General features: G+C 33.7%; 4 protein-coding genes and 1 long non-coding RNA gene across 20 annotated transcripts in view; 3 read left to right on the plus strand and 2 right to left on the minus strand.

Moving 5' to 3' along the window:
* The first annotated feature begins 490 nt into the window (after positions 1-490).
* LOC126706512 (disease resistance protein RUN1-like) lies at positions 491-25,987 on the plus strand. Of its 13 annotated transcripts, none has more exons than XR_007648621.1 (11): positions 491-1,185; positions 6,034-7,123; positions 7,266-7,481; positions 7,595-9,579; positions 10,209-10,493; positions 11,194-11,663; positions 11,698-11,795; positions 12,199-12,307; positions 13,549-13,816; positions 14,059-14,131; positions 14,630-15,280. XR_007648621.1 is itself a non-coding variant. In XM_050406016.1 (5 exons), the coding sequence occupies exons 1-4, from the start codon at positions 686-688 to the stop codon at positions 9,566-9,568; spliced, it is 3,780 nt and encodes a 1,259-aa protein (XP_050261973.1). In that variant the 5' UTR covers positions 491-685; the 3' UTR covers positions 9,569-9,579; positions 25,941-25,987. The 13 variants fall into 13 exon arrangements, 1 of the variants encoding a protein (XP_050261973.1); XR_007648622.1 differs by having other exon boundaries at positions 11,194-11,566; positions 11,664-11,795; XR_007648623.1 differs by having other exon boundaries at positions 11,194-11,566.
* On the minus strand, positions 16,087-19,121 carry LOC126706515 (uncharacterized). Its single transcript, XM_050406022.1, has 3 exons — positions 18,812-19,121; positions 18,003-18,117; positions 16,087-16,164 (listed from the first exon to the last, which is right to left on the minus strand). The coding sequence occupies exons 1-3, from the start codon at positions 19,052-19,054 to the stop codon at positions 16,091-16,093; spliced, it is 432 nt and encodes a 143-aa protein (XP_050261979.1). The 5' UTR covers positions 19,055-19,121; the 3' UTR covers positions 16,087-16,090.
* On the plus strand, positions 23,178-24,707 carry LOC126704768 (disease resistance protein TAO1-like). Its single transcript, XM_050403779.1, has one exon. The coding sequence runs from the start codon at positions 23,178-23,180 to the stop codon at positions 24,705-24,707; it is 1,530 nt and encodes a 509-aa protein (XP_050259736.1).
* Positions 25,988-37,492: 11,505 nt separating the features above from the next.
* Positions 37,493-42,358, minus strand: LOC126706514 (ankyrin repeat-containing protein NPR4-like). The gene is made up of 6 exons (XM_050406021.1): positions 42,269-42,358; positions 41,982-42,104; positions 40,159-40,626; positions 39,457-39,612; positions 38,555-38,988; positions 37,493-38,233 (listed from the first exon to the last, which is right to left on the minus strand). The coding sequence occupies exons 2-6, from the start codon at positions 42,100-42,102 to the stop codon at positions 37,607-37,609; spliced, it is 1,806 nt and encodes a 601-aa protein (XP_050261978.1). The 5' UTR covers positions 42,103-42,104; positions 42,269-42,358; the 3' UTR covers positions 37,493-37,606.
* A 27,305-nt stretch (positions 42,359-69,663) lies between these two features.
* The window catches only part of LOC126705427 (uncharacterized), a 3,059-nt gene continuing 633 nt past the window's right edge, over positions 69,664-72,089 (plus strand). For 2 of the 4 annotated variants that reach the window (XR_007648292.1, XR_007648291.1), the window contains exons 1-5: positions 69,664-69,859; positions 70,013-70,196; positions 71,025-71,094; positions 71,249-71,358; positions 72,061-72,089. The exon at positions 72,061-72,089 is cut by the window's right edge. This is a non-coding gene — a long non-coding RNA (uncharacterized LOC126705427). The remainder of the gene's footprint in view (positions 69,860-70,012; positions 70,197-71,024; positions 71,095-71,248; positions 71,359-72,060) is intronic. The other 2 variants (XR_007648290.1, XR_007648289.1) reach the window with 1 other exon arrangement.

Below are 72,089 nucleotides of genomic sequence, written 5' to 3' on the forward strand. Positions count from 1 at the left end.
ATAAAAGAATTGAAACTATACCATATAGCGGGCCACCACCATTAAGTTAATCTGTGTTGGTAACTAAGGCGTGTCATATTTCTTTTTCCAATTTTTATCGAACATATGATTAATGGAAAGAGAGGACACTTCTTATAACTTTCCAAAATTCTCTAACATACATACCCCACCCCCCATTTGAATAATGGAAAGAGAAAGATATAAAGTCACCATGAAATTGCTCGCTACCCTCGTCTTCTCGTTCTTGGTAGGTGGGAAAAAGAGAAAAGGGGGAAGATGCATGCACTGAAGAAATTGGATCTTTTACTAATTATTTTAAAAATGTTATATTTTTATAAAATTTTGGATCTTTTACTAAGGAAAATGGAGCCTTTTTTTAGTAGGAAAATTTTTTATTTGTTGTGGGCCTTAGGCCTAGGTCTAAGTTGCCTAGGCCTTGAGCCGGTACTGTATCTATCTATATAAACTTGTTCCTATCAGTCCATATTTCCTATACCAGCGTTGCCTACACCTCTAACTATTCATCTTACTAGAGCTAGCTCTACGTTCCTTGCCATAGGGCATTCTTCTTACAGAAAGTAAGACCTTATAAAGCTCTGATAACTCTCTTTCCAGGTTTCCATTTTCCTTGCACTGCAACTTCCTTTGTAACTTTTCCACAAAAAAGCTTGTTACTAAGTTTCCAATGGCTTCCACTAGCTCCGAAACACCCTCTTTACCTGGTTCGAACTACGTTGTTTTTCTCAGTTTTCGGGGTGAGGACACCCGCCATAGCTTTACAGACCATTTATACAAGGCATTTATATTGAGAGGCATTGAAGCCTTTAGAGACAGCGAAAAACTCCAACTAGGACAAGAAATTGCTTCTGAGCTGATACAAGCAATAGAAAAATCCCAGTATGCAATTGTTGTTTTCTCAGAAAAATATGCCGATTCCAAGTGGTGCTTGGATGAACTTGCTAAAATTGTTGAATGCAAAATAAATAAGAGACTTGAAGTGGTGCCCGTCTTTTACCACGTAGATCCCTCCGACGTGCGGAAGCAGACTGGGCCATTTGAAAAAGCCTTTGACGAACATCAGAAAAATGACAAAATCGACAGAGAGAAGATTCAAAAATGGAAAGATGCTATGAGAGAAGTGGGGAGTTTATCCGGCGAGCATTTACGTCCACAACCACATCAAAGGTAAGATCGTGGTTTTTTTTAGTAGCATTTTTTATACTCTTACACACATTTAAAGCATTTGCATCAGCTTGTTTAAAAGTTATGTGCATTTTAGTATAAAAATTTACCTTCCTATCTTATTTATTCACTTTTTAAAATTTTTAATATCAAATTATTTATTTTACAAAACATTTCATTTAAAATACTAATTTTAGATGATTTTTTTTTTAATTTTTCTCTTTCTTTTGCATTAAAAAACAATCATTACCTCTTTTCTTTCATTTTCAAGATATGTAAAAAAAGAATAAAATACTAAAGACAAAATAAATAATATCAATATAAATTTACATGATAAATATAATAATTATGTATTTTTATACGACTTCACATTTCTTGACGTTGGTGAATTATAGACTTAGGCTGGGTTTGGATCCAGCTTTTTGCGTTTGCGTTTACGTTTCTTCACTTTTTTTTTTTTCCTGCTGCTGCGCACTTATTTAGGGAACAACGGCTACTGTTCATGTGAACAGTAGCCGGTAATTGTTGACTTCTCAGTCTTTTTATTAGTTCTGTGGGTCCCGTGAACAGTGTACGGGACCCACAAATCTCACTTTTGAGTAACTTTTTTATTAAAATTGGGTCCCACAATACTATTCACACATTTAAAAATTATTTTGCTACAGTGTTTTCAGTTTTCAGTTTTCAGTTTCAGCAAAATAAGTTCTATCCAAACAGACCCTTAATCAACTAAAATGTAGTTCTTTTCCTATTATACAAACAACTAAAATAGTGACTTTAAGTCATTTCAAGCAAAATCGTACTATTTCAAGCGTGTATAACAACTTTTATTCTTTTCTTTTACCACCCAGTCAAAAAAGCTCTCCTTGGGAAAACTCTTTTTTTTTTGGAAATGGTAGAAAACTTCAAACATAAAGGCTGTGTTTGGTTACTGGAAAACGTTTTCCGGAAAATACATATTTTCCGGAAATGCTAATTTCCGGAAAAGGAAAATGTATTCGGGTGTTTGGCTGTCTCGGAAATCGTTTTACGGAAAATCAATTCCGGTGTTTGATTCGTCCAAATATTTTACGGAAATCGCTTTTACAGACCTCCAAATTACATTCCAATAACATTTCTCAATTATTAAAGGCATCATAATTCTTTTTTTTTTTCCTTTTTGAAGGACAAAAAAATATTTGAACCAAATTCATCAATGTCACATACTAAAATGCAACGAAATGAGAATAAACGAGTAAATTTACAGCTCTCATATAACCTAACATCCAAACAAAGTAAAAGATATATATTAATAAAAACTCATCAGCTCCAGATAAAAAGAAATTAAAATTCTAATCAGCAAATAGTTGACAGTGTAAAGTTCAAACCAAGCCAAACAGCACAAGGAAATGAGTGGATCGGAGGATCGGACGTGTGGGTCGGAGGTGAGGTGAGTGTGTGGCGGATCGGTGTGAGTTTGAGCTGTCACTCACCGTGGGTCTGTGGCGTTTGGCGCGGTGGTCGTCTGGCAGAGCTCGGCGTGACCGGTGTGAGGTAGATCGGTGTCGGTTCGTGGATCGTTGGCTCTCGTTCTTTCTGTGTTTGGTTGGCCGGATCGGAGCTCTGGGTGGCTAGATCGATCGGAGCTCTCGCACTTCGTTGGCTTCGATCTCGCTCGTTGGCTTCGCACTCAGGCCTTGGCGTCGATCTCGTTCGTTAGCGTCGATCTATTCCGCACTTGATCTCTCTCTCTCATTCGATTGTTTTTTTTTTTGTTATTTCTCTCTCGCTCTCATGTTGTGTTCTCTGTTTTTTCTCTCTCTCTCTCTGCGTTTTGCAAGCCACGGAAATGAATTGAAGTGAAAATGAAGGCAGAAATTCATTTCCGTGGTCAAAGCTGAAAATTTCGGTCAAACGGAAAATATTTTCCGGAAAATAATATTTTCCGTGACAGCCAAACGCCCTCTTTTCCGGAAATTGATTTCTGGAATGCGTTTGAAGCCGATTCAAACGCACCCAAAGAATGAAAAAAATATATATAATAAAAGTAAGACTAAGTGAACACAGGTATATATATATATATATATATATATATATATATATATATATATATATATAATAAAGTAAGACTACGTGAATACTCTATATGTTTACATGCAATTTTAGTACCTGGCCCAAATTCTTCTCGGCCCCGCAGTATGATCCTGAGCCCAAACATATAACAAAATTAGTCCAACGAACAACAAAAATATAAATCTCTAGCCCATTTTTAACCCTTTCAAAAACATGAATTTTTGTTGGTTTCATATTTTAATTACCAAAACAGCTGTCGTTAAGTAGTTAAAAAGTAAATAACAAAATTTGAACTACAGAATATGATGAGCTTAAACTTGTCTAATTAAAAAGATACCAAAAAAAAAAAACATAAACGGTGGGAAGTGAGGGGGGGAAAATGATTGAAGAAGAGATAGTTATCTTTTGAAATCAAACCATACTTAATTACATTTAAAGTAGTGAAGGAGTTAATGAAATTTAAAAAAAAAAAATTAGGCAAACTAAAATTTTAATGCAAGAAAGAGCATCAAATCAATTTTTTTACTAGCTTGTAACTCTTTATATATAAATATAGACGCATTTATTTATAAACTTATAATTAGATTCATATTAAAGGTTCTTATCTAATTTTATAATATTACTTTCTATAATTTTTATCAATTCTTGAAAAATCTTGTAAGGATAACATTTGCAAGAGATGTAAATTACTCATTATTAATTGCTCTATTTTAGTTAAAAGAAAATAAAATTTTGTTTGCTGAATTATCTATATACTTAATTAATAATCTTTCTTAACGTAATTTTTGTTATTGTCATGTATGTAATTTATTCCCTATTTATAGTTTTCATGTAAGTTAGGAAAGTTGAGTTATTATGAAGATATAATGAAAAAGAATAGGCAATTTTTAGAATATAATACGAATTTTCATTGAAACTTATCCTTAAATTAATAATAGTTTTTTTATATAACAAATACGATAGGCGTTTTTCCCCTTCTTCTTTCTTTTAAAGAAAACTTGGAATGGTTAAAATGAGTGGAACTAGCTAGTTTTTACTGGGTTTCAAGTAGAATTAGTAGAAGTGATCATTTTATGGCTTGACATAGTTCTGAATAGGTTAGAAATAATTTAGGCGATTCACACAAAATTAGAGTATGTGAAATCTAATTGTTATGATATTTGGCACAAACTTAGAGTGTAATTAGAATCTAATTAATTAGCTTCTAACCTCATTCATATGCATGGATGCATTTAAAAATAAACATAATTAGATGCATATTAAAATTCTTACACAAGTTTAATATTATTAATGGTCATTCCTATATTTTGTCAACTCTTAAAAAATCCTTGTAACAATTTTATTTGGTAAAACATGCAAATTGTTCATTCTTGTTTATTTTATTTTTGAAAAGACGGAAGAAATTTTTTTGGTTACTTAACTTAATTTTTGTTATTGTAATGCAATAAATTTTTTTTTTGGGTTCATTTTCAAATAATATATGAATAATCCAGTTTTAGAGCAGGATATATGTTTACGTTAAAATTCATAATTTGTCCAATTATAATTTTTTAAGGAAATTCGAATTAGTTCTAAAAAGATTAGAAGTGGTTTCATATGGGATCTACATAGAAGGGGTTAGAAATAGTTTTAGGTGGACTTAAAATAGTTTTGAATAGGTTGTAAGTATTATACATTCAAAATTTTACATATACATATAATAAACTTTTACATGTAATGACACTTTAAATTTAAAATTTTACATATATGTATATATTTTAAGCTCAGATTCATGAATTTACATGTAACGATACTTGATGCAAAATGTAAGATGGAATGACTTTTTTTTTAAATGAGAGATGGAAGACAGTTGATGCAAATTGAAGCCTCCTTTCCTCTCAAAAAAAAAAAAAAAAAAAAAAAAAATGAAGCCTCCTTTAAAATATAGAGACACTTGTCATCAAATTAGTGGGAAATTAAAAAGGAAACTTGGCATCAAATTGTGGGCAATTAAAAGGATACTTGGCACAAAATTGGAGTTGATTTAGAATCTAATTTCGATTCTAAATTGAACTTTCTTTTTAGTTTTCATTTTAATTTAATATACATAATGATTTGGATTTTTATTGAACTTTCACTTTAATATATTATACACATAACTACATTTATAGCGGGGAGGGGCCTAATGATGGTTGTAGTAATTAGACAAATATGTAATCCTATTTGACATAATTCTTTTTATTAAATAATAAAAAGAATACTCCTTATCTATAGTCCTTTTTTGAACCGTAAACATACCTACATACATGTTCATGGTGACATACTGAATCACAGGATGGAAGAATCATGATAAAAGGCTCATATTTAATTTTTATTGTGAATTGGATAGAAAAGAAAGTTCACATCTGCAATGTAATACAAGATTTCATACTGAATCATATAATTAATTTTGTGCTTTTAAGACTCTTTTGGAGTAATTTTACTAGAGTAGTTTGGGTTGTTGCTTTATCTTAAATTTCAGATATCTTATATAATCCTCTTCAATTTTCTAGACTTTATTTGCAGGTTTGAATCCAAGTTTTCCACATGAAGAGAACTAAGCAATTGCATTGAGTTACAAGACTCTTGACCTTTCTTTGTTATCAAAATGTTGTGTGGAAAAGAAAAGAAGTAGAAATCCCATGTTTGATTATGTTGAGTGAATTGAAAACTATATATTAATTGGCTTAAGACAAAATAGAATCCCAATTTCAGTTTTAACCTGCTAAACTTAATGCCATAGATTCAGATTCACAACTTATTGTTCTCTCTTCTTTGTAGGTCTGAGGCAGAATGTATCCAAGACATTGTGGAAGAGGTATTAAATAAATTGAGAAATACAGCACATACCACGGAACTAATAGGAATGGAATCCCGAGTTGAGAAATTGAAATCATACTTAACTATAGAGTCAAATGATGTTCGCATTATAGGAATTTGGGGGACAGGAGGAATGGGTAAGACAGCTCTTGCAAGAGTTGTTTATAGTATGGTTTCCAATCATTTTGAAGCTTGCTGTTTTATTGCTAATGTTAGGGAAGAATCTGAAAAATGTGGTTTATGCAAGTTACAAAAAAAACTTTTGAAAAAACTTTTGATGCTAAAAAATTTGAATTTGAATCTACAAGATGTTGATGATGGAGTTCAAATGATCAAGAATAGGCTACATAACAAAAAGATTCTTCTTGTTCTTGATGACGTAAATGAATTAGACCAATTGAAGAAGTTAGCAGGGGATCATTGTTGGTTTGGTTCAGGTAGTAGAATTATGATAACAACAAGAGATAGGCATTTGTTAGTGTATCATGAAGGAACTGAAATATATGAGGCTGAAGTATTGAATCATGATGAAGCTCTTAAACTTTTTAGTTTGAGAGCTTTTAAAATGGACCATCCAACTGAAGATTATGGAAAGCTATCTCAAGCTTTTGTAGATTATTGTAAGGGGCTTCCTTTGGCCCTTGAAATTTTGGGTTCTTTCTTGTTCAAAAGAAGCATTGATGATTGGGAAAGTGAATTGAATAGGCTCATCGAATTTTGTGATAGAGGAATTCTCAATGTGCTTCAAATAAGTTTTTATGGACTACGACAAACAGAGAAGGAAATTTTCTTAAATATTGCATGCTTTTTTAATCACAAGAATGGAGATGACGTCATAAAAATACTAGACTATCTTAGGCTTCATGCTAGAATTGGATTGAGCGTTCTTATTGACAAGTCTCTCATTAAATTGCATGAAAATCAATTGTGGATGCATGATTTACTACAAGAAATGGGTCGAGATATAGTTTGTCAAGAGTGCAAAGATCCTGAGGAACGTAGTAGATTGTGGTCATTTGACGACATCAACAATGTGCTGACAGAAAATACGGTAAGGGGTTATTGAAAGAAACTAATAAGCATATATCTTATTATATTATTCAACATTTTTTTTATAAATAATAATGGAGTTTAAATTATATTAGTCTAGTAATTATACATTTTATACTAATCCCTCTTGTTTTTATTATTAGGGAACAAAGAAAATTCAATGCATAGGACTAGAGATGCATGAACCAAAAAATGTAGAATGGAATCCTGAGGCCTTTTCAAAGATGCAAAATCTAAAATTGCTTAAAATTTGTGGTGTTCAACTTATGCATGGTCTCAAACATCTTCCTAGGAGCTTAAGAGTTCTTGAATGGAGAGAGTACCCTTCAAAATCGTTGACATCAAGTTTCCTATCAAAGGTAATTTAGGTACCCTTATACTACTTTTTTTTTTTTAATAATAAGTTTGTTTGTAGAAGCTAATTGTTTTACTCTTTTTTTTCTTTTTCTTTTTCTTTTTTGGCTTTTAACAGTGTTTTGAGAATTTGAAATTCATTGCTCTAAAGCTTACTGAAGGCCCAGACATCAATAACGTCCCAAATCTTAAGAGTTTGGTTCTTCAAAATTGTATAAATTTACGTAGGATTCACCCATCAATTGGAATTCATAAAAAGCTTACTATTCTTGATTTAAGTGGGTGCAAGAACCTCACAAGTCTTCCAAGCAAGTTTGAAATGGAGTGTGTTAAGGAACTTAATCTTGCTTGGTGCTCAAAAATAACAAAACTTCCAGAATTCAGCAGAAACATGAAATGTGTACGCCGTATTTTTTTAACTGGTGCTGCTGCAATTACAACACTACCCACGTCAATTGAGAATTTGGCTGCCCTACGCTACCTTTATTTGATAGATACTGCAATTACAACACTACCCACGTCAATTGGGCATTTGGCTGCCCTAAGCATCCTTAAGTTGGGTGGTTCTGCAATTACAACACTACCCACTTCAATTGAGCATTTGACTAACCTTGGTGAGTTGGAATTAACTAATTGCAAAAATCTTGTGCATTTACCTGATACCGTTTTTAATTTAAAGTTGGTTAGAGTAGTCAATCTTGAGGGATGCTCAAAACTGGATAGACTGCCAGAGAACCTAGGGAATGCCGAAAGTCTAAGGTGTTTGGCATTGGGCGAAACTGCTATAAGAAAGGTCCCTTCTTCCATTGGTCTCTTAAAACATCTTGTTGAGCTAACTATCAATGGATGTAAGGGGTTATCATCTAATAAATCGTGGTATGAGCTCCTCCCTTTTTGTTCAATGCCAACAAGTCCTCATCCCATCGACTTGCTATTCTCTTCTCTATCTCTGTCACCTGCGTCTTCTTTATTCTGGTTAGATTTAAGTTACTGCAATCTCAAGGCAATCCCCAATGATATTGGTTCCTTATTCAATTTATATGAATTGGATCTAAGTGGAAATGATTTTGTTTGCCTTCCGGAAAGCATCATTCGACTTTCGGAATTGACATGGTTGAAGTTGAATAATTGCACAAGTCTTCGATCATTGCCAAAGCTTCCATTGAAAGTTAACTTGGTTGAGGCAGAAGGTTGTATCTCACTGGAAATGTTAACAGATCCATTAAAACCAAGCGATTCATTGGAACCACGATCTCTCGGTCTTCAAAATTGCTTTAAATTGGCTGACAATCAAAGCTGCATAGACTGGTTTATCTCAGGGATAAAAAAGTACCTCAAGCTCACTCCCTCTCTCCCTCTCTCAGTCATAAAAACCAATCCTTATAATCCATATGCCATTGTTATTCCTGGAAGTGAAATTCCTGAGTGGTTTAGCCACCAAAGCATGGGGAATGAAGTGAAAATAAAACAACCTTCTCATTTGTGTAAGAAGGTGGGAATTGCTTTTTGCGTTGTGTTTTGTACGAATAATTTTGATTCATATCCCCGTCTTGCATATTCGTTGATAGCCAATGGAAAAAGAATTGAGATTGATGACTATCACTCAATTAATAAGGTTTCATCAGATCACGTTTCGCTAGTCTATGTGGTTCCTCAATACTTGGACGAGGAATCAAATAAATTATTGTGGGAAGGTGACGTGAATGGATTCAGTCATATTAGAATTAAAATTGAAAGCAGCCGTGTCAAGGTAAAAAAATGGGGGATCCGTATGATATACAAGAAAGACATAGAAGATCTTGACAGAACAATGGTCCAGTATAGCAACAGCAGCATCGCTCCTTATGATGGCATGGATGTTCTCCATCATAATTTCGACCATTCGTCAGTGGTAGTGGAATGTCACAAAGTCAAGCGTAGTCATGATGATTACAATGGGGCTGGACCCAGTGGAGAAGGAAGCTCAAAAAGGATTAAAAGGCACACAGAAACCAATGTTAACTCTGATTCTGAGGAGTCAAGTGAGTTCAAGGACTGTGATGAGGAGTTAAGCGATTGTGAAGAATCTAATGAACGTAACCCTTATGGTTAATCAACTTTTCAGTAAGTCACTGTCTTTCCTCTGTTGGTTTCTGCATTTTCTTTTTCTTTTAGTGTACATTTTTTAATGGATTGCCCACCACATGTTTGAGTAGAGTTGTCAATGAGACTCCTAGCAATTTGACAACAAAGAATGGCAAGAAAATGCTTTTGTTGGTGTTTTAAAAGCAGAAGAAATAATGGGATTAAAGTAAACATCAAAACTGGAAGTTTTTGCTGCCAAATCTCATCTTAAAAAGACATACCTTTTTCCTTTGCATTTTCTTAGCTAGATTTTTTTTTTTTTTTGGTCCCTATTCTATTTTTTCCACCCCAGACATTTAGGAGCTTAACAATATATATATATATATATATATATATATATATAATGTCAAGTTCGAATGGAAGGGCTCTATAGCCTATCACATGCATTGCCTCCTTCATATGTAATATAGTTACCTCATTGATTTTTGATATTAATACTTTAATACTCATTTTTATAACCGCTCTTTAATTATGAAGTGTTTGACATATGATTAAAGTTCTTATGGTCTATGTGGACTTATAGGAACTAGGCAACTGTGAAGAAAGAGCTTTTCTCTACCACTAATGTGGCCATGTATTTTAAAAGTTTGTTTGATTTCAATGTGCAGGGTAACTAACAGTTCAAAAAACAAACAAAAGCCTAAACAGCCAGGATAAGTAAATGCAGACCATTAGAGAGGGTTCAACTGCAACCAATCCTGCTGGAGGAGAGCTGCAAGGGTAGGGGATGGAAATAGCGGGGATCCAATTTCTTTTTTAAAAATAGAGAATGTCCATGTCCATAGCTGCTTGTGACGAGTCAAGTGAGTGATTAGTGACCTGAGATTTTTTCATTGGAAGGAATTTTGTGATGTGACCCAGAAGGTTAATCAACTTTTTTCTCACTATCACCAGTAAGTCACCATCCTTCTTCTTAATTTGAGTTTTTTTGGTTGATGCATCATTGCTTTCCCATACTTGGCATATACTTGTACTTCTTTGGGTTAATTTTAACTTCAAAATAGTTTCTTGCCAGCTGTACCTTACTTAATTATTGGCACTTAATCAAAAAACACAAAGCAATACTCCTAGCTAATTTAATATGCATATAAAAAACATAGTCTTATGAAATAAACAATGATTAGGGTCATCTTGGTTTAGTGATTGTGTTACTTGTTTGTGCTGGTTGCCCCCTTGATGTTGGATTATTGGACTATTTCATGAGGTGAAACTGTCACATGGCCAAGAGACATAAAGATAAGTGCAGTCTGTTGTATGCCTTTTACTCTCTTGTCATTGTTTTAAAAATTTTCAAGCTGCAAAAACAATATATGCATGCCACTGCAAACATTACAATTGAAATTAATTTTTATCTCGTTACATATTATATATGTGAAGTCATGCTTAGATTGCAATCAGAATGATTAGTCTAGCTAGGGGTAGCATCTAGCTTCCTCCCTACTTGAAAGTTCTCTAAAGTTGTGTACTAACCTTCAACCAAAGAAAATGATTTTTTTTTTTTTTGCTTTTCTGTTTAAGAGAATAGCTGAGTTACCTATTCTAGTTCTTATTCCTTTTATTTTTGTTTTGCTCTGAAAATTCTTATTATTTTAGAGTAACTACTGGAGAGTCCCAAGGCAAGTGTGTCCAGTTGTGGAGGGATGGCAGGTGTTGCTGACAATTGAGGGGATCTGGCAGAGCAGATGCAAATGGGGTTGTTTTGCCTATGTAGCTAAATAATGGGCTGGCAGATAATTTTTCAGGCTGTTCTAGTAATGCCGTATGCAAACGAGTGGAAGCTTACTGTTTGAGTAGCATATTTTCCAGGCTTGTTTTGGTTAGTGGAAGATTGGAGAACCTGTGGAAAAGAAGAAGGTTCCTTGGCAACTTGCTGTGCTGACTAAAGAACACAAGTGCAAGGAAGTTAGAGAACGCCAGTGGTGTACATTTGCTGTGCATGGGAGTCACTAATGAGGCTAGAGCCCAGGTTACTCTTGCTTCCAACTCTTTTATGAACATTTTTTGGGCTTGTAAGTGGTGTACATTTGCTGTGCATGGGAGTCACTAATGAGGCTAGAGCCCAGGTTACTCTTTTATGAACATATTTGCGAGCTGCAGCTTAGCTTTGCTATTGGCACTTATTCCAACAACAGCATCATTGAAGATTGTTGAACTTCTTGTCTTTTTTCTTAGTCAACTTTTTCTCTATATTACCTGTAAGTCATTGCTTATTCTTCTCAATCAAAGCTTTTCGTTGGTTGCTCTGCAGTATCTTTTTTTTCCCTTCCTTTGGACACATTTACTTAACTAATATTAACTGAAAAATATAATTTTACTATCTGTGTTTTAGCATCATTTTTATCACTTATTCCTACTCTCATCTGGTCTGTTTCCTTGATCAAATAACACAAATTTGTGCACCTAGCTAATTAATGCATATTATTAAATCTTATGGATTGGTACAATTGATAAAAAAAAAAATCACCCCCATTCTTGAAGCTACTCATTTAATCCACCAAAAAAAAAAAAAAACATAGTTTTATAAAATAAACAATGATTAGAGTAATTTTGGTTCACTGATTGTGTTAGTTGTTTGGGTTGGTTGCCCCCTTGATGTAGGATTATTGGACTTGTTCATGAGGAGAAACTGTCACATGGCCAAGAGATAAGAAGGCAAATGCAGTCCATTTTATGCTTCTGATTTTCGCTATCCGTAATAGATTGCAAGGTAAAATCTGCACTATTATTCCTAATTTATATTTTAGTTTTCTTTTTATGTTGTCTCCTTGTTGCCTATATAGTTCATCGTTTTAAAAATTTTCAAAGTGCAAAAACAATATATGCATGCCATTGCAAACATTATAATCTGAGTTAATCATTATGTCATTTCTTATCATATATGTAAGCTCATGTATAGATCGCAATTAGAATGATTCTAGCTAGATGTAGCATCTAGCTTTCTCATTGAAGGTTTTCTATAGCTGTGTTCCCACCTTTAACCAAAAAAGTGCTTTTTTCCTGTTTAAGAGAATGACTGATTTTTCTATTCTTGCTTTTCTTTGATAAATTTCTTATTTTAATGTAGGATAACAATTAAAGATGTTATAAAAATGATTTGTATTAGCATGTTTGAGGACATTGGTAATGTAACTCCCCTATTTTAAAATTTCAAACATTCAGAGTTTGATCATAACTTACTTTTTATGAGGAATTAATGTAGATATGCAAAATGTCCTCATTGACCAATCATTCAACCGAGTTCTTGATATATCCAAGTATCATCAACATTGTTCATAATTGAGTGATCTGCATCTGCATAAGTTATGTTTTTGGTAATTTTCTTAAGCTATCATCATTTGGAACCTAAGCTTGTGCCTATATGTAAATAGATGTGCAATAACTAACTAAATATAAATCTCTCACAGGAGACCATATTCAAAGCTAAAAGCAATTAATTTGATTTATCTTCACCAAAAAAATGTTATGAATGACATAAATTGTTCAATTGTTAGACATGCAGTGATGGATCAGTGATTTACCATAATTGAATATTGAATTGTAAGCAATACTAAATGGCCTTAAGCCATGTGCTGCTTTTATTCTGCAATGTAAGGAAATCATCATTCTTGTCATTGTACCATGTAATGCTTGTGTAGAAGCATTGGTGAGACCTTAATAATAGTTCAATCCCATTTAAAAGTAACAACTCTTTCCTCTGCTTTTTGTTACTAGGAGATATATATATATATATATATATATATATGATCTCGGTCAAGTTTAAAAGAAAATAAGTGCTATGACATGAATTTAACAGTTTAAAACTCTTTTTAATATGAAACAACTCTTAATTTTGTAACTTCACAAGACTTTTGTGCTTTTGCCTCTTGATGTACTTGAAATTTTTTCTACTTTTCTAAAACCTTCACTCTAAAACAAATTATTGACTGAATGTTGTCCTACCCATTTCAGATCATGACCAGGCAGAGCTGAAACAAGCCAAAAGGCCTATCTCAAAATCATAACTTAATTAGCTTATACCCTGTCAAAGAGACTTGACTAGAATTAGAATTAAAGGACAGCAGTAGACAGTAGAGAAACCCAACCATACAACAAACTTGGTTATATATTACTAACCACATCATTTGAGACATATGTGTCCTTACAGTAATCAGACTCAAGCAAGCAAGCAACTGTGTAGACAAGGTTGAAAATTGGAGAAGGTAGCCTACTTGGATTGGTAAGCACTCCTGTTCTAGTTGCGATCGTTGTTGTACTACATCTAGAATTTAACTTTTCTCAGTTTCCTCCCATGGGGTTTGTTATTTTAGCAAAATGTATTATATTTTATACTGGAAAAAGATGCTACACTTTGATAATCAATGTCATTAATTTTTGAGAATTTTATATTTTTTTTAGGGAAGTAAAAAAAATCTACATCTGTTAATAGGTATTTAAAGTTATCTTTACACTTGGAAACAGGACCTGGTTAGGCAGCAATACTCTCCTAAAGTAGTGAAGTGACTGCTCAAATTTTAGCCACCCCTATCTCAAGGTGAGGAGCTACTAATAAGCAAATATGGCCTCGATGTAACACATGGTCGATATCAAAATTAAGCTACCATTGAAAGTAGGGGGAACTCAGGTAATGGATTCTCATTGGAGGGTTACAGCTCTTAGATGGAGACATCTGTGGGAATTGAAGCTTCCTTTGAAGTTAATAATTATTATGTGGAAGTTCGGCTTGAGGACTTACTTATTAAAAATTTAAAACAGAATAGTGAAATGAAACATAGTGAGTGATAATAATTGTGTGAGTAAGAGGAAAACTTGGTTAATTTATTCCAGAAGAGCAATCTTGCTTGGGCTGTATTGTTTGGATAGATTTGATCCTTAGAACTGAGTTCATTTCTCCTTGCTCTTTGAAGCAGTGGTTGGCTCAGTGGATGGAGGATCCAAATTTTCAAAAACAGGAATATATTATGTTCTCTAGATTGATGTTTAAGGGTGCAAAATAGCTTCTAAAAAGAAGTGCTAATGCTTTGTTTTGCAGGTCTGCACAGGTCTCTAATGCACAAAAAGCGGATCAGAGTAACTGCAGGAAAGTACCAAGGCGAGTGTGTCAAGTTGTGGAGGGTTGTAGGTGTTGCTGAAAATTTAGGGACACTAGCAGAGATAGTGTGAACGGGGTGGTTTTGGCTTTGTAGCCAAATCAAGTGCTCGCAGGCTGTTGCAGTTATTCCATATGCAACCAAATGGCATGCCGCTAGATGCCCGTCTGTTCGGAAAGCATTAACTAAGGCTATACGGCTTGGTTTTTGTAGACTTGTTTCCGTAATTTCTATGAGTGGAGGACCTCTTTTTGAGAAGAAGGTTCCATTTCAACTTGCTGTGCTGATTGAAGACCACAAGTGCATGGAATTTGGAGAACGGTAGTGGCTGTATATTTTGTAGATAAGAGAGTTGCTACAGATGTTGGGGCCTTGCTTCAAATTCTTTTGAACATTTTTGGACTCTACTACCAGCCAACGCTTTAGACATTATTGTATTAATAAACCATACCCAAAAAGAAAATAGAAGACGAAAAGAAAGAAGTTAAATTAACACCTTTTCTGGACTAATTTAAGCTATGGCATGCAACTACATGCAATCATTAACATTGTAAGACATCATATAAGAGATTCATGTCCTTGCGTGAAAATCATATTCAACTCTTACCATCTAATGGCTCTGACCGATTAACATGCTTTTATTTTTGTGCCCTACAAATGGATTGTTCTGTCAAACTTCTATCAAGTACAGAAATTGAAATTTCTCTTCCTTTGTGAAGGTTGTTATATACTTTGATTGTTTTTATTTTTCCCCACGATAGTACAAAATATTTCATGTGTCTTTTGGGTCACATAAAATATTTTCTAACGGAAAATGTTGGCTCCAGCCAAAGTCGCATTAAATAATTTTTTACCATAAAAACTTGGCTCAATTGGCTAGAGGGTAATGATAAGAAGATGAATGAAGTATAGAATGACAGACTTTTGTTTGTTAGTGGAAGGTTGAAATTTGCTTAATTGATTTCCGATTTAAAAGGATCTAGAGCAAAATCATCTAGTCTTTTCAAGCAAAAAAATGGTTAATTTCTACTATGCTGCAAAACATGAGCCTTCGTTTCATCCAAGGTTAGGCAAAACATATTAAGAAATCTCATTAGTACTTGTTTGGTTTTTTTTTTTCAATAAATATCATCAGTGAACTTATTGAAACTCTCATATAGCTCATGATGCAAGTCCATGTGCAAAGTCAAAAAATTTTATGAAAGGGTTCCCACTGAATTTTTAGATAACATTTTCAATCTTCAGATATTATAAATTCTCCAAAGAAGAAATCTTTCAGATATTAAAAATAATTTGAAACAGTTACATCTAAAATCAACAATAAGTCTTCAACTGCCTTTTAAATCCCCCCCCCCCCCCCTTCTCCCGGGCCTCCTTCCTTTTCCATTTTTTTAATCTCTTTTTCAATGAACGCGGCGAGCTTTCTCTTCTTGTCCTATCCCTAATGATTTTTGGGCATTTGCTATACCTTCTGGATCTGCAATACAACAAATCACATAACTACATTACACATCGAAAATATTATGTAACAATCATCAATGCATTAATGGAAGGGAAACATGTCAAAGGTTTGATCGCATGACAATTTTTTTTTTTTTGACTTTCAAAGAACTTGAGTGCAATCATGAGACCAAGATTAGCATTTTTTTTAATTTTTTATAATAAGCATGAGACAAAGTTAGCTATTGTTTGCAAAGATCGAACCAAAATATAGAATCAAGAGAAATGTCTACCAATTCTAAGTTTAAAAGTTTTGCAATATAAATTACTTGATTGGACATTGAAAATCTCTCTTAACCAGTTGTATTCCCTGAATTTATATTTCTGAGTCCTTCTAAAAGATGTAGGAGTCAAGCCCATTGTAACTTCCAGTGAAGTTATAGACTTGATAGCCCCAAATGCATTGAAAAAAGGTTCAGACCTTCCACAAGCATACTCATTATGCTGCAGAAATTGCACAACTCTAGGTTCAGTGAAAGAAACAGATTACTAGAAAAAGAGAAATAAAAAAGAGAAAAAAAGAGCCAGGGGTAGGGATGGCAACGGGTGGGGTTCGGGCCGGATTTTTTAAAACCCGGATCCGACTCGCGGGTCTATTCCTGTTACCCGGACCCGACCCGTTTAATAAACGGGTCTTTTTTAACCCCATACCCGACCCGTCGGGTCTCCGCGGGCCCCGCGGGCCCCGTCCAGCCAGCCACTTCTGGGCCTAATCCATGGCCCAATCTTATATATATATATATATATATATATATATAATAAATAAATAAATAAAAACACAAACAGCAAAACAAATCAATCAACATTGTTGAAATGAGATTCTTAGATAGAAAATAAATAATAAATAAACACAAAAAATAGAAGAAATAAAAAACCATTTATCACATCAAAAAAAAAAAAACTCCATTTATGGACCGATTTTTACATTAACACAAACATCAATTCCGATTCACATTCAAACCAACGCAAAATATACACATGCATTACATTCCATACAGATCGAATCCTCAAACAAATACCCAAAAACTACTGAGAGAGGAAATGAACCCAAAACAAAAATGAACCAAAAAAAAAAAAATGAAGAACTCAGACCACTAAACTGACTAAAGCTCCATCGGCGGTGCTCCGATCTAGCAACACGACCTCATCTCTCTCTGATCTAACAATCCCAAGCTCCGATCTATTGATTTCGTGCTCCTCCGTGACAAACGACAACCACCACGAGATCTTTGCTCCTCCACGAGGGTAAGGGTGGGTCGGTGAGTGAATGAGAGTGACGGTGAGGATTAGATGTGAGTGTGAGTGAGAGTCAGTGAGGGGAGGATGTGATGCCAGTGAGCGTGAGAGGGAGAGTCTGAGTAAGTGAGAGTGAGGCGAGAGAGGCAGCTAAGTTGAGAGAGAAATGAGGGAAATGAGTTTTAGGGTTAGAGTTGATGTATATATATAGGCAGGTTTTTTTGTAATTTTAAATATATCTAACCGGGTCGGGTACGGGTTCGGGCTGGGTTTTTACCAAAACCCGGACCCGATCCGGACCCGCTTCGGGTTTTTTAAAAAAACCCAAACCCGACCCTATTCTTTATCGGGTCGGGTAAAATTCGACCCATTAGGGTCGGGCTGGACCGGGTACCCGCGAGTCGGGTACAAATTGCCATCCCTAGCCAGGGGGAGCAGAAACAAAAGCTGCAAAGGAAGACTAGGAAAAAGAACCCTCAAAAGTAATTAAGAGTGACATCGTTATCTTGTACTATAGAATTTGTAATATATACCATCTTCTCTGCTACCTATAAATGGCACAAAGAAATCAATACTCACCAAAGAACTGAGTGAAAATTCGCGTAAAGAAGTTCAAGTTGCGGGAAACATTGTAGGCCATGGCAGGCGGAAGAGGTTTCACAATGGTGTCAATGCTGAATACTCGTTGAAGAAACTGCATACACAAAACTCAAAAGAAGTATCATATCACAAACTCAATTATGAACGGATTTAGATGCAAAATTATACAAAGTAAGCAAATGGAAGAAGAAAAGAGGAGTAAAAATATCATTGAGAGCCAAAAAAACATAGATGTAAACTGTATAATTCCAACCAGTGAGTGATGGATAGGCTATAAAAGTGTCAATCAACAGAAAAACAGAACATGACAATAAAGACTATATCAATTAATTTATATACATCCTACAGACATTCCCTTGCCCATAATAACAACGTGGATATTGATGGCGTTCTCACACACACACACCCCCACACACATTAACAATAGCTCATATAACACATAAATCTATTTAAACACAATTGAGAACAACCAGGAATCCCCAACACTGCAAAAGGGTACACTACTAATGACAAAACATGAACTTTAAACAACCAATAGCAAGTAATCAGGAAACTAAGAACTGGGTAACCAAAGATACACAAATTAAACCAAGTAATCCAGAATTTTCACAACTGGGTAACCAAAGAAACACAATTTAAGCAAGTAATCAAGAAACTAAAAATAGTGTAACCAAAGAAACACAATTTAAAGCAAGAAATCAAGAATTCTCTCAACTGGGTAAGCAAAAAAAAAAAAAAAAAAAAAAAAAAAACCAAGAAACAAAAATGAAAATCAAGAAAATAGAGACCTGGTAGTTACGTTGAAAGCTGTAGCGAAGCTGGGGGTCAATCTCGACGAGGGAATCATCATCGTAATCGTCATGGTCGTGGCGTTTGGACTTGCCTTTCTTCTTGCAAGGCACGTGCATCACTGACTCGGCTCCAGGCTGCTGCTTTGTGACTTTGAGCTTCGCGTCTTGGAACTCTTCGGCGGCTTCCTCTTCGCCCCTCCATGGCGCCGATGACATCAACTTCTTCTTCCCAATTGCCATTTTTATTCAATCGGAGTTTTCACAAAGAGAGAGAGGTGCAGTGGGTTATTATTGCTTGCATTCTATGTTAAGTTAGGTTAGGTTAAGTCCATTCCTGTTTAGTGTAACCTTTAAATAAGAGGGAATAGTTATAGTCTTAAGCTTCATGTTTGGTTAGGGGCATCTAATTGATGAAGATTAATGATTTAATATTACAGATACAACAATTTTCAAAATAGTAGACTTGTCAGGTTTTTATTGATTCTTACATGGGTCCTATTTTTATTTACTTATCTAGTTACTTTGACAATTGCAAAAAATTTTGTACATTTGGACTTGTTGTTTTTCATGAATATGATGTTTTGGAACTTTAATGCATGCATATGTAACTGTAAGTATACCTTTAAATCTATAAGTTCCTAAAAAAATACTAATCTATAAGTTCCCCCAAAAATGTGAGTTAATAATGATTGCTTAGGTCAAGTCACCAAATTGGTTTTTGGTGTAATCAGGTTTTGGGGGAATTTAGATGCACTTTAGTACTTAGATTCCCCTTAAGCTATTTGCAATTAAATATGGAAATGTATCTTTTCAAAATTACTGTAATTGTAAATGTTTATTTAAACCAAACGATTTGTCAATTAGTAAGTGGAAATTGCTTGTGCAACTCAAAATTGATGGTGCAAAAATGGAGAATGGAGATCTAGTTATTTTCATGCCCCTGTGGTGTGTCCAATTCTTGGAGTTCCATGTTGATTAGAAGTGTACCCATATTTGAGTTTATATGCACTATTATGCAATTCTCTTGGTATTTTTTAGACAAGAGACCTAGCTTTGACATATGGCTTTATCTATACCATACATGTGCTGATGTGCATCCTATTTTGTCTCACAAATGTTTATTTGGTTCAAACCATTCAGTTTTGCTTTGACCCATTTATCTTTCCTCATTTTCTAGACTTTTTGCTATTGGGCTTTTTATAGCCATATGTGAACATTGGTTTTGGCCCATTGATACTTAGCTTATTTCGTGATGATAGAATGGTAAAATTTGTAAAATTTAATATGATCTATGACTAAATCCAGGATAGACAAACGAAGGAGTTGTGCAAGTTGATTTAGGCAAATTTCTTGAAAGCTTCAGCATAAACATGGGGTGCATTACAAATGGAATGACTGAGTTCTTATCCCAAGAAAGGACCATGAAAACTTGATTTTTCTCAATCCTTGTCTCCTTTGTGATTTTTTTTTTTACCATAATGATGATAGAATGGTAAACAATTTCCACCATACAATGTTGGACGACAAACTATGGTGGTTGTTAATTTGATTTGATAATTGTTCAACTGTGCATGTCACTTTTTAAAAGCTTAATAACACAATTTTATAATTTTTCTAACTAGTCCTTTATCACTTTTTTTTTTTTTAGAGAGAGATTACTAACTAATATTCTATTATGAAATTTTCTCAAAAAAGGAAGAAGAAGAAGATATTCTATTATGAAATGTCCCACTTTAAAAGCTTAATAACACAATTTTATAATTTTTCTAACTAGTCCTTTATCATTTGAAAAGTCAATACTAATTTCCTTTTGATTTATTTGAGTTTAAATTAAGACCGGTAGCTTTGTTTTTTTTTTTTTTTTTTTTTTTGGAAAATTAAGATTGAAAACTTTCAGTTTTAGAATTTAATAACTTTTTTTTTCTTTATTTCCATGATAATATTCCCATAAAAACTCAAAAAAAACAAAATGGGAGAGAAAATATTAATGAACCAATGTAAAAAATATTTGAATTTATATTGTAAAGATTGAAGGTAAATATATTATAAAACCCATTATAGCTACATTTTTACTATATGACTTATTCGAATTATAATGAATTCAATATAGAGTTTATATAGTAGAGAATCATTGGTTCACCCTATACTAATCCAAAGGCTAGTTTGCTAGTTCAATAATTACATGGGCCTACAATAAACTTGGGTCTCTAGCAAAACTAACCAAACTTTAAGGTTTAGTTTGTTATAATTTCTAATTTTTAGGGTTTAATTTGAACCACCTCTGAAGTATAGGGTTTAAAATGTAATTTGATCTAAGATTTATTGACATCTGTTGCCTATTTATTTCCCAATATGATAGACCACTTTTCTTTAGTCCTACTGTTTTTTTTTTTTTTTTTTTTTAAAATAATAAGACATTATTGTTTTGTTAAGAACTTTATAACTCAATTGTGTGTGAAAAAATAAAATTGCATTGTCTAATCTTATTTGGGGGAACCAGAATTTGAAATCCCCATACACCACTTTTTAGTAACAACTGAATTTAAAAAATAAAAACGCACTGTTGTTTTTATAGTACAACACATTGTATTTCTTATTGAAAAGCAGGGGGACTATATTCTGATCACTTTTTCCTACTCCTATTCTATGTTCTCATCAATTCCCCATCCAAACATAAGGTTATGTACATAAAAAATGATAATTTATCCATTGGTAGAACGGTTTTATTTGGGAATGCCTTCTGGTTTTTCTTTCATACAGCAACTTTTGAATTTAATTAGAACCCCACTATCAGTTGCCATCTTTTGAAGTTTCATGTGCATAGAACTGTGGTGGATCTACTAACCCCTATAGATAAGTTATACCAACTACATTTATTGCTAAGAAAATGAAGTAGTTATAAGTAGTTATAACTACTACATTGAACAAAGAGACACAATTCCCATCTCCCAGCAGTGCATTTAGTTGGATAGTAAACCTTTTCTGCCCAAATTGGTAGTATCAAGGACCAAAGATGGTCACCCCACATTATGTTTATTTAGTAATTCTCAGTAGTATAATTTATCCAATAAAAAATTTGTAACAACAGAAAATATACATGAAAGGAAAATCCCAGCTCCAATTCTCTCAAGTAAATAGATCTATGACAAAACAAGAATTGCTAAAAAAAAAATATAGGCAAAAAAAAAAAGGACAGAGAATGAAACCTCTATGGACAAAAGGCGAGCCCTGTGACTTGGGATAGTGAAGGGTATTTGACAAAAGTTCTGTCAAGTACCCTTCAAACACATCAGTCGCACCCTCCTCTCTATTCCTAGCCATCAACCCAGCTGTGTATATAGCACTCATTCTTCTTGGGGCATTATCATGGTACCCAGTAGGTGCATCCACCATGATCAAGTCCCATTCTATGTCGTACACTTCACTTGGAAAGAGGTTACCTTCAAAACTTGAGTGTATACTCTTTTATATTATTTAACAAAGTCTAATATAGAGTAAGTTTGGTCATTCTACATTTTGCAATTCACTAATCCCCTTTGTTTGCGCAGACAAAAACTACAGTAAGGGGTATGAGAGAAACTAAGCATATATCTTATCATATTATTCAGCATATCTTTTTTTTTAAAGAATAATGGAGTTTAAATTATAATAGTCTAGTAATAATACATTTTATACAAATCTCTCTTATTCTTATTATTAGGGAACAGAGGCAGTTCAAGGCATAGTACTAGAATTTTATGTACCAAAAATGGTAGATTGAAATCCCGAAGCCTTTGCAAAGCTGCAATATCTAAAATTGCTCAAAATTTGTGGCGTTCATCTTACGAATGATCTTAAACATCTTCCCAATAGCTTAAGATTTCTTGATTGGAAAGGGTACCCTTTGAAATCGTTGCCATCAAGTTTCCAATCAAATGAGCTTGTTGAACTTTGCATGTGTTGTAGCTACATTGAACGACTTTGGAAAGGAACAAAGGTAATTTAGGTAATCTTATACAATTTTTTATTTATTAAGTTTGTTTGTTGAAGACTTGAAGCTAATGTTCTTACACTTTTCTTTTTGGTTGCCTTATAACAGAGTTTTGAAATGTTGAAATTTATCGAGCTGACAAAATCTCAAAAACTTATTGAAACCCCAAACATCATTAAAGTCCCAAATCTTATGACATTGGTTCTTGAAGATTGTATAAATTTACGTACAATTCACCCATCAATTGGAATTCATAAAATGCTTACTATTCTTAATTTAGAAGGATGCAAGAACCTCACAAGCCTTCCAAGCAAGTTTGAAATGGATTGTCTTACGTATCTTAATCTTTCCAGATGCTCAAAAATAAAACAAATTCCAGAATTCGGGAGAAACATGAAACGTGTACACACACTTCTCTTGGGTGGTACTGCAATTACAAAACTACCCACATCAATTGAGCATTTGACTAATCTTGATTCATTGAGTTTATGGGATTGCAAAAATCTTGTGTGTTTACCTAGCACCATTTGTAATTTGAAGTTGGTTAGATTAGTCGATCTTTACGGATGCTCAAAACTAAATAGCTTGCCAGAGAACCTAGGGAATGCTGAAAGTCTAGAGCGGTTGTACATGAGCAAAACTGCTATAAGAAAGGTCCATTCTTCCATTGGTCTCTTAAAGAATCTTAAAACACTGTCTTTCAATGAATGTAAGGGGTTATCATCATCATCATCATCTAATAAATTGTGGAATGAGCTCCTCCCTTTTTATTCAATGCCAAGAAGTCCTGATCCCATGGACATGCTATTCTCTTCTTTATCAGGTGCATGTTCTTTGACCGGCTTGAACTTAAGTGATTGCAATCTCAAGGTAATATCTGATGATATTGGTTCCTTATTCTCTTTAGAACTTTTGGATCTAAGTGGAAATAATTTTGTTTGCCTTCCGGAAAGCATCATTCAACTTTCGAAATTGAAATGGGTGGTGTTGGATAATTGCACTAGTCTTCGATCATTGCCAAAGCTTCCATTGAATATTGAATCCATTTATGCCGAAGGTTGTGTTTCACTGGAAATGTTACCAAATCAATTAAAATCAAGAGATTTATTGGAATCATCTCTCTTTCTTCACAATAGCTTTAAATTGGCTGACAATCAAAGCTGCATAGACTGGTTTATCTTAGGGATAAAAAAGTCCCTTAAGATCTCTCTCTCTCCCACTGAGAAATATGAGATTGTTATTCCAGGAAGTGAAATGCCAGAGTGGTTTAGGCACCAAAGCATGGGGGCTGAAGTGAATATAAAACAACCCTCTCATTTGTATAATGAGTGGATGGGAATTGTTGTTTGCATTGTGTTTTGTTCACATGATGTTGATCACCAAATCAGTTGCTTAATTCCCCTGTACTGTTCATTGATAGCCAATGGAAAAAGAATGTCTCCTGCGCTAGGCAGTAGCTTAATTCCTAAGGTTTTACCAGATCACCTTTGGCTACTCTATGTAACTCCTCAATTCTTCGATGAGAAATCAAATAAATTATTGTCTGAAAGTGATGCGAATGGATTCACTCAGATTGGAATAAAAATTGAAACAGGAGGTCCAGGAGAGGAGGTTAAAAAATGCGGGTTCCGTATGATATACAATAAAGACATAGAAGATCTCGACCGAACAATGGCCCAGCATAGCAACAGCAGCATCTCTCCTTATGAGAGCATGGCTATGATAGTGGAATGTGACAAAGCCAAACGAAGTTGTGATGATTACGATGGGGCTGGACTTAGTGGAGAAGGAAGCTCTAATGACATATCAAACCCAAAAAGGATTAAAAGGCACACAGAAACCCATGGTAACTATGATTGTGAGGAGTTAAATGAGTACAAGGACTGTGATGAGGAGTTAAGCGATTGGGACGAATCTAATTAAAGTAACCCGGATGGTTAATCAACTTTTTTCTTTGGTAATTCACTATCTTTCCTCTTAATTTAAGTTCTGTAGGTTTCTGCATTTTCTTTTTGTTAATGTGATCATTTATTAATGCTTTTGTTGGTGTTTTAAAAACAGAAGAAATAATGTGATCAAAAGCAAGTAAACATCAAAACTGGAAGCTTTTGTTGCCAAATGTACTAGTTTATTGTTCAATCTCATGTTTTTTTTTCTATTTAAAATTAAGCTTCTCACTCCATCAAATTTTCATTAAGTGTAGAATCTCCACAATGTGAAACACACACATTGAATCAAATTAATGTAGAGAGTAGAGAAGAAAGAGATGCAGAGAAATGTGACAGTGAGGACTTGTAAGAGTCCCCTCTCCTTTGCTCAGTAACACTGACACTAACTTTACTAGCTGCTTACCGGACTCTATCCTCTGCTACATCCTCTCAATTCTACCAACCAGAGCTGCTTTATCAAAATCTTAGCTCTGTGGATTTAATTCCAGAAACTGGACTCTTTGCTATGCCCTGTCCTTATGTAGAAGTCCTTGAGCGCAAGCTCATTTTGTTTGCATCACAGGTAGTTCAAAATCAATTAACAAGAATCGTATGAATTTATGATTGCAATTGAGGACAAAACCCAGAAAGTTAATAATGCCACTAATTGTAATCAACAAATTAGGTGAAGATGGAAGAGGCAGGGACCATGAATTTAAGATTGCCATTGATGATTGAACACAAAGTTCAAAAAGTTAATGTGAATAATAGATAGTATTGTTTCTATTGAATAGTAAGTATTACTTAATGGCCTTAGCCATGGGCTGCCATTATTTTGCAATTTTACGAATATCTTACACCTTATCATCCCATGTGATCCTTGTCCATAGGCATGGGGGAAACCTTAATAGTATTTGAATCTCATCTTAAAAAACATCTTTTTCCTTTGCATTTTGTTTGTTAGATTTTTTTTTTCTTTTGTTTGCCACTGTTCTTTTTTTTTTTTTCCCAGACATTCAGGAGCTTAACAGAATATACATAATGTCAAGTTCGAATGCAAAGGGTACTATAGCCAATGGCATGCATTGCCTCCATCTGTAATATAATTACCATACTGATCTGTGATATTAATACTTTAAAACTAACTTTATAATTGCTCTTTAATTATGGAAGTTTTTGACAGATGACTGTTGTTCTTTGGTTTTTTGATGTTCTTGAAATTTTCTAGGCCCATTTCAGATCATGACCAAGGCAAACCATTCATGCCTATTTTACATTTTCATCTTTATGGTATGTTCTTGTTTTTGATCTGTCCATTACAACTAATTTCATTCAGCCTTACTTGATTCAGGCAAGGATGAAGAGAAATTAGGGCGATTTAGAGAACTTTAAGTACTTCTCGTTGTCTTTTGTCTCTATCTTATGGTCTATTTGGTCTTATAGGAACAAGGCAAGCGTGAAGAAAGAGCCTTTCTCTGCCACTAATGTGGCCATGTATTTTATAAGTTTGATTTTAATGTACAGGGTAATTATCAGTTCAAAAATCAAAGAAAAGCCATGACAGTAGCAGGATAAGCAAATCCAGTCCTTTAGAGAGGATTCCAACTGCAACCAATCCTGTCAGAGGAGAGCTACAAGGGTAGGGAATGGAAATAGTGGGGATTCAATTTCTTTTTAAAAAATAGAGAATGTTCATGTCCATGGCTGGTTTTGAGAAGTCAAGTGAGTGATTAGTGACTTGAGATTTTTTCATTGGAAGGAATTTTGTGAAAGTGACCCGAAAGTTTGATCAAATATTTTCTCTAGATCACTAGTAAGTCACCATCCTTCTTCTTAATTTTAGTTTTGTTGGTTGATGCATCATCGTTTTTCCTTTCCTATGGCATATACTTGATTACTTGTACTTTATTGGCACTAATTCAAACTCTCATCTGGTTTGTTTCCTTAATCAAAAAACACAAAGCAATACTCCTAGCTAATTTAATATGCATATTAATGAATCATGAGGATTCGTTCAATTGGTAAAAGAATCATCCCTGTTTTTTTTTTTTTTTTTTTCCAGACATTTAAGAGTTTAATAGGTTACGTCATATACGTGTATCTGATGTCAAGTTTTGATGGCAACGGTGACCCAGCCACCAAATGGGAAGGAGGGACACTATGTATTTGTATAAAACAATTTTACCAATTTTTAAAGGTAAACAATTTTATAGTATTTTACAAAATAATTTACATTCAATGAAAAAAAAATTTAGGTTTGACCAAATTTTATGTTGAAACAAATGCAATAAAATGCTAAAAACATTTTCGTAAAACATTTTACAGTGAAACAAATGGAGTGTTAGACATAGGCACGTAGTGATGCAATAGGATATTCATAAGAAATGGAATGCACCCTTTTAAAAAAAAATGTTACAATTAGTGAGGGAGAGAGAATTTGAACTTTGATTCTCTTTATAAGGAAACGTAGTTAATGTTCCTGAATTATAAATCTCTTGATAGAGTCTATTTTAAGAATGAACTCTTAATATTTAAGGGGCTTACTAAATCCATAATAAAAAGCTCTCAAGAATCCACCGGAAAAATAAGAGATAGACTTTGAAATTTCATTACTGAAATAGTCTAATTGTTTAGGGGGCTACAACCACTAATCTATGATAATAAAAAAGTTAACCCTATTTTTGGTTTGGGATGAAATTATGCTAAAACAATATGAAAAATTGCAACAAAAAAAAAAAAAAAAAAAAAAAATCTTCAACATAACTTAATCAACACCCTACCATATAGAGACTCAATTTTAACTAAAATATGTAGGGGATTATAGGGTAACCAAGAAAGTATGGACATGGCAATTTGCCTATCATACGCGTATGGGACACGGCATACACATGGGACACAGTTACACGCATGTCCTTTCCCTTTTTTTAATAGTCAAACATGGCCAAGACACAACGAGGACACGGCTAGGAGAGGGAAAACAAGTGTGAAAATCCTAACCTGAAACTCTACATTTTGAGAGCATCCTTAACACCTAAAATCAATTTTGTTTGTTTATAAATTGAACTCGGTTAATAATTAATTCAATTACCCAAGTTGATTAATTATTCATATTACATGCAAATCAGTGGAGGAACAGTCAAATCACCAAACTAAACTAAGTGCAATAGAAAATAAATTTGACACGACGAGTCAAATCACCAAACTAAACTAAGTGCAATAGAAAATAAATTTGACTCGACGAGTTGATCATAATAGGAATTTTTTTTTGCAGACAAAAACCCTCATCGGGTGAATTTCAAGTTGCAAATTTCCGAAAAATCTACTAATCAAAAATCAAAAAGTTACAAATATAAGGAATCTCAGCCAAACTAGACTATTCCAAAATAACAACTTAAAGTTGAACCTACAGGCATATACTTGTATCAGTTCCAATATCCAATTGGATTTATTCTTATAGAAACTTCTTTTTGCACAGATCCCAGTGTAACTAATAATACAACAACTTAATTGTTGTCTTATTTCAAAGCTCTTCAATCAATGCTTGTAGATCTAAAGAAGATTAGTACATAACCATAAGACGCACAACATAGCAGCTCTTGTACCCACACATGGCAGCCAAGTGTTTCAATTTTTGATTTATTTAATTTTGAGTGTGTATGCATGTGTATGTTAATATTGATTAATAAAGAATAAATACATAACATAGTAGTTTTTTTTTTTAAAATTTTTTTTTTAAAGAATGGTTTGTATTTTAACTTTTAGGCCACTAGCATCTAATTAAACATTTTTTATTTAGAATACATTTCTAAATTCCAATTAAGTTATTTATTCTTAATGTCGTTAAAAAAAAAAATGATAAAGAAAACAAACAAAAAAAGTTATATTTGTTCCGTGTGCCGTGCCTTTTAATGTGTAAATAAATGCTTCTTTTCAAAATTTTGTCTTTTATATATTAAAGTTCAACACCCATCAAACCTAGTTAACTTTTCACAATTTTTTTTCATTGTCAAGTAGCTAGGCTTTAATATTCTTCAAAAAAAAAAAATTAATAGTTATTTAAAAACAATTATTTTTGTTATAAAAAATTTTATAAGCTTTGAATATATAAATATATATATATATATAATTAAGCAATTAATTAATTAATATAAGTATCCCCATTCATACTCTCATGTTCTAACTTTTCAAAAATTATAGTGACGCCGTATTGTATACATACTCATATCCTTTTAGGTGCTTTTTAGTTGTAAACAATGAAAGTATACAAAACTTTAATGACTTAGAAGTATGAATAAATTCACCATCTTTAAGAGAATATTTTCCCCTCAAAGAGTTTTCTATAGGGTTACAGACATTTGTCTTCATAATATATATAACTAATCCAGCAAATCATCTCAAGTGCTCAGACCTGGCTGTCGAACTTCAGATCATGGAAAGCAATTTTCGCTCAACGAGATTGTAACAAGGCAGCCCATTTAATGGCTAGGCACGCTAAAGACATTGTAGACTGTTTAATATGGGTGGAAGATACTCTCCCTCCCATTGTATCTCAAATTCAATCTGATGTAATTTCCTTGGGTCTTACCCACATTGAATGAAAATTTACAACTCTTTCCCTATCAAAAAAAAAAGTCAAAATTCTTCAAGTAGCAATGGTAGAATTATGTTAATTTCTCTTTGATGGTATAAAAATCTGTAAAAGAAACAAATTGAATATGGAGGCTATATATATATATATAGAGGCAATGAAGAATGACCATTGTCAAGACTCTTTTGGAAAGTACTTTGGTTAACTATAAAATTTGTACTGGTCGTTAGAGACAAAAAATTGTTCCCTCAATTTTCAGAAAAATTCTCTAGAATCTACAATTTCGATCTGTTAACAATCTATCTCGAGCGTAACATGTACAGACCTTACTACAACAAGCCTTATGGGCTCACTTGAGGCGCTGACAAGCGAACATCCAGTGAGCACCCAGCGAAGCTTGTTCGTACCCACTTCAACTCTCACATGTCTTTACTTAAGGCTCGCTCTAGTAGACTCAGTTAATAGAAATTGACATTTCGGTTGTGTTTGGTATTAGCTTAAAACACCGGCTTTTATTTATTTATTTATATATATATATATATATATATATATATTTTACGATTTAGCTTATTTTTGCTATTATTCATATTATTTTTTACTCTTCAACTTATTTTTTCTATTATTTATGGGTCTCATGACTCCTATTACACTTTTTGGTACTATTTATGGGTCTCACTGTACTATTTTAGCTACCATTTAGTTTTATCTATGGTACTTTTAAAAAAAAAAATTCAGTTTCAACTAAATAAGCTGTTCTCAAACGGATTCGTATCGTTGATATGTCCATTCAAATTCTCCATCACATTCATTATGCACAATCCTTGTTTGAGGGGAGCAATTGCCCTCCATCCCCTCCTCATGAAGTCAAATATTCTTGGCTCTGCCATTGCTTTAAAGTTCAAACGGTTAATCTCTTCATTATATTTGTTTACATCTCCTTTTTTTTTTTTTTTCGGTTGAACGTGCAACTCCAAAGGAAGTTGATCTGAAGAGTTAAATAATTTTATATTAGGATTTCAATATTTTAAAATTTATTCCTTAGCCCCATCTAAATCACTATTTAACCTTTAATAATAAAACCTCTAGTTTTTGTTCTGGTATCAAACTCAATTTGTGGCAATTGCAATTTGCAAATTTGTTGATGGCAAAAGATAAGTATGTTGGGTTCTATGACTTTAAGTTTAAATGTATTAGAACTTCATTTTGTAATGTTGGCGAACTATGATCAAAATGTTAAGTCGCTATTGTGTAAACTTCAATTATTTCATAATGAATTTGTTTTACCTTGAGAATAGCTAGGTTAAATCCTCCCCAGGTTTTTTACTGGTTTGGTTTTCCTGGATTATCATATCATTGTGTTATTTATTTTCCACACTTTATAATGATATGATATATTTGTATTAACCTAGATCTGATAATTTGACTAAGTAATTACTTGGCTAATTAACTAGATTAATCTAGTTGTGTTTTAAGGGGTCTAAAAACGTACAAGTGGTATCATAACGGGTTAGCTCTAGTGCTTAGATCCTTTGATCTAAGAGTTGATCCTTAACCCCTGTTGTCATGGAACACGGTCACTATCTTCTTATTCCACCTCACTTTGATGAGAATAATTATGCTTATTGGAAAGTAAGGATGAAAGCATTCCTGAAATCTATTAATGAAAGAGTTTGGAACTCCGTTGAATACGGATGGGAGAAGCCCACTACTCCTATTAGTGAGTGGCAAACTTCTTAGAAAAAAGCAACCGCTTTTAATAGCAAGGCTATGAATGCTATCTTTAATGCTATTTCTATGGAGGAATTTAAGAGAATCTCTAATGTTGAGGTTGCTCATACTGCTTGGAATATCCTCCAAACTGTGCATGAAGCCACGAAGACAGTTAAGATCAATAAGTTACAGTAATTAACAACTAGATTTGAAAGCATTAGGATGTTTGATGATGAATCTTTTGATGAATTTTATGCTAAGCTTAATGATATTGTTAATTTTGCATATAATTTGGGTGAAATCTATTATCAACCTAAAATTGTTAGGAAGATTCTTAGATCTTTGACTGAGGATTTTAGACCCAAGGTGACTACCATCACTGAAAGCAAGGATGTGGATTCCATCCCTATTGATGAACTTGTAGGATCTCTTCAGTCCTATGAGTTAGACCTACCTAAGACTAGCAAATCCAAATCAATGACTCTTAAGTCTATTGATGATATTGATGTGAGTGGATTTGATGATGAACTCTCTGCTACAGAGATTGTCTATCTTGCCAAGAACTTTAGAAACAATAACAGAAGAGCAAGAGGTAAGAATAATGCTGAACCTAGAAATTTTAGGGGGAATGATCCCACTAAGGTTAATAACATTGAAAAACCTAAAAAGAAAGTAGGTCAACCTTCTAATAATTCTATGGGTCAACAATGTTTTGGGTGTCAAGGGTATGGTCATGTGAAATCTGAATGTCCAACATTCTTGAGGTCTAAGGGTAAGACTATGGCTGTAACCCTTAGTGATGATGAAGTTTCTGACAATGAGTTTGGTAGTGATAAGGATGGAAACTTCATTACTTTCATTGTTACTGCTGTAGTTGATAAAAGTATTGCTGTTGAGGAGAACCCTTCTGATGGGGAACTCTCTGAGGATGCAGATTTGCAAGAAACCTATAATAAACTTTGCAAAGTTGCTGCAAAGGATGTTATGAGTGTTGATCTAGGCTTAAAGAAAATTGCATCTCTTGAACTTGATAAGAAAAATTTGCTTGTGAAACTGTTTGATGCTAATGAATTGTTGAATAATGTGAAGACTGAGAACATGCTTTTACTTGATAAAGTTAAGAACTTGGAACTTGAATTATCTGTTGCTAGAGAACAAACAAATAGGTCTGCAAGCTCTAAACTTGATCATATGCTAAGTGTTTAAAAGTCTTCTTCAGACAAAACTGGTTTAGGTTTTGTAAAAAGCATCTTTGTGCCTGAAACTCATTCCACAAACTTTATTTCTTCTTCTGAGCCCCTTGTGAGTGAGGTTGTCAAACTTATAGAAGTCACACCTCCTAGGAAAATTAGGGTTAATCTTCAAGAATCTAAACCTAAGACTCCTAACCCTCTTAAGGGCAAGTTGCATGATAGACCTGGATGGGTTTATCATTTTTGTGGAAAGCCTGGGCACATTCGTTCAAACTGTTTCAAATTGCAAGCTGTTAAATGAGCAAATAAGCCAAAAGTACATGTGTCTCAAGCACAAGATCCTATGGTATTTATTGGTGAGTTAGTAGAGGCTCTAAACCTTTATTCCAATCCTGGAGTTGGTCATCATTCTAATTTGAAGAATAACTTCAATGCTAGAGTTGCATCTAAAAAGTTTTGGATACAAAAAGCTCAATCTTAGTGAATCTTTCTGACATGGTCCTTATGCTTTATCACTCTACTCTTTGTGACCATTTCCCTTTGTTTCTTTTGTTTTCTTTGGTTTTTCTAGGATTTGCATTGCATAACATTCATGCATTTCATTCTAGGAGTGTTTTTGTTATTTTTTTTTTCAAAAATTAAAAAAAAAAAAGAAAAAAAAAAAAAAAGAAGAAAAGGGAAGCAAAATGTGTTTTGCATTATTTTATTTGGATTTGAAATCAAGTTTGGCCATTCTATTTTTACATAACATATTTATGGACCTTGTTTAGCTTGGATTAGCTTATTTATTGCACTTTACTACTTTGAGCTTTGTAGTGCATGTTTTGTGGGAAAATGTTTATAGTTTTTGATCACTTTGTCTTGAACTTGAAGTCACATACCTTTGATTGTTGGACTTGAACTTATTGAGAAATGCATAAATAACCATCTCACCACTGTTTACTAGCCAATCATGAACACCTTAATACATATCATAAGATTTTGTGCTCGAGAAAGAATGTAGCACATGCACAAAAAGAACATAAGGTGTAGCCTCGGTTTAATTGCTAAAATTGGTGTGTACATTATTAGACTATAATTAATTCAATCAAATAAAATTGGTGTGTACATTATCTTGGCTATTTTAATAAGCTTCTGATCAAATAAAATTGGTGCGTACAATATGAGGCAAATTAAGAAACTTACATGATTGCAAGCTTTTGTTCTAGGAGATATGGGAGTTATATGATGTAACTCTTTAGGTGATAATCTCTTTCAAATTTATGTGATGAATTTTGTAGAAATTGTGATTGCTCTCTATTCTCATATCATCTCACATGTATCTTAAGTTTTTGTTAGTTACACAGACTATACAAGTTACTCTTTGCTAAACTTTGTACATGTTATTGTGTGTGATTTTGTTTTGGCCATCCAAGATTGAAACTTCCTTGAGTTTAATGCAAAATGTGTTTGAAGTTTGAGAAGTTAAGGAAAATTGATTGAAAATCTTAGTTTTGGGAGATCTGGATTCAATACTACTATTTTTGAAAAGCATTTCATCTCATACTCATGCATTTTATTCATAAAATACTATGCTTTGAGGAGTTTCTGCATAAAATTTCTTTGTTTTTAAAAAATTTAATTTTTCTAGATTTTCGATCAATCGAACCTGTTTGCTCAACCGATCGAAATTGCGATTAAAAATTTAGTTTGAATTTGCTCATTTCGGTTGGTGCTCGATTGCTGTTGGATCAATCGAAGGCATTTTTGATCAATCGAATCTAATTTTCGATCAATTGAAAATCGCATAGAAAGTTTTTTTAAAACCTTGAGTTTTCACGTGCTCTTCACTATTCAAAACTTTTTCAAAAAGCTCTTTCTCTCTCTCTTTGATTGGTTAGATTCAAAGTCACTATTTTTGTTGTTTTCCCTCAAATTTTTTCAAGGATTTTTGTCTTCATACACCGGTAAGACCCTTTTACCCTCCCTTTTTCATTTATTTTCATTGTTCATGCATTTTTTTCATGCATTTAAGGGCAATTTCTGGACCTATGAAAAATTGGGATTTTTGATGTTTTAAATCTTTTCTTGCAAAATTGATCAATGGGTTTTTGTTATGGGATGATATAAAACTAATCTTTGTGATTTAATTTGATCAATTTGTTGAATTGGGAAAATTTTAATTTTCTAGGGCTTGAAACTACCCGAATTGGGGTTTTTGTTCAATTGAGCATTAATTGATGAAACTGGCTTGTTTGTTTGATTGATTTGGTCATTGTAATCTGTTATCTAACTTGTGTAATGATCAATTGATCAATTTGTTGAGATTTGTGAAAATGGGTTTTCAAAATTTGGGGTTTTTGAGATAAACTCTATGCTTAAGCCAATTTTGTGATTTTAAAGTGCAATTGAACTTATTCTCACTGCATTAGAGCATGCATCATGTGTTGATATTGTTTATGCATCATATAAATTGTTATTTTCTATATTTTTTTTGTGCTAACTTGTAGTCTGCCCTTGGTTTTTCTTGTTTTTGTCCTTTGTCTCTTTTGTGTCTGTCCTTTTGATCTTTAGCATCATGTCTAGGAAGAATAGAGCTAATAGGAAATCCTCCCCTACTTCTTCTCCTTCCTTTGATAGTGAGAGGTTCCTTAGTGAGAAAAACCAGGAAATTTATGAAAAGCTGAACATTCATAGGAATGTATGGGCTAAGAGGAAGGTTGTGTTAGATGAGTTAGATGGTGAGATTCAGAGAAACTTTTAGCGTAGGGGTTGGCTTCCTTTGTTGGACATTTCTCATCCCCATTTGGCTGCCTTGATCAGAGAGTTCTACTCGAACCTCTCTGTCCACTCCTATGATTCCAACACTCGGGTGAAGAGTTGGATATGGGGTGAAGAGTACACCATTTCTCCTATGGTAGTGGCCTCTACTCTTGGGGTGCCTATGGTCCAGCATCCTGTTTATCCTTACAATGAGTCTCCACCCCTTGATGACATTATTTCATATCTTATTGGGACTTCTATCCAGTGGGGTTCTGATCCTCAGATCACCTCTCACAAGTTGACCGAGATTCACTATCTTTTCTTTCGAATTTCTTGCCATTCCATTTGGCCTATCTCTCACCTGCACACTATTCCTTTGGAGAGATGTGCATTTTTGTATGCTCTTATCACAGACGCTTCTATGAGTTTTCCTCATCTTTTCATTCGTTCTTTGATTGAGGTTCATAGGAGTAGTTTTACTGCTCATGCTCTTTTCTTTCCTGTTTTCATTCATAGGATTTTGTTACATTTAGGATTAGAGCAGTTTCCGGCGTCTGAGCCTATTCATATCATAGCTTCTATAGGTGCCACATTTCTTAGGCAGAGGGCAACTCAGATGCGACCTAGCTCTAAACGCCCTAAAGTAAATTCTTCCTCTTCTGGTACACCTCCTTCTCCTCCACCTCCTTCTACTTCAAGTGATTCGGCTACAGATGGTTATGTTGATTCGACTACTACCACTGTTCCTCCACCTTCTACTTCGGATGACTCAAACATTCTTCATATGTTAAAGACTGTCATGACCGTTCAGGCGGCTCATGGTCACCTTTTGGTGGACATGTTTGATGAGCTTCGGTCTTCGCGAGCAGATTTGGAGAGTTTTAGACGGTTACCTCCACCACCTCCTTTTGATGATGAGTAATTGCCCTTTGGCAATTCATCACAAAAAGGGGGAGTACCTATGGATAAGAAATTTTATTGATAAGGGGAGATTGTTGTTGTTTTGGAGCTTTGAAGCTTTTAGATTGTATCTAGGTGCTTCATCATGTATTTATTTTTTGGCCCATGATGTATTTTTTTTTTATTTGAGTTGTCTATGATAGGGGGAGATACTGTGATGTATTTATTTCTTGTTTCACATTATGCTACATTGATTATTGATTTATATTTATGAGGTTATTCATGATATATGTCTTATAGTTTATGTTGTGTGAAATCAAGAATTTATTTTTTTTTACTTATATTTTCCACACATGCGTTTATGTGTTTGTTAAGTGTTACAAGAATATAAAGGTTGATTTAGTCGTGCTGCTACACTTGCAATTGATAGATAGTGGTTAGGTTGAATTTGTTGTGTTGGGTAATGTTTTTGTAACTTTGAGCACTTTGTCTAGTTTGTGTTTTACCACGGATTGCCAAAGAGGGAGTTTGTTGGGTTCTAAGACTTTAGGTTTAAATGTATTAGAACTTCATTTTGTAATGTTGGCAAATTATGATCAAAACGTTTAGTCTTGTTTTAGACTTGCTCAAAGTATGTTTTTGTATAAAGTTGGAATCGAGTGTACTGCAGGATTTACTGTGTAAATCTGTCTAGCTTGATCGATTAAAAATTAGACTCGATTGATCGAAGCTTGTGCAGATTTTTTTTTCTGCAGAATTTTCCAACTCAGTCCAAGCCTGTTTGACGTGTAGGGTTTTATGTTTTGCCCTAAGTATAAAAGGAAAAACCCTAGCCACGTTTTGAGGTGGCTCTCTATGCTGTGTGTGTGAATCTCTTGTGAAATCTAGAGGTGTTTGCCTTCATACACGCTTAGGGTTTCCAATCTCAAGATTGATGTCAAGAGTTTGGTGATCAATTTAGTTGCTATTTTCAAGAGTTTAAAGATACACAAGCGGGAGTGCTTGAACTTACTGTGAATCCAAGAAAGAAGTAGTCTGTGGACTCAGAGCTGTCACGCGGTCGTGGTAGTAAGTTTCCTACTCGATGTAGCAATAAGACGTTAGTGGTCTAACTTGCTATTGTGTAAATTTCAATTCTTTCATAGTGAATTTGTTTTACCTTGAGGATAGTTAGGTTAAATCCTCCCCAGGTTTTTTACCGGTTTGGTTTTCCTAGGTTATCATATCGTTGTGTTATTTATTTTCCGCACTTTACAATGATATGATATATTTGTGTTAACCTAGATATGATAATTTGACTAAGTAATTACTTGGCTAATTAACTAGGTTAATCTGGTTGTATTTTAAGGGGTCTAAAAACGTACAAAGTAATTTCAAGTTATGCCCTCGAATGATATATTTTTGAGGACTGGATCAAGTTACTGAAGTATTAGACATATCATTTTATTGGTTCTAGAAGATTTTAATTTCCAACTGAAAAATCCTGGATGAGTTTTGTATGATTCGGAACAAAATACCAAGATTAATTTTTTCGTTATTACTATTCGATAATTTTTTTAAATTTTAGAATTTTAGGTTTTATTTCATTATTTGCTATACTGGTTTTGTATTTCACATTGAACAACAACTAACGATGATAAGCATTGATTGAGGAAAGAAATTAACGTAGTCCATGCATATTGCTCAATACAAGTATTACACAACTAATGGAATGATACAATTGGGAATCACAAAATATAGTACTATAAGTACTCTTAAAATTCAAAATTCTAACTCGAAAATTCGGTATTTGCTTGGCTGGAATAAAAACTTGGACCAGTAATATGAGCGGATCAAATCAGCCCAAAGATTAGAATGTAACACAAGAAACAAAATCACGGGAGCACAGGCAAGTGAAGCAATGGCATATGGAACCCATTCCAACTTGTAGTTAAAGATCAAAAAGATGGCAGCAATAAAGGCTAATACCATGGTCGTAATAGAGATGAAGAGTGTTGTGAGTCCGAACATCAATCTTGCATGCAATGAATACACAAACTCATTTTGTGCATAGCTTGAAGTGAGAATGGACAGTAACAACACTATTGATGCTGCAGAGGTGAAGAGTGAAACTGCATTTGAAAGGATAAAAATCATAAACCACTGCTCTTTGCTAAAAAAAGGAGTATTTGATATTTTATTGCTGGCACCAGGAACAGTGAGAGCTGCAGCGAAGACCACTGTAGAAATGAGTGTTGCCACAAGCATACATGAATTGGCTGTCTCCTTCATTGCTTCTTCACCTACTTTAAGTAATTCTCTATGTGTCTTATTGAATACTTCTCTGGGTGTCATTCCCTCTGAATTTTTCATAGACATATGAAAAGGTCGGGAAATCTTTTCCACTGCCTAGAATGATACACATTGTGAAAAGTTACGTAGGGAATTATATTAAAACAGGAAAATGAATATTACATAACATATCTAAGATGGAAGTTTTAAATAATATAAAGACATTTCCCATTTGAAATGGATCAATTTTATAGTTCAAATTTAATTATAAAAAATTAAAAATGCATTTTGTATCATTTAAAAGTTTACATGACATGATGCTCTCTATACTGTTAGATTCAAAAAACAAGAACTTAAACTTCCACATGTTATGGTAAATTGAAAATGATATCTATAATGTTTGGAAAAGGAAGAAGAAGATCTAGTGGTACAGAATACCTTAAACCACAATAGCTCTCGTTGCATCTGAAGGTTTGCTCGTGGGGCACCAAGTCTTTCCACTGGTGGCAACTTTCCAGCTAAGTGCAGCATGTTGTTTTTGTCATCATCAATATTTCCTACTATGTAATCCTTAACTGCTGCTATGTTTTCTATTAAATTGAACACGTGTACTTGACGATGCAAAACAGCAACATGAAATACGCTTTGCGCTTTGTCATTAAGTTCCCATAAAAGATCAGGATACTTGCAAAGAAGCAAAGCTAAAAACTCAACATTTCCTGACATTGCAGCATCAAAAAGTACTCCTGAAGGCTTCCGTATTAGGTTTGAAATTTCCTCATCTGATCGCTCCAGAACTTGCTTCCAAATCATTTCAAGTAATTTACGAGCCGATATTGGCATTGATCCTTCCTTATAGAAGCCTTGGAACTCTAGAAGTAGGGAATTAAAGTATCAATCGGGGGAAAAAATGATCTCTATATAAGAGAAACGGGAAGCAACAAACTTGTTCTTCATATAATGAAAGCATTTAATTACAGATATCATTCATATAAGCAGGTTCTTCCACAAACTTGTTCAAATGCTAATGAAAATTTCAATTTGTCTAAAAAAAAACTATATAACACTAACTAGTAAAAATTGATATGTTGCCTTGGGAACATATTATAGTACGGTATACTAAACACTAATGATTATTTGGTATTACTCTTTTCTTTTAGTTTTTATTTTTTTTATTTTTTTTTTTTAAGCTTAATTGTTTATATATATAGTTTTTTAAATTCTCACTTTTTTAAAGAACAATTATATTTTAGCCAACTTTAAACAAATAAACTATAAATAAAAAGCTGCAATCTAAATGAACACGTATCTATTGTGAGACACGGTTTAGAAAAAAGTACTTAAGCTGGTGTCTTTTGCCTTGATCCTTAGCCAACTGCTGCTTGAAATGTCTGGGGCCTTTTGAGCCAGCACATGCAAAGCTGTTTTCCCATCATTATTCTCGTCTCGTGCATAAGCCATTGTTGGATATTTTTCCAGTATATCCAATGCTATATCTATAAATGGAAAAGTAATTTCCAATATATAGTCAGAAACTTTGATTATTTGGAGTAATTAATACACACAAAATTTGATTACATTTGTTACATCTGTTGAGTTTGCAAGCTTTTACAAGTTTTCATCTGGATCTCTCATTGACATTACTTTTTTATTTACCATTAAAAATTTGTCACATTAACATGCGTTGAATTTTTGAAAAAAATATGCTTTACCTCCTACACTTACTTACCACACACACAGAGAGGCAGCAAGGAGCTTGTCCAGACTTGAAGACTTCCAACGAAAGATCATAGTATCATTTTTGAAATTTAGTATATGAGTTAGTGCAGACGTAGTTAATTTGTCATTGGAAGCAAATCTGGGATTGGCAATTTATTCTAACATAGATTGTATCTAAAATTTTCAAAGTTCCAGAAAATATTGGGATATTCTATACTAAAAATTACTATCTGATACAAAAGCAAGATAGAAAGTACGTAACATGTTTATCAGAACTGTAATTTGTAAATTCAAATTTGGGAGCACGAAGGAAAGTATCATACCGTACAGATCGCTGTTAAGGATAATAAAAAATAGCTTAATGCGTTCACAACAATCTAGGCGGTCAAACTCAGTTTTTGAGTAGAGATATCCTGCCATTTCATTGTGTCCAGCTTCAGCTGCCATGCCAAACGGTATCAATTGCCTAGTACCACGGATCATTGTGAGTGTATTATTTTTTGCTATCATTAACTCTGCAATATCAACCTCTCCAGATACAGCAGCAATACTAAGGCCTGTGTCTTTATTTATATTTTCAATAGCAAGTTCTTCCACAGTCACATATTCCACCAGTGCTTTTATAAAATTTTTGTTCTTGGCAGTAACGGCTATGTGAAGCACTGTGTCCTGCCCTTTTGTTAATCTAGCATGAAGCATGCCACGATCGTTATCCAAGAAGCTTCTTGCAATTTCCCAGTTACCCTTAAGTGTAGCTAGACACAAGGCCCGGCAGTCATCTCTTTTTTTCCCTGCAGAATTTTAAAGATATTAGAGATTAAAGTATTTACAATTGGTGTTTTCCGTTTAATCCATATAAATCACATAAGTCAATATCATTGCATATAAATTTATTTGGAAATTAACTATATATATATATATATATATAACAAAGTTTAATTGCAAAATTGATTATAGCCTTAAATTACAATCTTATTCAATAAAATAAATATTACTACATATTTTGAAAATCTAACCATTGAATTATATATTCTTTCTTTCTCAAAAAAAAAAAAAAAGAATTACATATTCTTTATACTCTTAATACACATATGAAATTTTGTGTTAATAAGATGTTATTTATTATATGATCTATAAGTTTATATTTTATGTATAAATTATAATTTTAAACTATAATAACTTGCAATTTAAACAACTTATTAATGACATAATTATTGATCTTTAATTTTTTTTAAAATTTTATAAGTATAAAGGATAAAAAAATATATATATAATCCAATGGTGGATAAGTTAAGACTATAGCCAATTTTATAGCTAAGTTTCGTCCATATATATATATATATATATATATAGAGAGAGAGAGAGAGAGAGAGAGAGAGAGAGAGAGAGAGAGAGAGAGAGAGAGAGAGAGAGAGAGTCATTTGGAAAACATTATATGAATCCATTTATTTTGGAAAAGGGTGTCAATATAAATCATTCATCTACCCTAAACCATGAAATGAATTCATACTAATGGAGACAATCCTCAAAGTTTTGGGAATTGGAAAATCCCTTTAATCCATGTAAATCAATATCATTTTTATTTGATATAAATTTAAATTTTAAATATATAATTGAACAACTAAAAAATTCCAATTGTTATATAAATGAATTCTTCATTAAATGGAACTTTATTAACACAAAGAAAAATCATTTACAGTTTATTTCATCGTTTCTAGATTGTGTATTTTCCTGTTTGAATGGAACTTTATTATAAAACCGAATTTGTAAGAAATTTATTTTTATGATTATTATAATTATTATTCTTGTCGAGTATTTTGTTGTTGTTGTATTTGGATTGCACATATAGGAACAGTTTATTTAATTTTTTGTTAAGAACTTATTACTGAAAGTATGTTAAAGTATACTCATACTTTGAAAAGATGAAAAAAAAAAAATGTGAAGTTTTAAAAAGTTACGCATGATATTATTGCAACTTAACCCGGACGTTTTTTGTTGTTGCTCGTGTCTTTAGTTGGGTTCTAAGCTATTGCCTTGCTCGTTCCCTAATCATAGTTTAACCCAAACATTACATTTTCAGCCCAGAAACAAAGGGGGAAAAAGTACATTGATGAAATTTATATTGAGACAAAGAAGAAAGAATTACTGTCAAGTTCCAAATCTGTCTTGGATGTGGGAAGAAATTCATCCCGCAAAAAACGATCTGAGGTTGGCAGACTTGGTTGCACAACAATATCTACTAATTGTTCCTTTTTCTCTGTCATCATGGCTGCATTTGAGGAATGAACTCCATATAATTAAAAATGGACACTTAGGTTTTCAATAATTTGATAGTTACGATAATGAGGAAGAGGGTTTAAATTGTTGACATCTGCATTAAAATTATCATAAAGTGCTAGTTGAACTACAATTGAAGTCAAGTTGTGGACTCACCCGAAATTTTCCAAAAATATTGCTGAGCTTTCGAGGCAGAAAAGAGAGCAAAAAGGGCTTGATGTAGCTAAGAAACGAGAGAAATGGTCGGTATGGTTATGGACTAGAGTGTGACAGTTTGTGGTTTATATTATCGTAAAAGGAAATTATGGAATATCTATCCAAACCGTTCATTCCAAAAAACAGAGAATCGATCCAAATTTCTACACACCGTAGAGCACCAACTTCAGCAAATTTTTGAATCCCATTCACTAAATAAAAATCAAACTCAACTTTATTCCAGTCGTAATCATCAAGCCAACTAAAGTGCATGTAAAACAACGAAAGTGAAGTTTCTTTAATGATGAAATTAAAGAGAAATTATTGTAGAGAATGAAGAGAAGAAGCGTGAACATAAAAGAGAAGGAGAGGACACGAGAATTATATGATTCAGCTTGACCTTTTTATGTTTCTGATGGCATTCTCAATTGTGTTACAATTAGGGCCGGCTATATGCTATAGGCGAATAAGGCGGTCGCCTAAGGCCCTAAAGTAGAAATTAAAAGTCCCCCAAATTTTAATCAATAGATTCACCACTAACATCACATTTTTATTTATCAGTTATCACTATCAAGCTATCACATCAACTGGTGTGAAAAGTTTGTCAAATAAATTTTTTTTTTTTTGTGTCTTTAAGCTTTATAAAAAAAAAAAAAAAAATGTAGTCAATTAGTAATTTTGCATCTAAAACAAGATAATAGAGTTTAAATAATATATATATTTTTTTAAAAAAAGTCATCTTTAAATATATAAAATGTCACAATTCAGTTTTCACCTAAAGCCTTCAAATGCATCAAGCTGACCCTGGTTACAATGAACTCTAAACTGGACATATATATATTGGAAAAATAAGAGCTAGGGTCGCCTCCCCTCTCCCCTTCCAAAAAAAATAATCAAATTAATGGGGCTCCTTAGTTTAGTAAGGTTCCTTGGAGTCAAGTAGCCTTGGTCTCCTGAGTCAAAGAACTCAATGGCTAGGTTGTCGAGTTTGATCTTTGGAAACCCACAAGCCTCACAAAGTTTGAAAGGATCCATCTTACTTAAATTCTCCAATTTTTTTCAATCTTAATCCCGATGTAAGACACGTGATATTTAAAAAATTCATATTAAACACACAAAATTAAAAAAATTTCCACCTATTTTACATCTAGCTAAATATTGGATAGAATTTGGGAATTTAAATGGGAGGAGATCTAATTCCCACAAGATGTTCAAAAACTTCCCTGTTGGAGTTAAAAAAATTTCATTGTTGGCATTCAAGACATCAGAACTAGGTTTTGGAGCTTAAGAGACTATCAGTCGAGCTCCAAAGCAAACACGTCTAGGAAAAATAAAAATGCCAACAAATCATGATAGTTTCTCTGTTGACATAGCTACATTTAAAGAAGGATTATTATGAATAAAAATACACACTTGGGAGGATAGAAAATGGTGGGAGGATGTTACAAACCCATAGGTAGAACTCACCTTTGAAAATTGATTTGCAAGGGGAGGGTGCTTAAGAGCTTATAAACACATAGTTAAACTTATACTTAATCCATACAGGACACTAGGATCATAACATACCACTATGCTATGCAGCGGACGTCCATGACGGCTCACTCTAACAACATTGGCTTGATTGTAGCATTTTCTCTTTTTGGCGGCTCACTCACTTATTAGTTATTTTAATCTAGCCTCTAGGTTGCCCCCTCCGAGATCCGACCACAAAATCGCAATTCATTTGATCTCATACTCAATGAGCTACGTTTGATTACTTGACGTGGTGGTTGACTCTAATACCAAATGTTACAAACTCATGGGTAGAACTCATCCTTGAAAACTTGCTTGCAAGGGGAGGGTGCTCAAGAACTTATAAACACGTGGTTAAGTTTACACTTAATCTATGTGAAACACTAGGACTATAACGAATGATAGAAAAGTGAGAGGATAGAAAAAATTTAGTTTTCCTCATGTGTGTTTGGTTGGAGGGATGGAAAAGTGGTGAGATGAAAAATTCTTATGTTTGATTATGAAAAAGTAAGAAGATAGAAAATGTAATTTATATAAATTTACTCTTATACCTCTATTACATAATATAAAAAATAATTTTTATTTTTTTATCATTAGGTTACATTATATTATATTGTTTCTATATGACAATTACAGAGCTGGCAATCATTTGAGACTTGATTAAACACAAAAACCACCGTTCAGACTTGATTAAAAAAAAAAAAAAATAGAGCCTCTCCTTGATAAAAGAAAGAAAACATGTTGTAGGGGGTGGAAAAAAAGTTATTGTTTGATAAACGAAAGAAAACACAAAAACCATTGATTAAAAAAATAAAGGAAAAGGAACATAATGTATACTGTATAACACAAACACAGTAGAGGAGGGGGCATATTTGGTAATTTCTCGTCTACCCCTCCCCTTCCCATTTTTCTTCTGAAAACATTCTAATTCGAAGAGATTTTTTTTTTTTGGTGAGCTCAGAAAGAAAATGCATCGGCTCCACCAAAATCCCTCATGTTTTCCACTTTTATCAAACAATTCCAAAAGCCATTTTCTCTTTTCTATTTTCCATCTCTCCAGTTTACCTCCAACTAAACGGCCTTTGGCAAGCAAACTCCAAGAGTGGGCTTACTCTGCTGAGATTTCTCAAAAATATTGACGAGCATTTGGAATAGAAAAGAGAGTATAAGGAGCTAAGAAACGAGGAAGGTGGTTGGTATGAAATAGTGTGACTGTTTGTGTTTTATACTACTGCAAAAGGAATGCAATGTCTACTCAAAACTTTCCAACAATTGTATGGATTCCAATTACACCAACGTCTTGGTCAAGCATCAGATTCCGCAATTTTTGGAATCCCATTCCTCAAATAAAAATCAGATCCCACTTTATGCTGATTTTACTCATTAAACCAACGCAAGTATATGTTCAACATCAAAAGCACACTTTCTCTTATTCCATTTTAGGATAAAAAGCAAATTGATTCAAGAATCAATTCAGCATTAAAAAAAAAAAAAAAAAAGGGTATGATGAATCAATCATTATCGCAACAGCAAGGACATGTGAATAGTGAATTAATAGAGTTAAGGGCAATTTCGCAACAAATTAGAAGAGAACCAAGGCCCAACATTAAAACTCACAGATGGTCCAACATCAACAAAATTTACAAATCTGGGCTCACAAAATCCAACCTAAGGTGATTAAGGATCCTCAATTGGGCCTAGATCCAAGCTACCCTTTTATCCTTTCCCAATGTGGACCAAGCCCCTGTAAAAAGAATTGAATCAATTAAGAAGAGAAATTAGGAGAAGTGGATGGGAGGGCAAAGAAACATTTCACACTGAATTTGGGCTCCATGAAATTCTCTCAAATGGGCTTGGGAAATTTGTGAGACCCATGAATCCTTGGTGGGTGCAACTTGTAATGCCCATGAAGCCTTAGGAATTTCACAATCAGCTGAGCAAACACGAAGTCACAAACACAATCCCACTTTCTAATAATATAGATTATTAGAGACAATCACCGTTATTTTTTATTTTTATTGCCGAAAGGTAGATTAGAGTCGATCACCATTTAATACTTGTTGTCCTAAACAGTTTGAGAGAGTTCATCGCTCAAAGCAAATCTGTGTTAATATCCAGCAGCTACAGTTAATCTTCCTCACTAGCCAACAGGTCTTATGGTGGCTCTTACAACATTATATAAGCATAGGAATTAGGAAGACCCCAAACGTGAGGGACATACAGACTCTGTTAAGTAGAAGCATAATATCATCACATCCTTACACACCTTTCTCCTTTCTCCTTTTTCACATCGCTCCTAGTTATCCATTATTTCTGTTAATATATTTTGTGTTAGCAAAATTCTGTGTCAAAAAATTTTCAATTGTAATTACATATTTTATTTTATTGAGTTTCATTTCAATTGTAATGTATCAAGTTCAGAACAAAAGAGTTCAAAGTGCTGAAACATGAATCTCGATTATGACCGAAGCAGTCAGAATTTGAATTTTTGTTACATAGAAAAATTCACCAGAAACTTGGTCAAGCAAGTTTGCCCAAGAAATCAATTTCTGTTATTCCTAATTATTCTTGTAGTCAACTAACCCACAATTGTTACTAGAATAAGAACGAAAAATATAACCCTCATCTTGGTAAATGATTGAGAGACTACTAAGAACCTTGAGAGAGATATCTTTGTTGCCTTCTTGCCTCTACACACTCCAAATTCACTTTTCTTTGAGAGAAGATTCTATTGAGGGTCTGTTTGGATACCGTTTATCATTGAAAACTGAAACACTGTAACAAAATAATTTCTAAATATGTGAATAATGCTATGAGATTCAAATTTATATTAAAATCTATGTTTAGATGACTTTTGTGGGTCCGTGAACAATGCCGTAGGACCTATCATTTTTCAACAAAACGCAAAAACACACATTCTCAGTACTATCCAAACGGAGGCTAAATTTAAAGGCAAAAAGGATTTTAAGGGCAAGAGTGATAAATAGCCTCAGTTACAAGGAGTCAAGTGCTTTAAGTGTGGTGGTAACCACCATGTCTTGATGAGAGATCTCTCTTCTTTCTTTCTTTCTTTCTTTTTTTTTTTTTTTTTTTTTTTTTTTTTTTTTTTTCTTTTTTTTTTTTTTTTTTTTGGGTTATCTAAAGATGTGATTTAGTTTTGAAAGTACCCAAAGAAATGGTAAGATAGAACTCTAATTTATTGACGTTTTAGCTAGATACACATTAGTTTTTAAATTGGTCTTATTGTAAAATGATCAACATCAAAGTGTGTAATGTTAGGAGATTCTGTTTTAACTCTAGGGGGTGTTCATCATTGTTGTTTAAACAACAGTTTTTAGTGTTCAAACAATATTACATGTATTTCCATATACTTTTTTACTCATACGTATTTCCATAAAACAACAATAACGTTACTAGAAATCTCTTACTAAACGGGCCCTAAACATACAATCTTGAAACTTTAATAGTAAAAATTCTGTTGATTATATATATATATATATATATAAAAAGAGTAAAAAGGAAAAATATTAATTTTACGTTTTAATTTAGTTTATTCCGTAAACGAATGCTTGGAGTCTTTGCAATTGTACTTCAACTTTACAAATATTAGTCTCTTTTTATAAATTAGTTAAATAGTCAATATTAAAAAGTAAGAAATTCAATTCAGGCACTAAAAGTTTTAGAGTTCCAAAAAGTGTTACTTACCTATCATAAAGTAATTAAAATTGCAATGTAACATTTTCACAATAAATTTTAAGTGTAAGTGTAAACTGTTAGTGATTGATAGAAAACAATGTTAGTGATGAGCATAAATAAGAACTTATAACAAATTATCATATAAATTTTGTTATAAAATTATTGAAAAAATACCATAGAAGTAGCATTATTTTGAAAATTTTGGGGGGCCATGGCTCCTCTCAGTCTCTATCTCAACGTGGCTCCTGCACTGCACTTACAAGAATTTGATATCAAAGCTTCCCCTGTTTCAACTCTATCCATGTTATGTCACAATTTAATAACAGCGCATATATTTAGAATAAGTTTGGCATAAAGCTTTAAACAGTTTTTTAAAATTTCAATTTTTCCCATATTTTCTCACTTTTTTTCAAAAATTTCAAGGTACAAGTATAAATTAGCACACTTTCAACAAAAAATTTTCAACGAAAAAATTAAATAAACTGTTTCTAAACAGACATTTAGTATGAATATATGTATAATTCATAAAGTCTCAATAAACGGTTTCTAAACAGACATTTAGTATGAATATATGTATAATTCATAAAGTCTCATCACAACTCATCATACTCTTTTTCTTTAGATGTAAGGAAGTGGTGTCCCACCCTTTTATCATACTATTCCACTTTGTATCCATAATTACTGGGAAAATCTATAAACTGAAGCCTCCGGAATTTGGCTACATCCTAGCCAATGAGCCTATCACCACCCCAGGTAGTCCCATGGGAGTCGTGCATTGTTTCTAAACAAAACTTCAAGAAAATTAGAAAAAGAAAATCTATAGTCTTTGTCGTTTTATACATGGCTTCATATTCCATCCTCTTTTCTTCGAAATTTAGAAGTTGCCCAGAGGTTGCTTCGAAATCCTTTCCAACTTTCTCTCTACCAAACTCTAACACAAGAACTTATATTTTAAGAAGTTCTTGGACGCTCTTTCTAGAACCTCTCCCCTCTTAGACAGGATTCAATATTCAATGACAGAATTCTAGTGAAATTATTTTAGTTCTTCTAAATTAATAAATGTACAAACGCGTCAGACGACTATGTCAATTACATGGTTAACGTATTATTCTTATACAAAAAAAAAAAAAAAAAACAAAAAGATTGCAAGGTCAAAATAATACTAATCATAACGATAATACAAGGTAACTTACCATGTTATATTAAGGAAGTTTCCTATTAGATCAACTAACTTGTGAAGCGTTTGGACAGTTAGATGTGATTAATTATAAATAGTTCATCTTCCAAAGGATCCTTCCAAAACCTCAAGTAGAACATTAATATTCAAATAAGTTTAACATTTTTGTTTCAGATTTGAAGACTTGTCTATCATGGTTCCTCTTATATGGTGGAGAATTGGAGTGCAAGAAAATAAGCTGAGAACTTGATGAGCTTCATGGTGACACAATTTCAATAAAGCACACTCTTCAACATTCAAACGGTCAAATATTTGATGGAAACAATTGCTCCACCAAGCAAGTCTCAGTCAGGTAGTTTAGCTAGTGAATAAAGAGTTCCACACTTTTCTCTTTGCATATCCTCCTTATTCCCACCAGCCAGGTCTCCGCCTGGTAGTCCACATAGTCCAGAAAGAGTTCCACATTCAGCCCCGCCAGTGCATTCATTATTCCCAGCAGCCAATTCTCGGTCTGGTAGTTCAGCTTCTAATGAAACATATCAGCGTTTCTCTTCTCTTATACCATCAATCTTCCCACCAACAAAGTCCGAAACAAACAGTTCCGAAAATGATAAAAGAACTACAGATTTTTCATCTTCTTTGGGTGTCTTCCACTCTAAAACCAAGCAGTCTGATCAGCCTAATAATTTAGTCATAAGCAAAACTGTTCCAAATTTTCATCCCTCCATAGAGTCAATCTTCCCACCAACAAGATCTGATTCTGATAGTTTATTTAGTGATGATAGCAATCCTAAATATTCTATACCTCCAACTACACGATCATATTTCCCTTCAGTTAGATCCAGTTCTGATTCTGATTTGAGTTACATGAATTCAAAAAATACTGAAACAAGCGCTGAGAAATTTTCCTTTTTTTCACTATCACATCACCCAGCCGGTTATCAAGACAAAGCAAAAATTTCCCGGCTCTTATTTCCAAAGAAAGGTAATAATCAACTTACTCCTACTGCTGAATCAGCGCATCTTCAATTTCCTCGAGATTGGCCTGGAAATTCTTATAATAAGGAGGATGTTCCGGGCTTTCAATCATTTCCAGACAGAACCTTTGATTTAAATGAATATGAACCAAATGGTTCTTATGATGGAGATAACTTGCACCAATTTTCTGTGTCCAAAGATAAATTTCACTTTCCTGCTCCTTCTGTAAATAAAAGCCCTCCTTTGCTTGAGGAGGCAGACAAGAGGTGGAGTATTTAACTTATTATATCATCCAGTTTTAAGTACAGCAGCAGCTATAGCGCAAGCACATCAACAGGCTAGATTCAACATTTACACCAAGTTCTTTCGAGGAAGGTAAGGTGAATGTGATTATGTGTCAGTGTGAACGACAATACAGGAAGTAAAGTTGTGATTTATAACTATGTTTTATATTGCCTTTATTCCATGACAAAAAGTGTTGTAATTGCTCTAATTTTGTTCCTTGTATTTTGTGGGATTTTATTGTATTGAGTTGAGTATTAAGTTGGTGAAAACTCAAGCTTAAATGAAGAATCAATGGATTTCACAAGAAGATCGCGAGAAGCTAAGCTGCGAAAGAGCATGTGAGGAGCACATGACTGGAAGCTGAAGAGTCATGCCAAACTGTCGTTTTCGCGAGTGTCTCGTGGGTAAGGCCTTCCCGCGAGACAGTCGCAAAACATTCTGCCTAGAGGTTTTTTAAGTGCGACTTCCCTACCTTTCACCCATACTATATATACCCTCATTACCCACAAATGTATGAGAGGCTATTCAGAGAGAAAAACCCTAGATAGGTTTTCTACAACACACACACCCATCTTTTTGAGAGAGAGCTACTCATCCTTAGTGAGAAATCATTGTGGCCTCTTCTCCATCCCTCTCTCATTGTCATACTTTGAGAGGAGATTCGTACCCAAACACAACCCACACCTATTCAGAGTGTAGAGAGTGTTTTGAAGCTTGGGACGCTTTGGGGAATTGCCAAAAGAAGCCGATGAGGCTTGGCAGATGCAATTGGGTTGATTGCGGGATCCGGAGAGTTAGAGAAGATAAGGCTCGACAAAGTCAGTTGATAGTAGGAGTTTGGAAGGCTCAAGTACATGGGATAGACTAGGCTTGGAGGGCTTTTTGCTATTTGTGTACTCCAACTTATTTTCTAGTGGATCAATTACTGCTTGGAGGGCGGCGGAGAGATTTTTTGCCGAGTTCTTCAGTTTCTTCTTCGATAACACGTCTCGGTGTTATCTGTGTTTGCATCTCTCTTCCCTACTCTTGTTCATTTCATTTTACTGTTGTGTTGCTTTAAAAATGAATTAGAATAGCTCTATTACTTGTTTGCTTGCGTTTACACTATTCCGCACTTAGTATTAAATTAGTGTAAAATCAATCAAGCCATAATTTGAATTGGGGGTCTAAACAAGCTCTTGTGTCTTTATCACATTTCGAGCTTTCAATTGGTATCAAAGCGGGTACACTTGTTTTGGTTTTATTACCTAAGTGTGATCCTTGACCCCTTGTGTGTTTTGCCATAGATAATGCTTTGCATGCTTCTATGGATATTGTTGATTGTAACATGCTATGTGTTTGTGAAAATGTCTTTATGAGTGTTAATCCTCATAATTATGATGACATGTTACTTGAATCTATGAGTGTTGTTGACAAATTCTTGAAGAAAGATGCTAAGAAGTTTCAAAAGAATTTGAACAAGTTATTTTGTGAAAATGATGATTTGATTGCTAAGCTCAATGAATCCAATAAATTGGTTGAAAAATATAAGAAGCTTGTTGAAAATTCTCTTGAAAAGCTGAAAGAGTTTGAATGTCTGAATATAGATTTAGATGCTAAACTTGTTTTGTCTAACAAACTAGTTGATGATCTTAAATGTGAAAATGAATCTCTTAAGATGCATGCCAAGTGTTTGATTGCTGAACTTGTTGATAAAAATGATGATAATATCTGTTGCAATCATGTTGTGGTACCCAATTTTGTGCCTATTGTATGTTCTACCTCAAATGACAAATCGGTGTATACCTTCACATAAAAGAAATCAAAAGGTGGAGAGTAAGGCTGTTAAGCCAAAGCCTCCGTTTAGGTCTCAACCTAAGGCTTTGGATGGATCTAAGTTTGTTCCAACTTGCCACCATTGTGGTGTGATCGGTCATATAAGACCTCAATGCTCCAAGTTGAAGAGAGAACAAAACCATGTTGTTAGATCCCTTCCCAAAAAGCCTAGTGAACTTAAACACATTGTTTGTCACCATTGTAGTGCCTTTGGTCATCTAAGACCTCATTGTTCTAAGTTTCAAGCTCTTAAAAGAATTTAAAAAAAAAAAAAAAAAAAAAAAAAACTTGAGCTTCTTGGAAGTTGTACTAAAAAGGATAAACCAGATTTGAGTGATAATAGCATGTTGTTAAAGAAAGTGTTTAATGCTCTTAACTCCTTGTTTATGTGCATCTCCGGTTCTCATTCTCCTAACCCTCGTCTCACTTCTCATGAGACACTCATTCCGAACAATAGTTGTGTTTGGATGAAGAAGGATTCCTATGGTTGAGCTTTTGTTCTTTTGGTCATTGATCTAATTCTTTCGATCTTTGTAGGACCCTTCATCCATTAAATGTCATATCTTCATGTATTTTGTGCATTTTGCATTTATTTATATGCATTTTTTTTTTGTTTTGATCTTACTTTTATGTTTTATTTTTGTGTGAGTAAAAAATCGAAAACCACATAAAAAGTAAAAAAATTCAAAAAGTTTGATCGTATATGTTTGAGCACATTTCACATATGAGTTTGGCCTAGTATCTTCATACTAATAGCTTAGTGCATTTGCGAGCTTAGCTTGTTATGTATGCACATATATCTTTGTGGGATAACTCTCTTCAATTATTCCTGGGATGGGAGGGATTTCTTGAAATCTATGTGTGATTATTGTAAATAAATCTTCAAATTTGTCATGAATGATTGGTCAATAATCTTGTTTATCTTAATACTTGCATAGACTTGTGCCTATATATCTTCCCACTTTTATTTTTATGTTTTTACAAATAGAGCTCACCAAATGTAAATCTCAAAATGAAAAAGAGATTATGAGCTACAAAAGTCTGTCGCACATACTGGTATTTGACTAGGAAAAAGGGAAAGCGACCTTTTAAATTGAAATTTATGGTGCTTAAAAAGCCAAAGGCTAAATCATAATGTTGAAATATCAAAAATTTCAAGCACCGATCTCAAAAAGAGATGTATTATCCAAAAAGGATCAAATGTCCTAAATTATGTAGAAGCCAAATGAAAAGCTTCTAATTTTTGTAATCATTCTCTTGTAGGAGGTCATATATGCTCATTTCTATAATTGAAATAGATTACTTGATTTTGTATCAGTTGTGTATGACTTGATTAAATTAATCATTGAAACTTCACTCTAGTCTAAGGACTATTCCATACTTGATCCATACACACAACACACAAGTTTGTTCAATGAATGCTTATTTCATTTGTGTAGTTGTACCTGTTCAAATGTGATGTGTGTGTGTTCAACCATATGTGGATCAAATCAAAAAGATTTTTGTTCTTTTTGTTTGTTTTTGGAAGTGATTTGTATCACTCATATTTTTCAAAGTTTTTCAAATTGTTTTTGTGTGAAAAACATGTTTTCTAGGTGTTTTCGTGACCCATTTCATATGTAAGCTCAGTTGGGAGTTAAATGGTCCAATTCTCAAGTTTTTCAGCTTTACACAGAGAGTTTCGTGGTTGTCTTGCGAGTAAGGCTTATCAACGAGATACCAGCGAAATTTTCATAGGAAGCTAACTAGTGAGATACTAGTGAAAATTTCCAGATCAGCTTTTTAAAGGGCATTTCGTGGGTCATTTGTTTTAAATGTCTCTCATCTTCTCCCAAACCTCTATTTTAATGTTTCTACATCAAAACCCAACTAAATTCAAGTGTTTTTCATTCCATTAATATCTCTAAGGTAATCTTTAACACTTTTCGTTGTTTTTGATCCTTAGATTATGTTTTTGGGGGTTTTATATTCATAGTTGGGATTTTCTCAAATGGGAGTTGGAAAACTTATTTTTTTGTCAATCTTTTTGATTGGGCTTTGTTTTAAATGATAATTTACTTTGGATGTTGGCCCCTTGTGACAAAAATAACATGTATTTAGGCAAGATTTTCATATGTTCATGCATTATTTAACATACATGTGTAGTGTGTGTACTCTATGTGTTTGATAAAATGCCCAAATGGCATTTTATTGTTGTTTTGGACTCCAATAAATACCAAACTTTGGGGATCACCATAATTATTCATGTTTATCATGTTTTGATTATTGGTGGTGTGTTCTATGCACTTTGCCCCATGAGTGCTTATTCATGCATTTGTCATGCATCTCACATGCACACTAGATGCACCTTGTTGCACACACTCTAACACATTGTCATGCCTAGGTTTACATCATGTTCCATTATCCTTAGCATGTCATATGTTCTTTATGCTTTGTAGCATTTTTTAAAGATGTTTTTTTTTTTTTTTTTTGTCTTATGTTTGAGCTTCATTTTCTCATTCATCTTGCACCCTTCATGCATCATCTTTTATCCTTGCTCATATCTTCTTTTCTTTCCCTCATTCCTCTTGATTGTTTTGTCTATTCGTGACAAAAAGGGGGAGAGTATACCGGAGAGAATATAGGTTTGTATCATCATTTCTATATGACTCATGTGCACACTCTTAGGGGGACCAATTCTACCTCGTGCACATTCGTAGGGGAAGAAAGCTATAGGGGAGATGCATATACTAAGGGGGAGAAGACATTTTCCTTGTTTTGTTTTGGTTTATATTACTCCTGTGCCCTAATAGGATCTTGTTCCTAGATACATATACTTCATGTATTTTGCATTGGTTGAGTGTTGGACATGCATTTATCTTTATGCTGTTGTGCTTTATTGATTGCATGTTCGGATGATCATTTGCTTTGCTATATGATCATTGTAGTCATTTCCATATGACGGTTATGTGTTTGATCAAGTTGTTCATATGTTTCACAACATGTTTACTTCATCGCATTTTACTTGTTACATTATACTTGTTCTTTTATCACTTGATTTACCTTGATGGTCTAATTGTTTTGTGCAAGTGTTTCAGGTTGCAGGTATATATGTTCCAAGTGCTACATAGCTTCTAAATTTAGGTGTGAGTGAGTTTTGCCATTATTCCCAAACTCATGTTTAAGTTTGGAGTCTGTTATAGGGTGTTTTGTCACGGAATAGCCAAAGGGGGAGATTGTAAAGTTGTGATTTACAACTATGTTTTATGTTGGCTTTATTCCATGACAAAAAGTGTTATAATTGCTTTAATTTTGTTCCTTGTATTTTGTGGAATTTTATTGTATTAGGTTTAGTATTAAGTTGGTGAAGACTCAAACTTAAATTAAGAATCAGTGGATTTCGCAAAAAGATCGCGAGAAGTTAAGCCGCAAAAGAGCATGTGAGGAGCACATGACTGGAAGCTGAAGAATCGTGTCAGGCTATCGTTTTCGCGAGTGTCTTACAGGTAAGGCCTTCCCGCGAGACAGTCGCGAAACATTCTGCCTAGAGGTTTTTTAAGTGTGACTTTCCTATCCTTCACCCATACTATATATACCCTCATTATCCACAAATGTATGAGAGGCTATTCAGAGAGAAAAACCCTAGATAGGTTTTCTACAACACACGCACCCATCTTTTTGAGAGAGAGCTACTCATCCTTAGTGAGAAATCATTGTAGCCTCTTTTCTATCCCTCTCCCATTGTCATACCTTGAGAGGAGATTTGTACCCAAACACAACCCACACCTATTTAGAGTGTAGAAAGTGTTTTGGAGCTTGGAAAGCTTTGGGGAATTGCCAAAAAAAGCCGGTGAGGCTTAGCAAATGCAATTAGGTTGATTGTGGGATCCGGAGAGATAGAGAAGACAAGGCTCGTCGAAGTCAGTTGGTAGCAGGAGCTTGGAGAGCTCAAGTACATGGGGTAGACTAGGCTTGGAGGACTTTTTGTTATTCATGTGCTCCAACTTATTCTCTAGTGGATCGATTACTGCTTAGAGGGTGACGGAGAGGTTTTTCGCCGAGTTCTTCGGTTTCCTCTTGATAACACGTCTCGATGTTATCTGTGTTTGTATCTCTCTTCCCTACTATTGTTCATTTCATTTTACTGCTGTGTTGCTTTAAATATGAATTAGAGTAGCTCTATTGTTTGTTTGCTTGCGTTTACACTATTTCGCACTTAATATTAAATTAGTGTAAAATCAATCAAGCCGTAATTTAAATAGGGGGTCTAAACAAGCTCTTATGTCTTTATCACATTTCGAGCTTTCATAGGATACTCGCAATGATTAAGAAAGTTGAATTATGTCTAGTGTTTATGTATATTACACATTTGTTTACATATTTGTCATGTGGTCTTTTGGGCTTGTAGTTTCTGTATGCAACTATTTTGGTTGTTCGTTTGTTACTGTTCAGTATATACACTAGATAAATTATCATTACACACTTGTTTATATCAACTATTTCACACACATATCTATAATTAATGCAAAAATATTCACAATTGTAAGAAATAGAGAAACAATCTGTTTTTCGGCATACCTCTTTTGACATAAACCGACGATCACACAGGAGTTTTGAGATTGTTCTACGCTATCTATAGCCAGCCTCCATGTAAACCAGTTATTTAAACATGTTCTGAATTCCAGTTTGTATAACCCACGAACCAAAAACATTTCTCGATGGTGTTGCACATTACTAGAGTAATGCAAACATAACCCACAACCTAAGAGCCGTACTACACTCTGTAAACACTATGAGAAATGCAAAATTTGTTCATTGTACAATGGGTACCACTCTTGGTGTTTATATACACACCACTCCATTAATATTAAGTGGGATAGTGGACTTAGTGGGGTAGAGTAACGGTCCAAACCATTATTCTATAACTCCTAGATGTTACAATTATTCAGATGTATATAGAGAGACATGCCCACTTTAGGTGTCCGTCCATATTCTTTTCAGTTTCTAACAACAATTTAAAAAGTTTAATATAAAAAAAAAAAAAAAAAAAAAAAAAAAAAAAGTAATTTGCGAGAATGCTCGTTTGGTTTAGACATGACTCCTTTTCATAATTTAGTTTTCACAACTTATAACTCAAATCTCACTTTCACTCAAAAACTCTAAAACTTTTGTTTGGTTTAAAAACTCAATCACATATCTCATCTTTTAACTCAACTTTTTGCAAAAATTGTGGAGCCCACCCATTGACACTACACAGTGGGTTCACCGTTGCTACTCGCGTCCCCTTCTTTTGCTCTTCCCTCTCCTTCATATTCTCCCATCAAAAAACCCCAACACTGCTCTTCCCTCACCTCCCACTTGGATCCTATAACGTTCAAGGCCACAAACAATTTGACTTTCAAGAACAAATACCATTTCTTAAGTCAAAAATCCACACAAAACAGCTCTAAAGCCAACCTCAACTTAGCAAAACCAACATTCAACTTCTTAAGACCAAAAATCAAAGTCCCAAAATCCGATATTCAAATAGACCCAACAGAAAAGCTTCCCATTTTTAGATACATGATCATCAAAATAGTGACTATAATAACATAGATGCAATCAAAACAATCAAAGTGATAATCAAAACATGAATTTAGCTAATTACCTAGGACTCATTGAGTTTAACTGCATTACTCCCAACCATCAAAACTTGTCCTTAACTAAAAGTTTTCAAAAAGCAAAAACAGAGAGTACCAATAAAACAGACACAGAGAGAGAGAGAGAGAGAGAGAGAGAGCATATCAATTTCATCTCAACTGGCTCTACAGTTAGCAATGTATGATCACTATAAGTTTTGAGATATAAGTTTATTTTCCTTCGATTTTAACTTGGAGCAAGTGATTACTAGCAAAACTTAAAGCGTCATAAAAAAATAAAAAAATAAAAAATAAAAAATAAAAAAATCCATGGGGAAACACCCATTTTAACATCTGAAAGCTCGAAAATGTGTAAAAACACAAGAGCAGTTTAGACCCCTAAAATAAAATTATGGCTCAATTGATTTTACTCTAACATAAACTAAGTGCAAAATAAAGTAAATGCGAGCGGATAAACAAAGTAACTACTCTAAGCCATATTATCATAACACAGCAGTAAAATGAAAGCTAAAAAAGGAAGAAGAATGCAAATACAAGATAATACGCTGATATGTTATCGAAGAGGAAACCAAAGTACTCGACGATGAACCTCTCCGTCGCCCTCCCAGCAGTAAATCGATCCACTAGAGAATAAGTTAGAGTATATGAATAACAAAAGACCCTCCAAGCCTAGTCCATGTACTCGAGCCCTTAAACTCCTGTTACCAACTGACTTCGTTAAGCCTTGTCTTCTCTAGCTCTCCGGATCACGCAATTCAGCCCGATTGCATCTACCAAACATATGGCTTCTTCCAATGCTTCCCAGTAATACCAAAACCTTATTTTACACTCAGAATGGGTGTGGTAAGTGTTTGGGTTATCAACCTCTCAAGGATTTGGAAATGGAAAGGTAGGAGTTGAGGAAAACCACAATGGATTGTGTAGAGGATTGTGGGTATATCAATCTCTAACTCTCAAAGGTTTTGGTTAGGGTTTTCTCTCTGAAAAGCACTTCTATTAATATGTGGGTGATGTGAGTATATATAGTGTGTGTAGAGACCTAGTGTATCAGATATGACAAATTTGCAAAACAAAATGTTTCGTGGGTATCTCACAGGAATGCCTTACCCGTGAGACACTCGCAAAAACCAACTGTCACCATTTGTCATGACTCTTCGCATTCTAGTCATGTGCTGAGCACATACTTCACTTCGCGGGAAGGCTTCTCGCGAGCTGCCCATGAAAACTTCTTTGCTCTTCACTTTTCCTTGAGTCTTCACACTCTCTCTCACACATAACCTTTACAAAGAAATCCCACATAAAATACAGGGTACAAGATTGAACAAAATTACAATCAAATTTGGCACAGAATTAAAGCCAACACAAAATAGTTGTAAATCACAACTTTTCAATCTCCCCTTTTGACAAAACTCTTAAAACAAACTCTAGACTTAAACGTAAGTTTGGAAATAGTGGCAAAACTCACTCACACCTAATCTAGAAGCTGTGAAGCACTTGCATGTATATGCCTGTAACCTGAAACAATCGCACACAAACAAAACTTTCATTAAGCTTATGACAAGTTGAATACACGGTACGTATATAAGCAAGTAAAGTGTGATTAAGGTAATAAACATTATATAAATAGTTAAGCATATCTTGATCAAACAGGGTCAGTCATTAAAGATGTGTGTATGTGTGTATGTGTCAGCTTTCTCCTTTTGAGCTCACAAAAACTCCCCCTTTCACTATGCACACTTCCCTTCTTATGATGCTCTCCCCCTTTTTGGCACATATAGCTAAAGGCTCTCCTCAAGTTTGCATTAAATCGCATCTAACTAAGTCTCAATGGTTGTGAGACGCATTTGAACTTGGTTGTAGGTGGAGTAGATGACATTTGCAAGTCCTAAAATATGCTCATGCAAACCTTCAACCAAAACAGTCAATCTGTCGGCATGAGAGCTGGATTGTCTTGGCTGAGTGCTAGTAGTTTGAGGCTCAGAAATGTGAGGAAATGCAATCTTGGTATGTCCAGTAGTAGTGTGAGTAGCTGAGCCATGACCAGAAGGAGTGACATGTGGAATAGATTCACTCTTTGGTGTTTTGGATGGATTTTGCTTTTTGCATTTAGCAGAAGGGTGACTTTTGCTCATTTGAAAAGACAGCATGGATATTAGGCACTAGCAAACTATGATTGTTCCATCTCTTGGCGGATGAACACCCTTAAGTACCGTGATTTTCATGATGAGACTACATAAAGGAAGACACATCTGTGCTGCTATTCTTGTTGCTGTTTTCCCTATTGTTTGTAAAATGTGAGCGCAGATTTCAATTGGAGCTCTTGTAATGAGATCACATAAGAATTATGCTATTCCAAGATTGATGAACCCTGTGTTAGACAGTGGGTAGAGATTGGAGAACATAATCAATATAAGTGTCTTTAATTCAAGTTCAAACTTCACAGTCCCAATGAATGTTCCTTTGGCTGAAATCTCATAATCAGGTGCAAGAATTTGAAGAATATTTGTCACTGGAGGAAGTCTATCATCATATGAAGAGATATCCACATTTTTCAGTCGATTGATTTGAAGGACCTTTGCAAAGTAATTCGGAGTGATGATAAATTCTTTTCCTCGCACCCAACACTTCAGTTCAACTCCGGTGAATCTAGCATTCGAGTAGAACTCCTTAACTAATTCACCAATTGGATCCTCAAAGTTCCCAAATAGATTTGCCCAATCTCTATTCTCAAAAATCCTAGGGATAAAAGTGGATCCCAAGGTATCAAAATGTACAATCCATTCCACCACTGCAAGAGCATCCTGAAAAATGCTGGAGAAAGTTTAAGAGTCTAGGGGAGTCTTGAATCTCTCGCTGTTGGAGGCATTGGATGAATGCTGGGTCCTTTTTAATACTGGTGATGACGTAAGGTCAATCACAGGTTCTTTACCGCGAGAGGAATGACGATACATCTGAAAAGAACTGACACAAAGCAAGGAAACAAGTGCAAAAACACAAAACAAGAATACAAACTTGATTAGATCAAAATTAGTCCATAGAAATAAGTACAAAGTTCTAAAAAGAACATATACAAAGTCCCAAAATCATGTTAATAGTGTTAAACATGAAATGAGTCACGAAAACATCCAGAAAACATGTTTTTCACACAAAAACAACTTGAAAAACTTTGAAAAACATGGGTGATACAAATCAATTCCAAAAGCAAACAAAAAGAACAAAAAATTTTTTGGTTTGATCCACATATGGTTGAGTACACACACATCACATTTAAACATGTACAATCACACAAATGAAATAAACATTCACTGAACATTAGACTTGTGTGTTGTGTGTTGTGTGTGTGTATCAAATATGGAATAATCCTTAGTTTAGAGTGAAGCTTCAATAATCAATTCAATCAAGTTATACACAACTAGTACTAAGTCAAGTGGTCTATCTCAATTATAGAAATGAACATATATGACTTCCTATAAGAAAATGATTACATATCTTTGAAGCTTTTCATTCGGCTTATTTACAAATCATAACATTTGATCATTTTTGAACAATGCATCTCATTTTGAGATCAGTGCCTAAAATGTTTGATATTTCAATATTGAGAATAAGCCTTTGGCTTTTTGGCATCATACATTTCAATACAACTCGTTTTCCCTTTTTCCTAATCAAATACTAGTATGTACAACGGCTTTTGCAACTCATTTTTTCTTTTCGAGATTTGACATTTGTTGAGCTATAAAGCAAAAACATAAAAAGTGTAGGAAGATATATAAACACAAGTCTATGCATGTATCAAAACTATCAAGATTATTGACTAATCATTCATGACAAGCTTGAAAATCTATTTACAACAGTCACACATAGAATTCAAGATTTTTCCCACAAAGATAGATGTGCATACATAACAAGTTAAGCTCATAAATGCACTATCATTAGAACAAAGGTATTAGACCAAACTCACATGGGATATGTGTTCAAACATATATGATCAAACTTTTTGAATTTTTCACTTTTTATGTGGTTTTGGATTTTTACTCACACAAAACAAAAGCAATAAAGTAAGATAAAAAAATGCATATAAAGAGATGCAAGATGCACAAATACATGATAATGAAGCATCTGATGCATGAAGAGTTCTACAAAGATTGAAAGGATCAGATTAAGGACCAAAAAAGCATGAGCTCAACCATAAGAACCATTCCTCATCCAAACGAAACGACTGTTTGGAATGAGTGTCTGATGAGAAGTGAGACAAGGGTTGGGAGAATGAAAATCGGAGATGCACATAAACAAGTAGGTAAGAACATCAAAAACTTTTTTTAACGACTTATCATTTTCCCCCAAAACCAGTTTAGCTTTCATAGCACAACTTCCAAGAAGCTCAAGTTTCTCTTTTTCTTTTTATTCTTTTAAGAGCTTGAAACTTAGAGAAATGAGGTCTTAGATGACCAAAAGCACTACAATGGTGACAAACAATGGGTTTAGGTTCAGTAGGCTTTTTGGGAAGGGATCTAGCTGTGAGAGACCACGCACTCGACCCGTTTTATAGGATGTTGAGCCAAACTCACGTGAATGGGTGGAGTCGTATTATTGCCTCTCAAAATGGAGGTTTGACTAGTTATATTTTCTCTTTTAGATTAAGGGTTTTACAATGGAGTCGTCACTTATTTAATTATTAGAAAAATAAGAAAACCATAGTTGAAAAATTCTTCATTTTATTAATTTGAAATTGAATATACATTGATCCTAGGAAAATTACATGACTTTGGTCCTAGATACAATCTAAGATAAAGTACATGTCTATGTTTCCAAGTTACAATCTAGAAATTGAAAATTACATAGATAAGCATTTGATCTATTAACCCTCGATCTAAGCTTGAAGGCTATGTTACAATGTAGGAAGGTATTAGACACCCACCTTGCTCGGTGAAACCGATCTTTTAGACTATGGTGGCCAATATTCATATCATATCATCCAATAAGTTAATCAATTTGCATGTTAAATTAAATGTGTGTGCATGTGATAAACCTTAATTCAATTTATTAAGCATGACATTAGGATTGAAAAATAAAATATAGTGAATGTGTGTGGATGGTGATATCCTAGATTCAAGAATTTAAAAGAATTATTAAACAAACATCTTTTTCATGTTTTTTGATGTGAATTTAAGATTGAAACTAGTGTTATACATGAACATGTGATGAACAATCAATAACATATGAAGAACACATAAGAACATTTAAGAACATTCAAACATATTCAAGAGAATTTAAATAGTTACTATCATGCTTTAATCCTAAATTCTCATCATGGTAACACAAAAAACAAGTTAGGGAAAAAGATTATACCTTCATGCAAGATCCATATTGTGGAGGAGAAGACTCTTGATAGAGGTTCTAAGGGTGGAGGAAAAGAAGAGTTAGGAGAGGAAGAGTGAGTCTCACTCAATACCTTGAGTCTTAAGAAGACTAAGATATGACAAGACTACTTAACTTCACTAGAACTCAAGAGAGGGGAAGAGAAGGGTTTTTTTTTTTTTTTTTTTTTTTTTTTTTTTTTTTTTTTGTCCTTTGGAATGAAAGAGATAGGGGTTTATATAGTAATAGTGGAGGAAATATGAATGGAAGGTCATTTAATAAGGGTTGACAAAGAATCATGAACCTAGACCTCATTTTAGCCTTTAGGGAAATCTGGTGCATTAAATGTAGAGATTGATGAGAGTGAGGAGCAAGCAAAGTTCGGTTTTCCAGTAGCTGTTGTAACAGCTTGTAGAGCCAACTTCAAAAACTCATATCTGACTCAATTCTGATTAGAATTATCTTATTCTTGTGCTCAAATTGAAGTCCCAGATGTCTAGTTTCTGAGAAAATTAACCTCATTCACAGATTCAAAATATTCTCAGAGATATCAATGAAATGGTGAACAAAGGTCATTTATTAGAAAATAATTTTAGCACAATTAACATTAATAAGTTCCAAATTAGCTCTCAATTAATATTAAATGGTTCCAATCACTCCCATTTCAGACTTAATTGGCTCCAAATTTACTCTAATTAAAAGATAATTGCACAAATTACTCATTGAATAATTAATATTTAACTATCTAGTTAATTAGGTGTATACAACCCTATCATAAAATGTGGTCCTAACCAATCAAATTATGACACATCATCGATCTCAAATTGATTATACTTATAACCAATTGAAATCAATTGTTCATAATCATATATAGTCGGACTCAATTTGTTATAGTGCATCTCAACCATTAAAACTTGATTTGATGATAACTTTCAATTTGATGGTCTGATTAGGGCTCATGACCAATCGATTTGATCATTACAACATCAAGATCATTTTGGTGAAATGAGATTAAGGATCTAATGACTAGAATCAAGATGCATATTTCCAAAGTGAAATTACCCTTTTACCCTCCATGTGAGATTAAATGCGGGTTGCAAAATAAGGTGTCAACAGAATGCCCCTCATTAGCAGAGCTTGAAAAGCGAATGTCAATGTATGAAAGAGACACCTAACTTTGCAATCAATATTTAACCATGGTGAATGTTTGATACATGTAGATAAAAATGCAGACGTTCATGTTCTGGATCAAAATGTGGACCGAATCTCGAGGGAGATTGCCTATGTACCTCTTAGTGGGAGGATCAAGTATAAACGTAGTTCATGCATGCAGCCTTTTTTTTTTTTTTTTTTTTTTTTGTGTGTGTGTTGAAAAAAAAAAATGAGTACAAGACATGCTTACTAGTGGTTTGATAGATTTGAAGTTTTGGACATGCTTCTTAGAGGTCCGTGGATTTGAAATTTGGACGTGCTTCCTAAAGGTCCATGGATTTGAAATTTGGCCGTGCTTCTTAGAGGTCCGATGGATTCGAAATTTAGATGTGCTTCCCAGAGGTCCAATGGATTTGAAATTTGGACGTGCTTTCCAGAGGTCTAATGGTTTGATTTTGGACATGCTTCCCAGAGGTCCATTGAAATTGAATTTTGGACATGCTTCCCACAGATCCGATGGTTTGAAGTTTTGGACATGCTTCCTAGAGGTCCGTGGATATGAAATTTGGACGTGCTTCCCAGAGGTCCGATGGTTTGATTTTGGACGTGCTTTTCAGAGGTCCGATGGATTTGAAATTTAGATGTGTTTCCTAGAGGTCCAATGGATTTGAAATTTGGACGTGCTTCCCAGAGGTCCATTGAAATTGAATTTGGACATGCTTCCTAGAGGTCCAATGGTTTGAAGTTTGGATGTGCTTCCTAGAGGTCCAATGGATTTGAATTTGGATGTGCTTCCCAGAGGTCCGATGGATTAAAGTTTGGACATGCTTCCCAGAGGTCTGATGAATTTGAATTTGGACGTGCTTCCCAGAGGTCTGATGGATTTGAAATTTGGACGTGCTTCCCAAAGGTCCAATGGAATTGGAAGGTATTATTCATACCTATGTGTGTGGGCCTTTTACCTTAATACCTGCAAAATAAATACTTTCAATTAGTAACAAAGTTATTCATTGAAAAGACTTTGGCATACCTGGCGAATGCCCCTAGTTTGGGACATATTCCATGCTTCGATGAATGCTGAGGGTGGACAATTGACTTGATGTTGCACCACTAGAGAATATGGAAGAGGATAATAGCTTTCTGTTCCTGAAGAAGAATTTAATGAAGATTTTCTTTTTCCTTTTTTGAAGAAAAAGAAGAAGAAGAAGAAGAATTTGGAAATCTTGAATTTTTTGAAGGAATTGAAAATTTTTATTGATGAATTTTTATTTTTTATTTATTTTTTATTTTTTAAAAAAACCTGGACTTTGAATGAGCATAGCTTTGGTTGGAAGTTGATGCGGATTGCTGGATAAGTCCTTGCTCAATTACTGCAAAAAGATAATTTCAATTAGCAATGAATTTATTCATTGAAATAAATTGGAAGTACTTACCCAATGCCCCTAGTTTGGGGCATAATCCATGCTTAGATTGAAGCTGAATTCATTTGATGTTGTGACCATTGGGGAACATGAAAGAAGATCATGGTTTGCCATCCTTGGTTCTTACAAAAAGGCTTTCTTTCTCTAGCTTGTTAGAAACCAATTATCGTGAAAACTTGCACACAATATAAATAGGCTAACGCACCAAGTTTAAACATGCTTAATGCAAACAAATGGGTTTAACCTAACATGCACCCAAACAATTTTTTCACATTGTTTTGACTTTGTTCTCCAAGGTTGTTTAGGTGAATGGGATCGGGCCTCTACAAGGCTGCCAACGTACCTCTGTCATAGAGGATCAGGTCAAGACATAGTTCAAGCACTACAAGAAAACTGAGCAATTGCGGCGGGCCTATTGCGGCGGGTGCAAAAACCGCCGCAATATGTTGCCTATTGCGGCGCTTTTTTGGCCCGCCGCTGTATATGAGATCTATTGCGGCGTTCCATATGCCCGCCGCAATAGCTCTAGTATTTTGCGGCGTACTACTGCGGCGGGCTGATGACCCGCCGCAATAGACCTGTTTTAGCGGCACTCAACTTAGGTATAGCGGCGGGCCAATGAACCGCCGCAATAGCTCAAGTATTTTGCGGCAGACTATAGCGGCGGGCGAATGACCCGCCGCAACAGACCTGTTTTAGCGGCATTAATCTTAGATATAGCGGCGGGTCAATGACCCGCCGCAATATGTACTACTTTTTGCGGCGGGTTGGACCGCCGCAATAGACATTTAAATTTCCCTCTATTTTTTTGTCTTCCCATTTAAAGATCAAATAGTAAATTATACCCGATTGACATGAAAATTGACATGCATGTTAAGAACATATAGAAAATATGATTCAACGGTTGGATTTTCAAAATTTAAATTCAACAATAAGTTATTAGTTGGTGTAACATTTTTTAGAGTTACATCAAGTGTAACTAGAACTCCACGATATATTTCTTAATTCAATGTGAATTTTGACAAATGTACCGTTAGATTACATAATCTTTATATATTTTTTGTGCATACAAAATTTCAAGGTGATCAAAGATTAATAGTCATGTCATCAATCAATTGTTTAAATTCAAGTTTTCGTAATTTAAAATAACGCATAAAAGATGAGTTTAAAGATCAAATGGTAAATTACACCCGATTGGCATGAAAATTGGCATGCATGTTAAGAGCAAATAGAAAATGTGATCCAACGGTTAGATTTTCAAAATATGAATTCAACAATAAGTTATTGGTTGGTGTGACATTTTTTAGAGTTACATTAAGTGTAACTTGAACCCAACCCTATATTTCTTAATTTGATGTGAATTTTGACAAATCTACCGCTGGATTATATTATCTTCATATATTTTTCATGCTTAAAAAATTTCACGGTGATCAAAGATTAATAGATATGTCATCAATCAATTGTTTAAATTCAAGTTTTCGTAGTTTAAAATAAGGCATGAAAAATGAGTTTAAAGATCAAAGGGTAAATTACATCCGACCTGCAAGAAAATTGACATGCATGTTAAGAGCAAATAGAAAATGTGATCCAACGGTTGGATTTTCAAAATATGAATTCAACAATAAGTTATTGGTTCGTGTGACATTTTTTAGAGTTACATCAAGTGTATCTTGAACCCAACCCTATATTTCTTAATTTGATGTGAATTTTGACAAGTCTACCATTGGATTACATTATCTTCATATATTTTTCATGCTTAAAAAATTTCACGGTGATCAAAGATTAATAGCTATGCTATCAATCAATTTTTTAAATTCAAGTTTTCGTAGTTTAAAATAAGGCATGAAAGATGAGTTTAAAGATCAAAGGGTAAATTACATCCGACTGGCAAGCAAATTGACATGCATGTTAAGAGCAAATAGAAAATGTGATCCAACGGTTGGATTTTCAAAATATGAATTCAACAATAAGTTATTGGTTCGTGTTACATTTTTTAGAGTTACATCAAGTGTAACTTCAACCCAACTCCATATTTCTTAATTGGATGTGAATTTTGACAAATCTACCGTTGGATTACATTATCTTCATATATTTTTCATGCTTATAAAATTTTATGGTGATCAAAGATTAATAGTCATGTCATCAATCAATTGTTTTAATTCAAGTTTTTGTAATTTAAAATAACGTATAAAAGATGAGTTTAAAGATCAAATGGTAAATTACACCCGATTGACATGAAAATTGGCATGCATGTTAAAAGCAAATAGAAAACATGATCCAACGGTTGGATTTTCAAAATATGAATTCAACAATAAGTTATTGGTTGGTGTAACGTTTTTTAGAGTTACGTCAAGTGTAACTTGAACCTAACCTTATATTTCTTAATTTGATGTGAATTTTGACAAATCTACTGTTGGATTACATTATCTTCATATGTTTTTCATGCTTAAAAAATTTCATGGTGATCAAAGATTAATAGCCATGTCATTAATCAATTGTTTTAATTCAAGTTTTCGTAGTTTAAAATAAGGCATAAAAGATGAGTTTAAAGTTCAAATAGTAAATTACATCCGATTGGCAAGAAAATTGACATGCATGTTAAGAACATATAGAAAATGAGATCGAACGGTTGGATTTTCAAAATATGAATTCAACAATAAGTTATTGGTTGGTGTAACATTTTTTAGAGTTACATCAAGTGTAACTTGAACCCAACCTTATATTTCTTATTTTGATGTGAATTTTGACAAATCTACCGTTGGATTACATTATCTTCATATATTTTTCATGCTTAAAAAATTTCACGGTGATCAAAGATTAATAGCTATGCCATCAATCAATTATTTAAATTCAAGTTTTCGTAGTTTAAAATAAGGCATGAAATATGAGTTTAAAGATCAAAGGGTAAATTACATCCGACTGGCAAGAAAATTGACATGCATGTTAAGAGCAAATAGAAAATGTAATCCAACGGTTGGATTTTCAAATTATGAATTCAACAATAAGTTATTGGTTCGTGTGACATTTTTTAGAGTTACATCAAAGTAACTTCAACCCAACCCCATATTTCTTAATTGGATGTGAATTTTAACAAATCTACCGTTGGATTACATTATCTTCATATATTTTTCATGCTTATAAAATTTCATGGTGATCAAAGATTAATAGCCATGTCATCAATCAATTGTTTTAATTCAAATTTTCGTAGTTTAAAATGACGCATAAAAGATGAGTTTAAAGATAAAAGGGTAAATTACATCCGATTTTCAAGAAAATTGGCATGCATGTTAAAAAAATATAGAAAACGTGATCCAACGGTTGGATTTTCAAAATATGAATTCAACAATAAGTTATTGGTTGGTGTGACATTTTTTTGAGTTACATCAAGTGTAACTTGAACCCAATCCTATATTTCTTAATTCGGTGTAAATTTTAACAAATCTACCGTTAGATTACATTATCTTCATATATTTTTCTTGCTTAAAAAATTTCACGGTGATCAAAGATTAATAGCTATGTCATCAATCAATTGTTTAAATTCAAGTTTTCGTAGTTTAAAATAAGGCATGAAAGATGAGTTTAAAGATCAAAGGGTAAATTACATCCGACTGGCAAGAAAATTGACATGTATGTTAAGAGCAAATAGAAAATGAGATCGAACGGTTGAATTTTCAAAATATGAATTCAACAATAAGTTATTGTTCGTGTGACATTTTTTAGAGTTACATCAAGTGTATCTTGAACCCAACCCTATATTTCTTAATTTTATGTGAATTTTGACAAATCCACCGTTAGATTATATTATCTTCATATATTTTTCATGCTTAAAAAATTTCACGGTGATAAAAAATTAATAGCTATATCTTCATATATTTAAAAAATGTTATTATTATTATTATTATTGTTATTATTAAAAAATGTTATTATTATTATTATTGTCATTATTGTTATTTTTATTGTAATTATTATTATTAAAAAACGTAATTATTATTATTATTGTCATTATTGTTATTGTTATTATTATTATTGTTGTTAAAGTTTATTTCGTAAATGTATGGTGTCTTAGTGTTAAGCACCTGTGTGTTTCAACTTGATGTGACGGGTTCAAACCTTCTGACCAGTCCCTTTTTTTCATTTTTTAAGTTTCTATCAAACCGACTGATATTTATTATATATATATTTATGTACAAAATATTTGTCAAAATGTACCATTAGTCTAGTGGTAAACGAGTGTGACTATAGTTGGCCCAGGTTCGAATCCTGCTAAAATCATTTTAATATCTTATTTTTTTCTCTCCTACAAAACTACGTCGTTTTATATATCAACTTAAAACATAAAAAAAAAAACCCTACTCTCTACATTTCACTTCAGCCGCCTCACACTCTCACCCTCAATTCTTTTCTTTTCTCCTCTACACAGACGCTTAGATCCAATTGCCTCATCCTTGCCGCCGATCCAAATAAAAAAAAAATCCTGATCTGATCTGTTCTGCTCTGCTTCTCTGTTACTATAAACTGATTCTTTTATTACTCACACAAATCGGTACGTTCATCTTCAGCTTTGTTTCAAAAAAAAAAGCGAAGATCGATCGGTTTTGTTATTATTTTTTTTTGCTTAGTTTGATGATTTTTGGATGTGGATCTGACTAGATCTGGTGTGTTTTCTCTTTGTTGTTGTGGTTTTTGTTGTTTTTAGATCATCAATGACCGTGAAACCGGTAGATCTAGAGGATTGGGATTCGTCACCTTCAGCGGAAAACGACGTCGTCGTCATCGGCGGTGGCCCTGGTGGCTACGTGGCCGCCATCAAAGCTCGTGAGCGATTATTCATACGCTTCTCACATTGAATTCCATTTCCATAGGCTCCGTTTTTTCTCCAGGTAATTTTTTTTTTTTCTTCTCTATAAAACCTTTGCTTTGTTTTTATAAATTCATGCTCTTATATAAGTCGATGTTAGGGTTTGTTAAATTATTGGTTGCGTATTCGATACCATAGTGAGACAAATTTCTACGTCGATTCTCATTTCTGGTTGCTTTTTTGACTTTCTATACGATTTTACGTTTGTCTATTGTTTGTTTGTTTTGATTTGTTTTTTTAAATTTCTATGGTAATCCATGTGTATTAGATAACATAGAATTGAGTTTTCTTTTGGTTTGAAATTGATTTTTGTGTTATTAGTGTTTATCAAAAGATAAAATCTGCATAGTGTTTTTTTTTTTTTTAAAGTTAGTTTTGTTAAAAGCAAAAAGCAAAAACTAAAAAGCTTTTAGCTTTTAGCCAAACAGAGTTGATGGTATTAAGATTGTCAACTAAAGTGATGAAATGATGCCATGACTTTCTTATGAATTATGGATTTAGCTAATCTCACAAATGGTGGTGAAATCGAACCTTATGCGCCTTAAAACTTGAAGCTTAGCTAAGGAGTAAAAGTGACACATGTCGGATAGCTATTTTATGCCTTGTAAATAATGTATGGCTTGATTCGATGGAAAATGGAATGTGAAGTTTAAGTAATTAGTAGTTATTGAACTTGGATGTATTTACTATTAAATGTGGATTAGAGCATTCAAGGTACTCATTTCTCTGATGCACAATTAAGTAATTAAGACAAAACAAAAACAATAGGACATGCAACACCTCTAATTAATCTACATATACATCTTATTTTGTTAAATGCTGATATTAATTGGGTTTTGTGTGGCACTAGGGGCTAATAATTGAAAGAATCCAAACTGAGCCTGCGGAGGGTAAGAGAAAGATCATCTATCTTGGGAATGGTAAACTTTTTCCCCTAGATTTGAGCTTGTGTTGTACAATAATGTGAACATCAATTATCACATTCAGTTTGTGAAATCAGTTCTGGATTTAGTGTTTGTAATTGTACCTTCTTTTTTATTAGTTACTTTCCCTTTAATCTTGCTTGTCTCACAGGAGCACAGGTTTAGAAGAGAAGCTTTCAGATAAATACAAAGACAAAATAGTTGATTAGAAAAGATTGGTGAATGAGGTAGGTCCTAGGTCTCTAGGGCCATAGGGAACATGTATGACCACTTCTCTTTCTCACACGCACTTATCTTCTACCTTTGAGTCTTTGACATAACCTACACATCTCTTTCTGTCTGCTAGCTGCGGTCTTCAATGACTTTATCATTATTTTCAATCTTGTGCATTTTGATTTTCAAAACAATATGGTTCATGTGTCAAAATTTTACTGAAGTGAATGTGTAAATTTTTCTTTAATTTTTATGTTATTTTTAATATGTACATTGTCTTGACTTTTGAGTGAATAAATCAATATCTTAAGTATTTATTACTTGATATGGGATGGGTAATGGTAAATCCTTTATTGTCACGTTTCGTGGTCGTTGAAAAGGGATTGTATGAAACTTTGAATGCTGTCTCTTAAAGAACTTCCTTTTGGGAAATTGAATCTTTTTGACATTTGCAAACATAAAGTCGAAAGCCATTGTTGCTTACTTTTTTACTCAATAGTCATAATCTTTTTGAGAGTCGCTTTACAATGATTTCCAATGAGAGAGAGAGAGAAAATCTATTCAAGTTTTGTGAATTAATATAAAAGCCCTTACTGCCACTACTTTTTATGAATTATGTGTGAGTGTCTAGTGTCTACTACACTTGACCAAGACTTCAAAATGTTTTGGTGTTAAATTTTGGGTATAGGAGCTTTGGGATTTGTAAGGGTTTATATTGTGTTGTAACGTGTTTAATTTTGTGTGATATAGGCCGAAGGTTTCATCGGCACTTTTCTTCA

This window comes from Quercus robur, chromosome 11, assembly GCF_932294415.1.
Source record: "Quercus robur chromosome 11, dhQueRobu3.1, whole genome shotgun sequence".
In the NCBI taxonomy this organism is placed as follows: Eukaryota; Viridiplantae; Streptophyta; class Magnoliopsida; order Fagales; family Fagaceae; genus Quercus; species Quercus robur.

Excerpts from the sequence above, each read along its gene's own strand:
- LOC126706512 (XM_050406016.1), top strand. The coding sequence starts at position 686 with ATGGCTTCCACTAGCTCCGAAACACCCTCTTTACCTGGTTCGAACTAC. Across the intron at positions 7,124-7,265 it reads ATGTGCTGACAGAAAATACG|GGAACAAAGAAAATTCAATG; the intron begins GTAAGGGGTTAT and ends TTTTATTATTAG. Across the intron at positions 7,482-7,594 it reads CATCAAGTTTCCTATCAAAG|TGTTTTGAGAATTTGAAATT; the intron begins GTAATTTAGGTA and ends GGCTTTTAACAG.
- LOC126706515 (XM_050406022.1), bottom strand. The coding sequence starts at position 19,054 with ATGGCAATTGGGAAGAAGAAGTTGATGTCATCGGCGCCATGGAGGGGC. Across the intron at positions 18,118-18,811 it reads GCTTTCAACGTAACTACCAG|TTTCTTCAACGAGTATTCAG; the intron begins GTCTCTATTTTC and ends TTGTGTATGCAG. Across the intron at positions 16,165-18,002 it reads AATTTTCACTCAGTTCTTTG|ATCCAGAAGGTATAGCAAAT; the intron begins GTGAGTATTGAT and ends GTTGTATTGCAG.
- LOC126704768 (XM_050403779.1), top strand. The coding sequence starts at position 23,178 with ATGAAACGTGTACACACACTTCTCTTGGGTGGTACTGCAATTACAAAA.
- LOC126706514 (XM_050406021.1), bottom strand. The coding sequence starts at position 42,102 with ATGATGACAGAGAAAAAGGAACAATTAGTAGATATTGTTGTGCAACCA. Across the intron at positions 39,613-40,158 it reads CCTTAACAGCGATCTGTACG|ATATAGCATTGGATATACTG; the intron begins GTATGATACTTT and ends TTCCATTTATAG. Across the intron at positions 38,234-38,554 it reads GAGAGCTATTGTGGTTTAAG|GCAGTGGAAAAGATTTCCCG; the intron begins GTATTCTGTACC and ends GTATCATTCTAG.